The sequence below is a fragment of the Ictalurus punctatus genome, chromosome 27, assembly GCF_001660625.3.
Source record: "Ictalurus punctatus breed USDA103 chromosome 27, Coco_2.0, whole genome shotgun sequence".
In the NCBI taxonomy this organism is placed as follows: domain Eukaryota; kingdom Metazoa; phylum Chordata; class Actinopteri; order Siluriformes; family Ictaluridae; genus Ictalurus; species Ictalurus punctatus.
In genome coordinates this window covers 5,437,501-5,505,000 of record NC_030442.2, presented here as the reverse complement: position 1 = coordinate 5,505,000, position 67,500 = coordinate 5,437,501, and the positions used below count along the sequence as shown (strand labels likewise).

Below are 67,500 nucleotides of genomic sequence, written 5' to 3'. Positions count from 1 at the left end.
GTTCTTGGGCAAGACACTGAACCCCAAGTTGCTCCCGATGGCAAGTTAGCACCTTGCATGGCAGCTCTGCTACCATTGGTGTGCGAGTGTGTGTGTGAATGGGTGAATGAGACACAGTGTAAAGTGCTTTGGATAAAAGTGCTATACAAGTGTGCCGTTTATTTTAACACGTAACCATGGTCAACACAATCACTCATTAAAACACAGTGGGTCTTTTTCATTGCGTGTTTGTGTTTATTCCCCTAGTAACTTTCGATAACGACAGACGTTAAAATTAGACAGAAATACGGATGCAGTGGGAGTCTTAAACTCAGCAAAAGTTTTCCGATTCATTCTGAACTGACTGACGTTAGCTTACTTGCTAACAAGCGTACTAACTGAGTGGGAAAAGTTTGATGGGGTAACGTTAGGGAAAAAAACGTATCATGAGGCGCCGCACCAAAGATGTCGTATTGGGAAAAAGGTCGCGACAGCTCGAGAGACGTCTGTGGTCTCACTCCAGTGTATGGGAAATTAGTGGATTTCCAATTCTTGTGAGGTTTAGAGGCCATTCACATTTAGCGCCTAAAAACACGTGGAAAACGCTCCCGTGGTGTCTGACGTTGCTAAGCGACGAGGAAGTTTTAGCACAGGATGGATTTACAGCATCGCAAATACCTGCAGAAGCTCTGCTACTAGGTTTATTTATGGAGAAGAGAGATAAAAAACATTGTGCTTGGGTGCACTCCACCCTTCGATCACGTAGAAAACATGGAGAATTTCACCAACTAATCCAACCGCTCCGTGAGATTCAAAGCCTATTTCAAAGTGGACAAAGAGAAAGGGTGAAGCTGATTGGTTGGTTCTTGTCACATAACCTGTGGTGCACTAGCAGAATTCTGAAAAGTTGGGATTTTCCATCTCAAAAAACGAGCGCGTCACACAGCACAAGCGCGTCTACATTTAATATAACGAGTAAAAGAACGGGCCCTTATTGTGCTTCCAGTGTCACCCCAAACAAAACTCTTCGGATGTATACGATTCACGTAAATTACATATTTTGATTAAAAACGTCGAATTTCGCCGAAAAGCGACTAGTTTGCAGGAATGCTTTTAGCAGTACACATGTTCGACGCACATGAATCGAACTGTGCTTTGACTGAATGCGCGTTGTGATGATATCACATGGGGCGTCTTGGCCCCAAATCTGCAGCAATTTTCACAAATTGCAAGCTCCACCAAATACTGCAGTTTGTGTGTTTATTTCCTTGATTTCAAAATCACGAAATCCTGGACGGACTGAAAGATGCGCAAAGGCATTTTTCTTCAAAGATTTCATGATACATTTTCCCTTTAATTTCCACCACCAGTTTGTTTTTAAATGGCCAAATATCATAATATTTTAGACTAGGTATATTACACCGTGAAAACTTTCAATCACAACACTCCTAATACAGAACAATTTTACTTACCTCTATGACATTAGACACGAGATACGGCAGAGTTTTGTTCACTTTAATCTTCTCTGTGTTCTCTTTGATTTTGTCTTTCATGGCCTGTAGCTCATGAGTGACTCGCAGCACCTCACTCTTCATTATCTGTAACCAACCAATGCAGGTTAAAGGTTAGCAAAGTGACAACTTATTTTGACCAGAAAAGTCAGAATCACAACTCAGCATTACAATCACTTACTTTTATTTCACTGTCCAGCAATCTGGTTCGCTGAACTATTTCCTCAGTAGACATCTTTAAAACCTCCTCACCAATCCCATCCTGTGAAATCCAAAACAGCTTTGTAGTTTCAAAATAACAGCAAAACCTTGTACCAGAGGTCTCAAACCAACCCCAACTTTATAACTGACAGGTCTACAGCTATATGCTTCACAATGGAGGAAATAGTTGACTGTTCCTCAGAATGTGATCTATAAAGGTTGGATAAATTTCCAAACTTATCTTACAGTTTATGGTTAGCGTCTGAACGACAACTTTAATTGTACGCTTAATTCCAACAAATACCCGAGTCCCTAATATATTAACTAACATATGACTACTTAGGTATTAGGCAGCTAGCTACCTTAGCCTGTTAACAAAAAGTGCTAGCTAACTGTTATTATGCTAACCACTATAAACCTGCTCAACAAGCGGTCGGCTGGAATCATTTACCAAAGTGTTCGCCTAACATGAAAACAAACAATATATTTGTAACTTATAATTTGTGGAGGAGTATAAGTTAGGGCTCCAAACGTGCCAAATAATGAACCGACACTGAAAATTCACTGTGTCATGCTGCAGCACTCCAGACAGCGGCACCCGGGAGGAATTAGCCAGCCAAATAAATATCAGTTTATTGCGATTAACCATCAGAAACCACGGCTCCATACTTTACCCATGGTTCGGAACTGGAAGTGTAATAAAAGGAGAGAGAGAACACAAGGTATTAAAGAAAATAAAAATAACAAACCTCCACTTCATCCCAAACTGATCTGTCATTCAAAGACGCCATCTTGCAGCGCTTGACTTTTCTTCTTTGCTCATTTCTGTATATCACCAAACACCGCCGGGAAACACAGCCGCCGCCTTTCGACTCGGTGGACTAACTACAAGGCAAAAATACCTAGTGACTACTACCATTAGAATACTATCGACTATTGTATTATGGCTCGTCAGGTACATTATAATCTAATGTGAAGTTAGATGAATTTAACTCTTTTACGTTTGTTTTCATAACTAATTTCTCTTTTGTTACAAGAATACTTTTGGTCATTGGCCTTTTTTGGGAGAATGGTGAGTGTCCTGAACTCATTCATCTTCATTAACCACTTTAGTTTTTTATTATGGTGGATCTGGTGCCTATCCTGGAAACACTGGGTGTTAGGCGGTAACACACCTCGTTCACACACATTCACATAAGGGCAATATTGCATAGCCAATCCATCCACTGACTGGGAAGAAACTGTAGAACCTGGAAGAAACCCACATGAACATGGAGAGAACATGCAGAAATAACTCACAAACTGAGCTGAAGAGTAAACTGTGGACCTGGGAGCTCTGAGTTGACAATGCACCACTACACCACCCCATGCCATGTCCTGACCTGGCATGATGAATTTTACTTTAAAATGATCAGATCAACATATTAATACCAAGCAAATGACTGCATCAGGAAGTAATATTTCCTTATATGTTCATGGAATGTTGATAAAAATTTCTGAGATGAAAATAAATAGATATAAAATATGCTCCAATATATAATTTCTAAAATATTATTTAAACTTTATTTTGCAATTAGTTTGAGGGTATGACCCTGACCAAGATACAGTGCTTATTGAGGATGGACAAATTAATGAATGAAGGTGGCCTTTTATGTGTTTTATTTTCATTCCCATTAGATTAACATTAGTTTGCATTAAAACCTGGATATTTACAGTTCATGTGTAAACAGAACATCATAAGCAGATATAACTTTGCTTCACAATCAAAGACATGCAGAACAGGATCTTGTTGAAGATGCCAGGATCACAGACTGAAGCTGCAGCAGCTACTGTCCATGAACCTCCTTTCAGATTATTAGATTCATCAGCCTATGGCTAGACCCCAAATACCACAGACATGGATATATCTTCATCTTAGCAAGAGGAGCACTAACTCTTTAAGTCACCATGGATACCTCCTTTATTGGCTGGGGGTAGTGTGGTGCCACAGAGGCATAGGGTGTGTGTGGTCACAGCTGAAATATGAGATCAGAACACATCAGCCAGCTGGAACTGAGGGAAGTCTTTCTGGCTCTCAAATTTGTCTTATTGGTTCAGGGACACCACCACATGTTGTTCTGTTTAGACATCATGAGAGTGAGGAAAGTACCTCACATATGCCTACCCACAGTTAACCTCACCAAGAGAAACTTACCTACTAGGACAGCACTGTCAAGACAGCACATACAGACAGAAGAATGGAGTCTATGGAAAAAGTTTGGAAGGATACATGTGGACCTTGGTGGACCACTGATGCTAATTTGGCTCATTGTCAATTGCGGTTCTCTGTGAACTGCACAACTGGCTTCACTGTCTACTGTATGCATTTCCGCCTCTACTTCCAACTCTTACATGTTGCACAGAAAGCAGTAATTAGGACAATAAGGCGATGCGACTGCAGAATCAGTCATTCGATTCTTTTATGCATATTCACTCACACACAAGCCATTTGCAATACACATGCATACGTTAGCCATCATTAGCTAGCTAACAGTGGCTAGCTAATCCTTGAGTATGTGAAATATCTGCATCTTGGCATTGGTGCATAAGTGTGCACAATTCTGCCTCTAAGTTTGGCATATATTCCATTCATCTAACACTCAGTCAGTACTCTGTTTATGCTAATTAATGGTTCAACACTTTAGCTATTACAAATACACATACCTGGTTTATTCATTTTGAAGTTACATTTAATTTTCTGTAACTCATGGATAGCATACTGTAAATAAGCAGCACTGTTTAAGTCTGTAGAATTCATTATTTATTTTACTTATGTTTAGAAGGGGTTTTTTAGTCTTGTGTTTGTTCTCTGCATCTTCAGTGTTATCTGTAACGTCTGTGTTTTTATTTTGGGGTCCAAGCTAAAGAGGCAACATTAGGCTGTCTTTTACAATACCTGCAGCCTATAATACAGTGCATGCACATTCGCTCCATGGTCACGTGCATCCTTTAATTTTTTCTTGTTTATACATATATTTGGAAAAGACAGTGCAATATTGAATATGAGTGGTTAATGCAATTGTATCATTAAATGTATTTATGCCTTTTGCGTTTTTTTTTAACTGTCTACATAATACGTGATTAAATGGAATAGGGAGGAGCCAGGGCCATCACTAGTAGGGTGAAAGGTGGTGACAATTATAGGGGCCCCCACTAAATCCAGTAGTTATGCTATATAGGCCCCTACTCTATGGATAATTGTAGTGTTATATATATATATATATATATATATATATATATATATATATATATATATATATATATATATATATATATATATATATATATATATATATTACAGCTTTGGCTTGTATACCTGAGTTTTTAATGAAAACTGCAAACACATACAAATACATGAAAGAACTTTTCCAAACATCTCCACCCCCCTCCTTTACAAATGTTTAGTCCGATAGTCATTAATTATTTCAGCTCAGTCAGTGACGAACAACAGAGGGACCCAATAAATGTGTAAGTCCCATTTCAGCTATTGAACACCATCAATCACAGCTGAGGCTGCTCTGAGAACAGCTGAAGTTAGAAGTAAAGTTACAGTGGAAGAACAGGAGACTGAGTGATTGAAAATGTTGCGGGGAGAAAACATAAATTTGGGCACCAGAAACATAATGAAATGAAGAAGAAGGCCAGGAGAACTGCTGGATCCCAGTCTATCAAGACCTTCTTTAACAAGACGTGTAAGTGCACTGTAGGGATGTCAATGTGATGGGAGGCCATGCCCTGATCATTGCGTTGCCCGATTTACTTTCACAGGAATAGGACACCTAATAAGAGCGGCCATCCGCGCGCCCCTGCCGGTACTGTCATGTAATTACTGTATATGGTTAAAGTCCCAGTCTTTTTGTGCTATTATGCGTGATGTGTTATGTTTGTGTTATGTTTGTGTTTTATGTTATGTTTAAGATTAAACTTTGTTTATGTTCAGCTGGTTCCCGCCTCCTCCTTGCCTGACTTGTAAGTTTGTTACATGGGTGCCAAAACCCAGGAAGGAGGAGGCACGTGCTGTCGAAGAGCTCTCACCGCTGTGGGAGGATCACAAGGCCAAGGAGGCGGTGGTGCTGGAGCAGTCGCTGAGGAGGACGGAGGAGTCGCTGCCATCTGCCGAGATGTGGAGGAACCGCTGCCGTCCGCCTGAAAGGGATGGAGAGGTTTCTGGCCACCAGGGGGTGGAGTTCACCGAGTCCACTTCCTCTGCTGTCCACCGAGGAAGCGGATAGGTGGCTGCCATCTGCCTGAAAAAGGAAGGAGCCATAGCCGTCCACCGGGGAAGCAGAGATATGGCTGTCGTCCGCCTGAAAAGTGGCGGAGCCGCTGTCGCACGTTCGGAAATCCAGTGCCCGACATTGTGGGGGATCGCTTATCAGCTGGCTGAGAACCAGATGACAGCGTATCGAGGACTGGAGTGTTTTTCTTCCCTCGCTCCAATCTTTCTCTCTGGCTCTTTCTCCTGCTCGCTCCTTGTGTCCTATGTTTACGTTCTGTTTAAGATTACACTTTGTTTATGTTCAGCCAGTTCCTGCATCCTCTTTGCCCGATTATTGTTACACAGCCTGGCCACTCCCTCCTCATCATCATGTAAATACAGTAGATTTGGTTTGTGTAACATATTGGGGGGGGGGGGGGGGGGGGGGATGTCACAAGGATTACAGACCTGCCAGCTGCTGATATGATACTGTATGTTTTAAGATAACAATACTGTCATGAAAACATGACTACAACTCACTTCTCTTGAATGGATACATTTATTAGCTTTATTTAATAATATATTATGCAGTAGCATATTATCTTCAACCACTTAATATAAGTGGTTTTATTCTATATTTGACTGCGTTCTTTTCTGGTTGTCCAAGTTCCATTTTGCTCTTGTCTGACCAGACTACACTCTCCCAGTATTTCATAGGCTTGTCCAAATGAGTTGTAGCAAACTTTAAACAAGCCTCGACATGCCTTTTCTTTAGTAATGGAGTCTTGGGGGGTGAGCATGAGCAGTGGAGTGCACTGCCTATTGTTTTCTGTGATGATGGTACCTGCTGCCTCCAAGTGTTTCTGGAGCTCTTTCCGAGTGGTCCTTGGCTCTTGGGCTACTCTTCTGACTATTCTTCTGACTCCCTGGTCAGAAATCTTGCGAGGAGTTCCTATGCGTGACCGGTTGATGACAAAGTGATGTTGCTTCCACTTGCATGGTCCCAGTGGTGCTTACTGGAAGATTCAGAAGTTTTGAAATACATCTGTATCCGATTCCATCAATATGTTTTGCAACAATAAGGTTGTGAAGGTCTTGGGAGAGCTCTTTGCTTTTAGCCATCATGAAATGTTTCTTGTGTGACACCTTGGTAACGAAAAGCCTTTTTATAGGCCATCAATTTACTAACCCAGCTGATATTAATTTGCTAAGATAGGAGGTATAATTACTTACAGATTTCAGCTGGCCTTACCTTGCCTTGCCTTGGAGAACTGATTTTTCTTAGTGTGTTCAATACTTTTTTCCTGTATCATTCACCTTTATTACACATAACTTTATTTATGGACTTCAATGTTGAGAATTCTTTATATTTCCAGATTTCTTAAGTTAATACTGATGTCTGGTGAAAATTTCATGTGAATAGCCTCATTGGAAATACATTTACTGAAAAAAATGCGGACACACCAAATACTTATTTCCCCCACTGTATATTTCTGGTACTTTTCAAAATTTTTTTATTTCTTGTCTTTTGTTATTATTTTATTAGTTTGTTTTGAATAATTGCTTGAGGACTTTAAACAATGTTGATAAGAAGTTATTAAAGGATTAATGCCATTGTTTAGATGTAATATTTTTTTAAAAACAAAAACATTTAAAACGTTGTTTTGTTATTTTGTTAAACCCTTATTCGGTTACATGGCACTATAGATGTGGGCCTCCATGCCCATATCTTATACGGTATGATATGGGTGGAGGGTGGTGGGGACCCACGTCAATATTTTTTCAGGAGGCCCAGAATTCCCTAGCTATGGCCCTGGGAGGATCTAACAGATTACAAGGGGGTCTGATGGGAGTGTAAGAGCAGGTAGCAAGTGCCCAACCACAGACCCATTGTGTATGTACTCATCTACCTGTTGTCCCTGTCATTTTGGGAAACTGTAATTATTTCCACTGTGATCATTTTATTTTTATACTTTACAGGGGTCAATTAACCATCTTGCTACTTGCCAGTGCACCATCTTTTCAAGTTTTTTATACTCTGTGTCAAAGGCTGGTGATACTGTGGATCCTCACAGGATGTTTACACATTCCAAGCAAAGTGCTGGTGCATGTGCAACTAAGGCATGACCCAGGAAGACAGATGAAGATATAGATGAGCAGGAAGACATCTTGGATGAGGTAATGGATTAGCAGATGTAACAGCTGAAGCAAAGGAGTTAGCAGGAGGACTTGTTGAGCCTACTCAGAGATTTCATGATGGCACAGAGAGCAAGAGAGGGAAGAGGGGCTGATGACTACTCCATCCTCTGCAGTTGGGAGCTACAACCCACAGCACCAAGGAGGACATCAGGAAGCAATTCATCTTCTTTGTGTGCTTCCAGTGAAGAGCCGAACATGGGTCCAGTAGCGTAAACCTACTTCTTGCTAGGAGTCAACAAATTGGCACTGCAGTACTTTGATGCTTAGAGAACACAGCTGAGGCCACAGCACCAAGTATTCCAACAAGCCAAGGCCAATAAAGGTAACTCTGTAGTTTTCCATGACACGGGGGGTGGGGGGCACACTAGTGCCAAGCAGGACCATGGTCAGGCTGACCGGGATAAACTATTCTGTTTTTATTGTTAATAAACTGGCCTTAAAGCCTCTTTCTGTCCTGTCAGGAAACCTCTGCTTTCTAGTCTTGCTATGTGCCTCCTCATACTGATGCTCCAGAAAACAATGCTAAAATGATGGTGTGTGTGAAAATGCAGCCTTTACCTGATACCAGTGATAGCCTTTTTGAAAGGGCCTAGAAAACCAAGGTGGCAGTATCACCTAGAGAAGAAGTGCAGAGCACCACCTTCTGCTCTTGATGGGTCACAGTTGCCACCCATTCCATGGGCGGTACCTGATGACATAAGGGAGCTACATTGGACTGATTCTTCATTAGCACCACTGTTCAAGAAGGCTAAATCAGAGAGCCAGTCAGATATACATAGTGGGGGTAAACTTGAGGGTAAATGTTTCAAGCCTATGTCACCCTTTAGTCTTACATCTAGAACACACAATCCCATAGGCAGGTCTTTTAGGTCAATGTAGTACATGCCATTGCATTAGTTCTTGTTTCTTTTGTTATTACTTATTGTCAAACCTGCTCTGAATGTCAGAAAACAGTTGTAGTGTAGAGATGGATGGCCGAGTCCCTCTAATAGTCCAGTAGTTACCATCCCATTCAAGAGGATTTTTATGGACATAGTGGGACCATTAGAAAACAGCAGCTATGGATACCAGTATATCCTCATGATCTGCGATTACCAGATTTCATGAAGTATTTCCCACCAGCGGGTACCAAGGTTATCGCTGCCCTGATTCAGTTTTCCTGAAGGGTGGGGATCCCTGATGAGATCATCACAGACCAGGGAACTAACTTTAACTCATGAAGCAGTTTTACTGGCAGATGGGGATTACAGGGATTAGAACAGAGGGACTGGTGGAATATTTTAATAAGTCCTTTAAGACCATGTTCCGCAAGTTTGTTTCTCACACTGGAAAGGATTGGAACAAATGGCTCCCTTTTCTGCTTTTTTGCCTACCAGGAGGTGCCCCAGGCATCCACAGGCTTTTCACCTTTTAAATGGGCAAACATTTCAAGGCCTATTGGAGCTGCTGCATGCAAACTGGGAGGGGAGAAAAGTAATCTCCAACAGCTGAAGGAGTGGTGGGTTATGTGTGGCAGAAGAGGGACCAGATACAGAAATATCACAGTAAAGCCCTGGAGAATCTGCAGAGAGCCCAGGAGAACCAGGAGAAGCAAAAGCTCTGGACAGAATGCCAGGATGTAGGCATTCAAACCTAGCCAGAAGGTCCTCTTGCTCCTGCTAACCTCAAGCAGTAACTCCTTGCACAGTGGCAAAGCCCTTATTCTGTGATCCGAGAGATGGTCCAGTCACCTACAAGGTTCTATATTCAGACAACGTGAAGAACTGTCAGGTCTACCATGAGTATCTGCTCAAAAAATGGAGGGAGAGGGTGTCCACCTCTACAGTATCAATGCTGGTGTGTAGAGTGGAACAGGAGCATGACAAGGACCTTGAGAGTGATCTCCAGGCCTGGAAGGAGCCTTCCAGAGATAAGCCATTTGACAGCACAGTAGCTGGAGCAGCACACCATGTTCACATCTCGCATCCTTACCATGTGCCTGAGAGTATGCTAGCAGTTCAATGACCACTGTAAAGGATATTGAATAGTGCCACTGGAGCAAGTGTCAAGGGAGTACACAGCTTCAGGTAACCACAGGGCCTATATCAGTTCACTATCATGCCCTTGGTCTACATGGAACCCTTGAAACCTTTCAACATTTAAATGTCCATGTGCTCAAAGATACAGAGCAGTACACATATTTGGATGATGTGGTCATTCATAGCAAGACCTGGGATAACTACCTGCAGCAGCTCCAGAATGTACTATGCAAAATCAATCTGGGAGGGTTGACAGTGAATGACCGTGTTTGTGTGGGCCAGACAGGAAACAAAGCTACCAGCTGGGCAATAGCAAGGTCCAACCACAAGTGGACAGAATTTAGAATCAATCCTGAATAGCCCAAGGTCATGGAGTACTAAACTCTTGCAAGGAATACTAGGAAATGGAAAGACCCCATCTGTGCTAAATGTTTATGTAGCAGTCATTGCACCATGTCAAAATCACATGGGTGGCATTTCACCAGGGACTCATAAATGATCACAACTTTTCTGAAGGGAGTAAGGCACCTTCTGGTGGCATGTTACTGCAAGAGCCTAACATGGGATTTCCCCTTTGAGTCTGGAGTCCTGGGGACTCATTTAAAAAAAAAAAAAAAAAAAAAAAAAAAAAAATTGTGCGTGCACAAAAATGGGTCTGGAATGTACATAATATGGGTAATTACAGGCTACGAATAGCTGTGAAGTCATTTATGACATTTACAGATCAATGAATAGGCTAAAGAATGATGCATTCTCTATGGCACATTTGACATTTTTGGTATTGTTAGGAGACAACACCAACTGAACTGAACTGAACTGAACTGAGGCAAGAAAGTGTTTTAGATGCCACAAAGATTTCCTTTCCTTGCCATAATGACTGGCTGATGAGCTGATTTAAATTACCAAGATCCTTTCATTTTGAACTCTGTGCTGAGTTGGTTTAGAGAGACCAACATGCAATATGTGTTGACAACATGCAAGTCTTAACAACCCTTGGATGGGTCAGGGATATTCCAGCCATCCTCAAACTCCATCATGTCAGCCGTATTGGTTGGCATAATTAAATTGACAAGTCAGCATATCAGAGTTCCTTACGTGGTGAGTGAAGAGGCCAACATCACTCAAAAGCAATTTAATTCTATAAATAAACAAGTCATTTTCATTCCCAACCCCACATGACACAGAGGTGAGATGCTACAATGGCAGACACTCTCTTGCATATCCAGATCACACTACTGGCCTGATTAAAGGGTGATGCTGTTATCTGGATGTGACAGGTGGGAGACTTCTATACCAACCACAGCATGGCACAACAGAATGGGTTCCCCCTCCCCATCTCCCCTAATCAACAACTCAAATAACCAAATTCATGTTGTAAGACTGCATGAGGGTGTCATGTGGCAACTGTGAATAGTTGAGACCAGTGCAAATGTATATTTTTACCAAGCTTTTTTTTTGTTTTTTAAATGTCATTGGTATTTCAGATATAAGCCCTTTTATTTCTTTATCAAATTTTTAATTGTGGTAATTGTGTCCTTTTGTCTTGATCTTTGACACAACTTTATAAATTTGCATTTCCCAATATTCCTCTTTTTTGCTTTTCTCTCTGCTATTGTCAACACTACCACATTCAAAAATGAATGGGACATCCCATATATGAGGCGATTTGCATTGGCCATTTATGGATATTTGTGGTCAGTAACCAGGCAATAGAAGAGGCTTTTTCATCCATGCAAATCTTCAAGAAGATTCTGATTTATAAAGTGGAAACAGTGTGTAGGTGTGTGTACAAGAGGTTTTATATATATATATATATATATATATATATATATATATATATATATATATATATATATATATATATATATATTTATTTATTTATTTTTTGCCGCACACAATTTCCTAGTTTCACTCTGGAATCCACACAAATATGGTCCCTGGTCCAGAGGGTGTCAGAGGGCTGGTTTGAGTATTTCTATAACTGCTGATCTCCTGGTACTTTCACACAACAGTCTCTACAGAAAATCACCCAGTGAGCAGAAGTTATGCGCATGGAAAAGTCGTCTTGATGAGAGAGGTCAACACAGAATGGCCAGACTGATTTAAGCTGACAGGAAGGCCACAGTAACTCAGATAACCACTCTGTACAAATATAGTGAGCAGAAACCATCTCAGAATGCACAACATATCAAACCTTGAGGAGGATGGGCTACAACAGCAGAAGACCACTTCTGTCAGCCAAGGACAGAAAGCTGAGGTTGCGATGGACACAGGCTCACCAAAACTGAACAGTTCAAGAATGGAAAATCATAATCTGGTCTGATGAATCTCGATTTCTCTTGAGGCACACAGATGGTAGGGTCAAAATTTAGCACCATTTACCAAATATGAATTGTGTATAATCCGTGTACATTTTAACTGTTTGCTTCTTGTAAAACTTAAAACTGAAATTTAGAAATGTACTCTTTTTTTTTTTCTTTTTTTTTTTTGCAGAAGAAAGATGATTTCGGCTCGAAATCTGTCTACTCATTATTCAGAATAGGTTTACCATACAGTTTGATTATTGGTTTAGATGAGTGGGTGGGGCTAAAATGTTGATTGCACCTTATTGGACAACCTGCAAAAGCCAATTTTTTGCACCCCAGCTAGTTACATTTTTTACCTTTTAACCACTCTCAGTCTACCATTGTTAAACTTACAGGGCTGCCAGAGCTTTTTTATGGAAGTGACCAGAGAAAAAGTTAATTAATAATAAATATTTGTGCTGTAACTTTTGATGTGTGGTCTTGTGTATGCTAATTATCTATAGGGTAACAAAAAGTCTGACAGTGCCTGTGGGACGAAGAACAAACATGGTAACTGCTACATACGTAAATATTAGCAGGAGCTTATATAGGTTAATTATTAATTAATTAATAATAATGCATAAAAATAAATTAAACAGGGAAACCTGTCTGATACACTAGCAATCTATTTCTGTAACACTGTTTAAAAAAGCAACAGTAAAAGATCATTTTTGTCAGGCTTTTTATTTTTACCAAATCATTTTGTTTAATTAGATAAAAAGTGCAATGTCAGACAGTTGTCTTACTGTACCACTTGCATGTTGGAAAATATGGCTAGTGTTCATGCTTTATTTGTGGAGGAATCCCCCAATATTGATAAATGTGTATTCTGTGAAAAGGATAATATGAACTCGACAGGTGCACATATGTTTCAACTAAATAAACTTGATAAGCCAATAGAAACTTTATATCATTCATCATTTGATCTTAAACCCAAATGTCTTCAATGAATAGCAAATAAAATAGAATTTACCTTGTTGTTCTAATGGAGCAGACTGTATATGGTACCCAACTCAGACACTACCAAGTGTGCTTGGGCAAGAAGGGCAATTATCAGAGAAGTGTCCAGGAAGCCAGCTACAACAGTGAAGCAATGAGTTCACTGGCTGAAACAGGAGAACCTGTATAGACTTCTACAATATACTCAACTCTTCACAGATGCAGCCTCTAGGGATGTCACGAGAACTGATAGTTTGGTACCAAGTTCGTACCGACATTCTTAAAATTTGATGGTACTTGTCTTCCTGCAACAGCATTGGTACCGTTTTTAACTAAAGTAACAAGGTTGCAACAGATGCTATCGTTCATTTCAAACAAAGCAAGGAAACATCTGGAATTTTGCGAAGCACCTGAAAGACTTTTATTACGTTTGTTTGCGGCAGCTGGCATTGTGGGCGTGAAACCAGCTAATTTAATGTTCCATGTAATGTTTGCGATAGCCAGTTATTTGTTAACGACGCTAATGCATTGCAATGTTATAAACTACCCTAATGGGCCACTGTGCATTGCCATTCAGCCCGTGTCCTGTCAGCTAAATGTAGCCTAATGTCACAAATAATTATTCAAATGTTCATGCTTTTAATAAATCTTTTTGGCCTGCCCCCATATCCGTGAATTTAAACTAATGCTTGTATTCAGAATATAAGGGGTGTGTGTGTGTGTGTGTGTGTGTGTGTGTGTGTGTGCGTGCACGCGCGTGTTTAGGAGTGCATCTCCACTGTAGCCCCCACTCATTTTCAGACAGTGTTTGATAACTAAAATATCCCCCTCTCTCTCTTTTTTTTGCCAGTATCTGCCAGTGGACAATGTCCTCCAGGAGAGTTTTTAATTCTATTTAATTATATTTTACTTTTATACCACACCGTGGTATTTTGATATCGAGTACTTTTGGTGGTATAGGTACCGACGATTAGATTTTTGTTATTGTGACATCCCTAGCAGCCTCTATGGCAGAGTGGCCAGAAGGAAGATGATACAAATACATGATACAAACTCAGAGCTTTTGTTACAAGAAAAAATTTGTGGTCTGATGAGCTTACAGAGACACATCCAAGACAACTAAAATCTGTAACTACTGCAAAAGGACAGCTCACATTGAGGGGGTGAATACTAATCAGTTAGGCAATTTTCACATTGTTTTCAATTAATTCTGAGGACCTCTAAATACTTTATTAAAAAGTATAAATGTAAGAAAACATGCTGCCCAAATGCCATTAGAATGACTTTTATTCAGTCTTCATAAAATGGTAGGCCAACATTTTTTCCTTCACATGTAGATCAGCATCTTGCAGATTTCAGGAATGCATCATGTGCTGGAGATCGCCTTTTACGAATTTGCAAGAAAGCTTAAACAATGTGGAAAGTCAAAAAGTGCTCCAATATATTTCAATTCACACTAATAATTTTAAATAGAATACATTTAGAGTAATTGTTTAAAACTTTTTATTCAACTAATGTAATTTATTTTGATTTTTTAAATGATCGTAACAATGTGATTTGAAAGAAATGTTTTGTTTTTTTGAGAACGTGTTAAATATTATTCCAGAACAGAACTATATTGATGCATCGCAGCATTTCCCCATACACAGCTATTTTATTCTGACAAGTTTTTTTGCATAACCACTTTAACTGTAAATCCATGCATTGTTGACACTTATTCGCACATGTATATTTATGATTACTTTTTATATCATGTGATAATTTTTCTCAAATCCAAAGAGACTAATATATATTCTGCTTAAAGTACATATGTAGCAGTTCCTTGCACCACCAGAACAGTCATTTTGTTAGCCTATAGATAATTAGACTACAGAAGACCATACATTGGAAGTCACAGCACAAATGTTAAATTAATAATAAAATTTTCTGTTGACAATTTTTGAAAAAAAATAAATAAATGATGTGGCAGCCTGGAAGCTTAACAATGGTGGACTCTTATTTTGACTAGCAGGGTTGCAGAAAAAATGAGCTTGTGCTGGGAGGTACAATAAATATACTCCTACTCACTCATCCAAAGCAATAATCAAACTGTATGGTAAATTTATTCTTAATAATGATTAGAGTGCAATTCGGGCAAAATCCTATTTCTTCCGCTACAGCCAAAAAAAAATGAAATAAGAGTTGTTTTTCCGATCTTGTATATTTAAATTTAATGCAAGACACAGATAGTTCAAATGTACACAAATTGAGAGCCAGTATTGTCAAAACCAGTCTTTTTCAGTTAAAAGTATGTTTAAGCTAAAAAATCTCATTATGTTATTTATTTTCTATTGCTCATTTTCATTAAGGATGCCACCAAATAAGGGATGACTGTATTAAATCTGAAATAGTAATGTATGCATCTTATACAATGTAATGGAAACAATATCTAAATTGAAAAAATCTCACACTTTAGCCCAGTTACTTTTATGATCCTGCACAACAATCACAATTTTGAGAGAACTTTTGCAAGTTAGTTTTCAGATGATACAGTCTGATTGTATTTATGCATATATACACACACAAGCAAATCAATCAAATTCAGGTGAAGGAAAAACACCCAAGCACACCAATTAAAGGCATACTTGGATTTATTGGGATCAGTCAGAAGGTTAAGACAAATATACAGTCCAAATGTTAACACTTGTGTTGGTGAACACAGCAGAAGAGAGAGAACTTGATCACATGGATCTCCCTCACGGTATGATTCATGCCAGTGGGCTGAATGCACTCTATCTTGCATTCTATCTAGCTCAGCATCTGGGCATGCTCGCTCTCCACAATGCAAACCTGAACCGGTTTGAGGAACCAGGCAAGTCATTACAGGCTGTGCGTGGACACACAAGCATGTGCACATACACACAGCACACAGCAACAGGAGCTATCATTTAACACAACTCATTATTTTAATAGCTACATGTACGCCTTCAGCATCAGAAGAACTTCAGTTCTTCTTTCACTCAACATAGATAGGTGCTGAGAGGCAAGGACATTCCTACGAGACACATTAAGCAAATAGCCTGAGATTAGGACTGGTTGTTTTTTTTTCTTTTTTTGGAGGGAGGGATAAAGGGCAATATAATATATATTAATTTAAATATTACAGAATTTCCTAGCTAAGGCCTGTCTGACATTAAACCTCTAGTAAAAAGAGGTATTTCTGATACAAATATTAAAATAACTTTTCCAAATCAAAGCAACTTTTGGTGAAATTTATGAAGAAAAAAAAAAAAACCATTACTGGAAGCTGACACTGATTACCCCCCCCAAAAAAACATGATAAACGAGTGCATACAAAAGATTAGGAGTTTCCCCACCCAAACCATCTCTCTCTCTCATATATATTTCTGTTGGCATGTCCTATTCAGAAAAATCGCTTCTGGTCAATGGCATACATCTTTCCCACCGGCACCTTCCTGAAGAATAAACTGTTTCCTCTGCTCATATTACCCTGGGGGGGGGGGGAGAACATGGTTAGACATTTAAATAATTTATATTGAAAAAGTCACGTAGTTTAAATGGGTTATAAACTCACAGCTCAGTTGGGAAGAAAAATATCTGATAACATTAGTGACTACAGAGAAATTCATCACAACAATCAGGTCACAAGAGCTAGAAATGTAAATCAACTGTATCAGTCCAAATATACATTATGATAATTTTCTCCATGCTCTCAATCAATGAAGGCATGACCCTGTGGTGGCAGGGTCAAGTGTCAGCTGTGGATGGAGAGGAGGCGGGTCAAACCAGCAGGTAAGGCATGATAATTGTCACCCGTGTCTTATTACCAGTAGTCTACATATTTGTGTCTTTATGTGCTTTCAGTGGCTCCTGTAACCCACTAGCGAGAGAGATAGCATGCCAGACTGTTTGGCAGAGCTTGCGAGACACGTACACAAGTTTTTGTTGTTTTCTGTTTGAACTTTTGCTGAAAAGTACAGACTGAATAGACAGGACCCCGGAGCTCAGTTAAGATTCTGCCTGTCTCTCGAGCCTTCCCCAGGTCCAGGCCCCCCACCACCACGTAGTCCAAGGGTGATCATGTTGTTTAATAATGACTAATAACCGGGTTGCAGACTGGCATCCTCGGTACAAGGTAAACTCTACTAGCATGTTTACTGACCTCTCGGCTCAGGTGCCTCCAGCAGTCAAACCAGGTTTTATAGGTTTCAGCATAAGGTGGTAAACCACCTGCCAACCTAGGAAAAAGTACACAGAAAACATGGATTAATAAAACACCAGCAGCTAGCTTTACAAAAGCAGCAGTTCACCAGAAGCATTAAAAACCTAAAGAATCTATCAAACTGTGTAGAACATTTATATTAAATATTTTTTTCAAAATTTTCATTAAAAATTAATGTTCCATTACAAGCACATTTAAAAGGCGGGGGGGGCGGGACTGGCCTAAGACAAGTGCTAGTGGCATGGACTTATTTCATTCCCACATTGTCAAAATACATCTTCAGACCTGCCGGTTTTCCCTCCCACAGATCACTTGTCTAAGATAGAAACTGTAGAGCATGCATCCCTGTCATTACAATGTAACCACCCACTTCTAGACAAAAAAAAAATTACAAATGAGAAAAGTTTACAGTAGAAAGGCTTACTTGGCTACTTATTCTAATGTACAGCAATTAGTAAGAAAGTGTGCATGTAAACTTGTCTACAACAGACAAGCAGCATCTTATTCCCCAAGTGCCTGGTGTTTACACAAATCACTGTATATGCAGGAATTTAAACAATTAATCACTTAATTGTCATTAACACTAAACATATTTGCAAATGGTTAGATTACTTCATTGAAGGCCTATTTCATTTTTCTTTTTTGTCTGTTTTCATGAACTGTAACAGTACATTTTCAATGCAGCCACAAAATGGTCAAAAACATCATCTTTTTTCCTGAGGTTTGTCACAGCTCCTGGGTTTGAGCCTGAGCTCTGTTTACTGTCTATGCTGAGTTTTGCATGTGTTTGTTTTGGTTTCCTCCAGATTCTTCTTATGTTTTTTTTTTGAGTGATAACTCATCGCAGTGTACCATGTTAAAATGCATAGTTACTATAGAGTTGCAGAATGTAGAAAGGTTGACAAGTCTGCAGGTTTGTGCCGATCAATCCAACAAAACATGCTTGTCACTGAAAATCTGCCCCAATAAATGTATAGTTGCAGATGCCAAATAGTGGTAGAAGGTAGTGGGGATTTTCAAATCTTGTTTCTACTGAAGTAGTGAAAAAATACGCAAGTAATGTGTCTTACTACATAACTTTCTGCAAAACTGCTGGTCATGTGGTTTCTGAACTCCTTAAGACTAATTTATTTCACTTTCACAGTTTTGGTTGGGTTTATTTTGTTTTCCTGAATATGATGCATAAAACCAGAACAAAAATATGCTTCAGCACTAACTGTGGAGTAAAACTACTTCAGTCGATATTACATCAACCAAAGTCCAGTGCCAAATAACAAATTAATCATTTTTCACCAATTGAACCACTAGCTTTCTTTATTATGCAAATTAGTCTTTTCAATTCACACTGACTGTTTAAATGATGGTTATGAGAGTTAAGAGCAATCATCACACAAATTATAATAAACATGCGTGTCTACTGTATACAATCAAACAAGTGTATTAGCTCAATGAAAATAGCATAGTATGTGAGAAGGTGCTTTTTTTTTTAAATGAGCATTTTAGAGCTGGATATATTGCTTCATACTAATGCAGCATGTAAAAGCCTCAGAATTAAACACATTCTGCGCAAAAATTAAACAAAAAGACAACGAGACATATAATGCAGAACATCCAAAGATTTTCCACCATTTTGAAAACACATTGGGCCACTGTGATCAACCACTGGGAAGTAAGAGACTCCCTCATTCCTCAACACACACCTCTATATAGCCTTTATCAGCAAAAAAAATTTAAATAACATGGCGTGTTCTGTAGTTTTCCCAGCGATTACATCATGGTGTGCAGCAGCAGGTGACACTGATACAGTTTGCACACAATGACAACAGTTTATGCCCCTGTTAGAGTTGCTTTTTAAAAAGAAAGTATGTGCACCAACACTGTTCAATCTTTCTGGATTCCTTGCAAGCACTAGAGTCTAAATTATGGGGGGGGGGAAGACGGGACTGCCTGTACCAATTAACATACCTTTTTTTTTTTTTTAACCTAAATTATTATTTTTTTTAAAAATCATTTTAGGATTCAAACTTGACCCAAAATGCAAAGACAAAGGCTTTTTTTTTTTTTTAAATCACAAGGCAATCACTTACCCACAGTTATTGACTGTCATCAGGTTGGAGACCAAGACAAAAGGGTAAGTCAGCATACTGGCAAAAAACTGAATGCGACAGACATTGAAAAATAGATAAACAGATATTAGTTTGGCCATTACAGAATACTGTAGGTTGTTTCCCCAAACTCCTGTAATGTTACTCACCCCAGTGGCAGCCTGAGAGCAGTTCTTCATTTCACTCATACGACTCATCTACAACAACACAACCAAAAAAAAAAAAAAAAACACACATTACAAGACCAAGTTTTTCACTACTTATTACAGATTTTCAGAGTGCCCGAGTTTGCTGAATTTATATAAATTAAATGTACTTTATAGATCACAATTTGAATGCATTCATACTTACTGAGTCATCTATTGCATACGAGTTGATAAAGTGAGCAAGCATGTTGCAGATCCACAGAGAGAAGATATCACCAAGAAGACGTGGGATGAGGCCACTATGAAATGGACAGACACACACGCACACACAGATGCATTACTACATGAGGTAAAGGAGCATGGCATGCTTAACACTGTTTAAATTTCAGGATGTTGGGACGCAACGAAATTCAGTACATACGCAAAAAACCCAAGGATTCCCTCTTCTCTGTAGACAGTGATAATGGAATCAAAGACACCACTGAAAAGAATGACAGAACATCATTATTAGCAAAATAACAACACTGTATGGAAGGAAGAGGAGGAGGGTGGGACCCATACTGACCTGTACTTGGTTTCTCTTCCAATAAACTGGACCATGCATCTAAGGGTGATCACTGTAATGAAGAACAAATAGATGTTCAGGACACAAGCAAATATTTTGGAATTGTACTTTTTTTTTAATAGCACAAAAATAGAAAAGCATTACCATGGAATGGATGTGTGACAATTGTGGCACAGGAGCGTGCGATCATCTCCTTTGTTGTCTGAGGAAAAACAAACAAACATGTTTTCCTTTTATAATGAGCTAATCTGTGTTTATAATGAGCTAATCTGTAATCTGTCTGTAATCCATGTACTTTGTGTGCGTGTGGGGGGGGTGGTTAAAGGAGGCTTTAGGGCCATTGATTTAACATTGAGGATGTGTGTCACTGGCATTTATATACTGTAGACAGCAATACTTAGGTAGGTAAAAAAGAATGCTGTACAAAAGGCAACATCTGAATTCTTTTTTCTTAAAGGTAATTTTTTTTTTTTTATTTGACCAGGGAGAAGCAAGTGTCTCTATACCATATACTGTCCATGGTACGGAGACAGAAACCTTTACACTTTGACTTTAAAGAGACCCACCTCATTGACTACATGCTGCAAAGATCCCTCCTCTGTTTTCTGGCCACTGTTCATGACCTTAAAATAGAACATGTATAGCTAATACATTTTCAATTAAACTTTTCAACGCAATTATTAAATACAATTAAAGCAACTTAACTGCAACGTTAGATACACAGCTGTACATTTTCCTCATTATATACACAGATTTTACATGCGTACCGTGCCCTCCACCAATATTGGCACCCTTGGTAAATGTGAGCAAAGAAGGCTGTGAAAAATTGTCTTTATTGTTTAACCTTTTGTTAAAAAACATTCACAAAAATACTCTGCTCTTATGGATAAACAATTGCAAACACAGATTTTTATATATATATATATATATATATATATATATATATATATATATATATATATATATATATATATATATATATATATATATATATATATATATATATCTCTCTGAAGAGGACTCTCCTCTTCAGTTCACTTCACAGGTTTTCTATGGGTTTCAGGTCAGGGGACTGGGATGGACATGGCAGGAGCTTGATTTTGTGGTCAGTAAACCATTTGTTGTGCTGATTTTGGTATATGATTTGTATCGTTGTCCTGCTGGAAGATCCAACCACAGCCAATTTTAAGCTTTCTGGCAGAGGCAGTCAGGTTTTCATTTAATATCTGTTGATATTTGATAGAGTCCATGATGCCATGTATCCTACCAAAATGTCCAGGTCCTCTGGCACAGCCACAAATCATTAAAGTGCCCCTATTATGCTTTTTCAGACATTACTCTTCATGTACAGTGTTTGTACACATTTTTACCAATAAATTTCTCATGACATTTCCATGACTCTGAGGTAAATATTCAAGACCTAAACTCTCAAAGGATATCATCACACATTGCCTCGTTTACATGTTTAGCTTATGTGCAGCATTCTTCTCATTTGACTCAAGCACAGTTCCTTACATTCAGCCATGTGTCTCAGGTCAAGGCACTGCTTGCTTCTCACTAATGTGTTATGCACTGGAGCCTTTTTCAGCAACTTCTCAAGGAATGTAATCAAGAGTTTCTTGCAGCCATCTTAATCTCTAGTCTAGCCTTTATGAAATGTTTTTGGAAGACTTGAGTTGGTTCAGTGTGGCTTGTGCTGCAAATCCACTATCAATCTGAGAACTATCCTTGTGCAAACTGCTGTCCTGAGAAAGGACATGGATGAGCTTTAGTGTACATGTGGCCTCTTGCAAGTTCTTTTCCTTCAGAAATCGTCCCATGAGGACTGCAAAAAAAAAAAAAAAATTCGTTAAGGGATCTTATTATTCAGTTTGATCACTTAATTTGCAAATTTACAATCAAATTAAACTTACAAAATTTTCTTTTGAGTTAAACACTCCAAATGACATTTTATTTTGTAAACATTTTTAAACTACAAGAAGGAACATTACATTAACTGTAACAAAACTAGCCCAATGAAATATAGTCTAAACATTCACATTACTTTCACTTTTATATCATATATTTAAACATTTACATTTTTTCACTCGATTTTTAGTGGGCACAAATAAAAGTAGACTCATTACAGTTTCAAAAGAAATCTTCCTTTTATCTCCGAAATAAATAGAGTATTTAAAGTCGATTCTGCTGTTATAAGGAGGGAAAAACGGCAATAAAAATCAAAACACACTGTGTGTGAGTCAATAGGTGTCACTCAAGTTAAAAGTTGTTCAGGTTTATATACATTAAAAAAAAAAACCCCCAAAAAAACAAACAAAAAAAAAAACCACACACAACACGTGTCTAGACCTTGCATTTTATTCATTCCACTGTCCCGTGTCTCACATTTCTTTTAACCTACTTAAACTTATGCAATATCTTGCTCTAAATAAGAAGTTGTAAAATGGAAAACGAGTGAAAAATTGCCATTTTATATATTTGCGTGCGTTTCTAATTACTGCAGTGTGTACAATAAAACATTAGCAATCACACAATCCATATCCTTACCTTGAATCAGTTTGTATAGGTCATTAGAGAGGAAAGGCAGCATGGTGAGGAGGGGGCTGATTTCTCTCACAATGCTGTTAAATATCCCCACTTTCACTCTGAAGAGTGGATCAGCACATCACATCTACACCTCATCAAATAACTTCACTTTTGGATTGAGTAGTTCACCTCTCTTTACCATTTTGATGTATTTTTGACATGTGGCCAGAGCAGCAATCCTCTTTCTGACATGCTGACATTCTCAATCCAGCAATGCTTGCAAAACTTATGCGTGGGCGCGTTACATCCGGTTGTTGTCACAAAATCTTCGTGACAGGCAGGGCAATCATGGAACAGCCAATACAGGCTAGAGCGTCCGTGTTTGACTTCCCATTCAGTGGATTTACATCCATGTCTGAATGCATTGTGCAGTATGTGCAACCTGCACAAATCGATGTTGATAAGCGACTTCCCCACATCATTCTACACTTGCTTCTGGACTATTTCAAATACTTTCAAATTCACGGTTGACCTGTCTGTCGAGATTTAGACAAGATTCTTGATTCTGATCTCAGAAATAAAGTTATTCATTTTCTCAGCGATGTCTTGAACTGATGAATGGCACATAAACTCTGAACCGATGTATTTAGTTTTCACCGCGCACCCGTCCCATAGCCTGACATGCATGTCTAACTGTTTAGCCTGTAAATAATGATTCAGGCTTTCATCAAATAACATGACAGACTCTTTGCTTCGATACACTGGCCAAAGTCAGTTTCTTAAAATAAGGAGCCAGTCCAAAAGTACACATATTATGAGCACTTACATTCACCGAATGCAAATCTGGCAGCTATCTTGCTGATGGGGAACATAGCCTGGAAAAGCTGGCTTGTGTCTTCGTAAGACTTACAGTGAGGGAAAAAATTATTTGATCCCCTGCTGATTTTGTATGTTTGCCCACTGACAAAGAAATGATCATTCTATAATTTTAATGGTATATTTATTTGAACAGTGAGAGACAGAATAACAAGAAAATCCAGAAAAACATGTCAAAAATGTCATAAATTGATTTGCATTTTAATGAGGGAAATATGTATTTGACCCCTCTGCAAAACATGACTTAGTACTTGGTGGCAAAACCCTTGTTGGCAATCACAGAGGTCAGACACTTCTTGTAGTTGGCCACCAGGTTTGCACACATCTCAGGAAGGATTTTGTCCCACTCCTCTTTGCAGATCTTCTCCAAGTCATTAAGGTTTCGAGGCTGACATTTTGCAACTCGAACCTTCACTCCCTCCACAGATTTTCTATGGGATTAAGGTCTGGAGACTGGCTAGGCCCCTCCAGGACCTTAATGTGCTTCTTCTAAAGCCACTCCTTTGTTGCCTTGGTTGTGTGTTTTGGATCATGGTCATGCTGGAATACCCATCCACGACCCATTTTCAATGCCCTGGCTGAGGGAAGGAGGTTCTCACCCAAGATTTGATGGTACATGGCCCCGTCCATCGTCCCTTTGAAGCGGTGAAGTTGTCCTGTCCCCTTAGCAGAAAAACACCCCCAAAGCATAACATTTCCACCTCCATGTTTGATGGTGGGGAAGGTGTTTGATGTTCTTGGGGTCATAGGCAGCATTCCACCTCCTCCAAACACGGCGAGTTGAGCTGATGCCAAAGAGCTCCATTTTGGTCTCATTTGACCACAACACTTTCATGCAGTTGTCCTCTGAATCATTCAGATGTTCATTGGCAAACTTCAGACGGGCATGTATATGTGCTTTCTTGAGCAGGGGGACCTTGCGGGCACTGCAGGATTTCAGTCCTTCACTGCGTAGTGTGTTACCAATTGTTTTCTTGGTGACTATGGTCCCAGCTGCCTTGAGATCATTGACAAGATCCTCCCGTGTAGTTCTGGGCTGATTCCTCACTGTTCTCATGATCATTGCAACTCCACGAGGTGAAATCTTGCATGGAGCCCCAGGCCGAGGGAGATTGACAGTTCTTTTGTGTTTCTCCCATTTGCGAATAATCACACCAACTGGACAGGTGTCTTTTATACAGGTAACAAGCTGAGATTAGGAGCACTCCCTTTAAGAGTGTGCTCCTAATCTCAGCTCGTTACCTGTATAAAAGACACCTGGGAGCCAGAAATCTTTCTGATTGAGAGGGGGTCAAATACTTATTTCCCTCATTAAAATGCAAATCAATTTATAACATTTTTGACGTGTTTTTCTGGATTTTCTTGTTGTTATTCTGTCTCTCACTGTTCAAATAAATCTACCATTAAAATTATAGACTGATCATTTCTTTGTCAGTTGGCAAACGTACGAAATCAGCACGGGATCAAATACTTTTTTCCCCCTCACTGTACAAGAATAGTGAGAATTAGCCACTCTTAGCACACACAGTACCCCTGTAACTAGGGTTTCATTTCTGGACACAGCCCTCAAAATGGTCCCTTGCTTAATGGTGGATGAAAGGGAAGCACTGCAGCGGGCACCGGGTGTCACGTCAGTCACCCGGGTGGAAAAAAAACGGCGATCGGTGTGGGAGCTGATTGGTACACAGCTGCACCAGCAGACTGGTGCTTTACACCTTTAGCATGGCTAGATAGCACTGAACCTTCCATGTTTGAGATGTCGAACGTTTTATGACAAAGTCCACATTTTGCACGTCCTGGTCAATATAGACACACGTCCAATTCCAGGTTGATTCATACCATTTCCAATAGATCGGAACTTCTTAATTATTGCCCTTTAACAGGCCTTTTTAGTGTCTGTGCTATTTTCTTATAGCTGCTTCCCATTTTGCTGCACATCACAGCTATATTCCTTGGTCTTACCCATTATTATGAATGACTAAGGGAATTTGGCCTGTGTGTTACCTCATATTTTTACCCCTGTGAAAGTCATGACTGAACAATTTCCTGTTCCTAGTCATCAAGGTGTACTACAAAATTGTAAAATCAATGGGAATATACGTCAAATATATTTCTCATATGAATTCATAGGAGTGATGTAGTATATATATTTTTAAAAAACCTGTGTTTTACTTGCAATTGTTTGATATCCAGGAGAGCAGAGTATTTTTTGTGATTTTTTTAACAAAAGATCAAAAGGTGAAACAATAGACAATTTTTCACAGCCTTCTTTGCTCATATTTACCAAGGGTGCCAATATTAGTGGCAGGCACTGTATATACACAGTCACAGTGTGTATGGTCCCCTTACCTCCAGTTTCTTCTCATGGCATTTCTGTAGAGAATAAAAAATTGAGAGTTAATAATAAGCCATATATAAATAACCTCCTCAGCTGTCACATGCATGCTGGTCATGAACTATGGTGAGCCAAGGTGAAAATTTCATACAGCAGATATACAGGGTTATACTGATTAACATAGTAAATAATTAGCTGCATGAATAAGACTCTACAACAACGATTATTATTATTATTATTATTATTATTATTATTTACTACTACTATGAAGAATAAGGACTTTAATATTTCATTTTGATTTACTCAATTTATCTTGTTAAGCAAATTTCCTCATTTGCCTTGACTGGGTTTCCTTTGATGCAGGAGCTATTTGTTTGGATGCGTATTTATCCAAGATGAGAAGCTAGTGACAATTTGACATTAGAGGTGATAGAAGATGCTGCTGATGGGTGCCCTCTATGGTATGACACCATTTATTTTGCTAATTTCTTCATTAAATTAGGACAGTTTTACTGACTTCGAACAAGATAGTGGTGTTTCAGTTGTTAAGGCTCTAAATTATTGAATGGCTCCCAGAACAATCTACCACAGCTGAACCCTTAAGTGAGGGCCCTTAAATCCCCATAACTTACCTCAACTGAAAGTGGTTTCGCAATAAAAGCATATAAGGGTGCTTTCATACCTAATTAGTCCATTTGCTGAATCAAAACAAAATTGGAACTTTTGATTCATTTTAGTTTAACACTGCATATAATTGAACCAAAAAAGCTGCAAATGTAATTGTACAACTCTCATTTGTCAGATATAGTCAACAGCCCAAAATTCACATGTTTGGGTCCCTTCATGCAGTTGGATTGATTCAGGGTCAAATCACTTTCTCAGTGCAATCAAACCACGCTAGAGTTCACTTAGAACCACCTTGCTCAGAAGGTCTCAGGCCAGTTGTTAGGGTCAAAACCTTATGCAATTGTGTGGAGAAAACACAAAAGTTCATTTCAAACAGATTATATGCTGCAGGTGTGGCGCACCCATTATATAAACAATTATTACATAAGAAGCAACCTTTATTTATAATCTATTATAAATACATGTATATTAATATAAATATGTAAATCTGGGTGTCCAACCCTCCCAAAATCCAATGTGACTGCAGATTGCAACCAAGCAGGAACATATATTCATGGAAAAAAGAAAGTACACCTAAAAAAAAACCTCAGGTGACTCAAAAAAAAATTAATGTGTCATCAATTTTTCGTCAACATTCAGAAAGCAGGTCGGAAAAAATTTGTACACTTTATAATTCAGTAACATGTAGAGCCACCTTTAGCAACAATATATTTTTTTAAAACAAACATTTTAATTAGGCGCTCGTCAGTCTCTTCAATCCATCCATCTTCTACCGCTTACTCCTTCTTCAGGGTCGCAGGGGAACCTGGAGCCAATCCCAGGGAGCATCGGGCACAAGGCGGGGTACACCCTGGACAGGGTGCAAGTCCATCGCAGGGCACAATCACATACACACTCACACACCCATTCAAGTCTCTTCAATCATTTTTTTTTTTTACTTTTTGGAGAGAAAAAAAAAAGACTACATATTAAAATCTGTTTTGGTGTTTTTGTTGCCACATGAGGTTATTTGTTCGTTTAGAGAGGTTGGTGAGGACCACACAATTGTTATTTAAGCCCTGATAAATAAAATTAAGAATTGAAGGAAATGTACTTTCTTCCACCCCCCCATTAAATACAGTTTAGGGCTGTATCCTTTTATTGTAATAATCATACCATAGACCATGGGTCACCAGATTTTCAGACAAAAGTCAAGTACAAGTTGATTTCCTTGTTCAAAAACTCAACTTATCAGTTAATTAACCAGCACAGTAGATATGCTAAAATGGAGAACACACCAAATCGAGTTTGAATCATGACCTCAAAGACTGGAATTAGCAGTCTTACCTGCAGCACTTTACTGTGGACAATGGTGCCGATGGTCCCTGCACACAGTCTGGGGGCAAGACCTTTAAACAGGCCTAACTTCCCATCGATCGTTATTATGTGTTTGGCTGTTAAAGAAATAAAACTCAGTTTATGAAAGGACAATCATTCTTAACACACTGAATTATGCAGTTGAAATGTGAATTATCACTGCACTACTCAGCCACAGACACTCAAAGCTCTGACCGAACAATTTTTTAAATCAGTCAACAGGTCTGAATAATCTGTAGCCTAACTATGATTTTGTTGATAGCTAAACAGCTAAACGCTTGGCACAGTACATCAGCCCTAATAGAGATTATTATATATGAAAAACACATATATACACATATACACACACACACACACACTGACACATTTAAATTGCTCAATATACATAACTGACGTTGTGACAAATGCCTATCAGGAGCATTCCCCCTTCCTTGCATAGTCTTCAATTATTCTAAGGGTAGAATAATTGAAGACTATGTAGATTAAATACACTGTAGAAAGATTAAGACACTCCTGGGAGAAACTCAGCTTTTGTCTGACTAGTTTGCCATGAACATCTTATTCAGCAGCAATCACACAACAAACGAGTTTCACAATTTACAATACTAACCACTGTATACCCAGGACACCTCACAAGACCGGCTATTTTGGAGATGCTCTGACCCAGTCATCTAGCCATCACAATTTGGCCCTTGTCCCAATTTGGCTTGCCCATTTTTCCTGTTTCCAACACATCAACTCCGAGAACTGACTGTTCACTTGCAGCCTAATACAGTATATCCTACCCCTTGACCACTGCCATTGAGAATATCATTAATGAGAATCAAATGGCTGACCAGTGAGTGAGTGAATAAACATATATACACACACAGACTGAAGACATTTGGGTTTGAGACTAAAAGATGAAGAAATGATAGATCTGAATTTCAGCTTTCATTTCCTGACATTTACATCTAGATGTGTTAAACAACCTAAAACATGGCACCTTTTGTTTAATCCCACCCATTTTTCAAGTCATCAAAAAAAAAATAACGGAATGTGTGACAAACAGGTGTTTCTTGTTGCCCAAGTGTGTCATGTTAGACTGATTGCTTAAACAATGAATAGTGCTGAATGTCTACTCTTGGTTTGAGCCCTGGGTTTCACATGTGAAGACTGCATTTGCTGTTTAAAAAAAAGGATAAACCTTCATGAAGACCAGAGAGTTGTCTGGAATTTGGAATGGCCTGAAAAAGAAAGAAACCTCTGGTGTACTAACACCCAGACACCAAACAGGTCAGCCAAGGAAAACAACAGCAGTTGTTGACAATGTGAGAGCTGTGAAGAAAAACTAATACGCTACAGTGACCTCACCAACAACCACCACCAGGGCAGGGGTGAAGGTATCACAATCCATCATTCAAAGAAGACTTCAAGAGCAGAAATATAAAAGCTAAGGAAATTTGCAAATACAGAGATGAGCAATAAACGTTCTGGAACCAAGATTAACCTCTACCGATCTGCTCTTGCTCCAAAATATACAAGCTCATCGGTCAGGCATGGTGGAGGTATTGTCATGGCTTGGGCTTACCTGGCTGCTTCTGGAATGGACTCGCTAATCTTTATTGATGATATAACTCATGATGGTAGCAGCAGAGTGAATTCCGAAGTCCACAGAAAGATTATGTCTGACAAGTTCAGAGAAGTGCATCCTTATCTAATTTGACGGTTTTATACTGGCCAAGTCAATCAACAGTATTGAGGAATATGACGACAAGTCCCATGCGATTTTGTAGATTAATGTAGTGGCAAGCTCTCATCATTAAAGTAATATTATTGGCTCAGCTCAATGTTCCATGTGTTAATAGGTTTAACTCACTATCTGGAAATAAATTCATTAATCTTACCATAAGCAAAGAGTCCAGGAAGCTGATACACCTGTCTGCCAAACAAATTTCTTCCAAGAGTGGGCGGAAGAGGTTCATGTCCCACCTGAAATCCAGGTAAAAACATTAATATGGTGATACTTATGATTAAACCTAATAACTAATGTTTATGAGAATTTTTTTTGTGCTTACGATACAGCAGATTCATGTTTTAAATTTTTTAAATTGGTCTTACATGTTTATATTACAGTCTTTGGCAGACCACTCACCAGATACACCAACAATCTCTGCTACTTCTTTCCAAGCTTTATTTTTCTCAAGGTTTCTACACATTCTTAATTAGAGGTCGTAATTTATATGGATAAAGAGAAGATAAAACCATGGTTATAGTATTTCCATTTTTGTGCATCACACAGTAAATGCAAACTAACTGCAGGTAAGAACTATAGTTTTGAGTGGTAGAACTGAAGAAGAATTGGGACCACACACACCATAGGATTGGCCCGAGGAATCATTTGAGACAACCGTTTGTATGTTGTTTCAACCAGTCATACCTAATTTGCATATACTTGTTGTAAATAAAATTTAAAAAACCCCAAAACTTAATTCAAATGACAATGTGTGCGTGTGTGAAGTGGTCCACGTACACAAATCAAGTAAACATTTGACTATCGTTTTATCACTTGCTAGTATGAATGTAGTGCGAGATTTAGTGAAGGAAAAAAAGGAAAATTAAGTTCAGTGCAAATTCTGTGAAGTAAAGCATTTTATAAGTCAATTGCAACTATGCGTAGTCAGTCAAAATGCATGGTCTTTCAGATATCAGTAATCAATGGCTAGCTTTCTAGCCATAGAGCATTCTCAGTTTTTTTTTTTTTAAGCTGCCACCATTATGTTTCAGCAGCTTTCGGTAGAGTTTTTCACATGAATACTGATGTTCCTAATAAAATGGACCATGCATGTATTTATTCATTCATAAAACCTTGACTATTTAATATGCAGATTAGTCTGTGTCGTCATTTAGCGACTTGTAGCAATGTTTTAAAGAAAGTAATAGATACTTTCCCCTGAAAAGAGAGGACAAACCTGCACTGATAACATCCAGTATGACGTAGACCTCATCATCTAACTCGTACAAGAAGTCTTTATTGCCTGATAGCATGATTTATATTGAAAATATTATCAATTGTGTGTAAAATCATAAAGACCAGAGATGATCAGTAACCTTCACCTCCACTGCAACAAAGGACGTGCTTCCTGTAAACGGCTAATTATTCGCCATTACTAGCGCACACAGTAACCCCTGCCTGAGCCTGGGCTTATTCGGCTTTCAGTTTAACTAACCCGGCTAACACACGAACACTTTCGGCTCATAACCTGCTGATAAAGACGGTACAAATACCAAATCGCTTCGTATTGACCTTACAGTGCACTACACGGAGTGTACAGGCCAGTGTGTTATTCAATACCTTCAGTAGTACAAATATAAAGGGAGCAAGAAACCTTGAATGTAACCCATTGTACAAGCAGCTAACCTTGCTATTGCTAAATGACAGCGGCATCGTACGTAGGACAACACAATTTCTGATGCTTCAGAACATCATTTTGGCACATTTCTGATTAAAACACAAAAAGTCCATCTCATTGATTATATTTTACAACATATTTTGCTCGACAGACTTGCTAACCTTTATTAAATAGCAACCTAGCTAGTTATCCGGCAGTGTCGCGTCTCCCTAGAAAAATGTAAACAGGTGCAATCTCTCACATTATTGTATATAAATATAACTTTCACAGATATAACATAAACGCACTTACTTGTACTAACACCTTAATGTACATAAGAGGATGGGAAAGGGCAGTTAGCCCAGATCCTAAAAGTACTTGGCCACATGTTTCCGCCATTATTTCGTCCCCCTCCTTAACAGGGAAGGAATTTTGGTAACGCGATGGGGTTCGTCACGTGATAACGGTTGCTCGCAAACCTTTTCACGTGATAAGCGTTGGCAGGAACAAAAATTGAGCTAATCAACATGCGCTAATGTCGGTGACATCTCGGAGGGGGCAAATATCATGGTTGAGCTCATCTTAACTTTAGTATAGATCATAGTTTCCAAACATCATCGAGTACCCGCTGTCCTGCACCTTATGGTGTTTTTAATAATAATAATAATAATAAATATAATAATTATTATTATACAATTTATTGTTATTATATTTTTGTTATTATTATTATTATTATTGCTGCTACACAAGAAATAGTATAATTAAACATCTATGTTGTGTTACATGGCTAGATTCTCATCAAAGCAACACAGTAAAACAGAAACGACAGGGCGGAAGTGCGCCCTCTCGTGGCGACTGTGCTCCCCTCATACATTGAGCAAACTTAATTGTGCCAGTTAACTTCCTTTTCAGTACTGACTAAATTGAAATGGTTACAATAACATCAAGTTGATATATTATCATATTGGACTAATGTTGGACACTGCCTGCCTGTGTGATGATGTGATTATGATAAATCACCAGAACGCGTTATGGAAGGGGCGCTGTTACCCTGCGCATTAGCTAGCGATTATACCCTACGCATAACCGTGTCCTCATCATATGCTGAAAAAAACAGTTGAAAAAGACCTAAATTATCAAGTGCACGAGGCAGGAAGCGGCGTAAAGGAGAGGAGCAGAAAAAAAAGAGTAATATAGAGGTAAGAATCACAAGTTAACAACTATTCATGTCAGCCATGCTCATGATGTTTATTTACTATTTTTAAATAGCTTATTAGAACCAGTTAACGAGCACCGACACTGTGGACTGGGTTTAGTGCAAGTTTAATGTGTAATTTTCTTTAAAATAAACATGTGCTTCTATAATATTGTTTTAATTTCAGTTTTATTGCTGCTTGCTTTCACTTCACCAAAAATCTCATGAGTGTCTTCTTTTAAAAGAGGCCATGATTAGGCCTGTAGTCTAAAGCATATTCATGAATTGGCACCATTTTAAGTTTATGTATATTCCCTGCTACATAGAAACTCTCATAGTATAGGAAACCCTTAGAACGTCTGTGACGGTGTCTATTGTTTAGGGTTTTTTTCCCAGCAGGGTAATTTTCCAGTCTATGCTTAATAATGGAGATTACAGGTAAGAGGCTAATTAGACTAACTAGCTGGCTAACAGCTACATTCAGTCATATAGCCTATATTTTGGGTAATTTCTTTCATAACCCTTTGTTTTTAGTGGCTGAGTTTTGAAAGCCAAAACTACGCTTTAATTCCTCTGTAACCTTGAGTTCTACCACAATTGCAAATAACTGTTATGTGCACACACTTTAAATAAGTTTATCATCTGACTCACAGAATTCAAAACACTAGTGAAGTCTAATGATATCAAAGTGAAATAGACACAGAAGGCTGGGTGAGATATATATATATATATATATATATATATATATATATATATATATAACTTGATATCATGATAAATGCTTACATGATACAGTTCTGAGATATTGTTGGTATGCTGATTTATTTATTTATTTTACTTAATTTTCTTTGTCTTTGTAGGTATTTAAGAAAAGTATCAAACTCTGTTTAACAGGTTTTTGTTTATTACTGTTTTGCGGACAGTTTCTTAGCTAAATTATATATCATGATATGCATTGTCTATCATAGAGATATTCTCAAGTTTTGCGATATGATATTTTTGTCATATCGCCCAGCCCTATAGCCTAGGGGTGTAACGGATCGTAGTTGATCCGTGATCCGTATGGACCTGCCCCACAGTTCGGCACACACATGACTCTCGGATTAATTGCAAAGTTTAACCATCATAGAGTGAAAGACAGTTTTACTGCTGATGTTAATTTTTAAACTAATCATTCCGTAAAACTTGATGCAGCGTTGCAGTGAAAAGATAAAGACAAAGCAGTCATGTGTTCAAGTGAATGGGGCTCACAATATCTTATGTTATATAATATTATGTTAAGCAGTTGATAATAACATCATGGCTAGTAGAGGAGCAGAAGGATGTTCTTTTTTGTTAAAAACATAGGCTAAAGTACCTTGCTGTAAGTGTTCTTTAAGTAACAAATGGAAAGCAAAGTTTTATATATCGACCCCCTCCCCCCCTTTTTTCTTATATGCTGATCCGAAAAATGATATGATCCGTGACATGAAGACCGTAATATGATCAGAACTGTGAGTATTGTGATCCGTTGCACCCCTACTATAGCCACACCTGTAGAGTGGCATACCGCAGGGTGGCATATAGACTTGAGTCATTGCCCCTCAAAATTCTTTGCCATTTCACTCATTATTCTCTTCATTGTATTTATGGCAACATTTTAAATGCAGGTTCCCCAAATGTTCCAAGTACTTATGTCTTTAGCTATTGAAAGTATTAAATTCTTCCAGATCTCAAAAGGCTTTTTTTTTTTGCCTCAACAGTATACAGTATATATTTGCCACAAGATACAAGGCCTTTAATGAAGCACCTTACCTGAGATTGCAAAATTAAAACATTTACCACTGACTGCCTTCTTCAGCTCTTTTAAAAACAAAATATTTTGTATACAAAAGTAAATTGAGTGGCTTCATTTACTAGCTTTATCAGTGGATCATTCTGGCACTTGTATGTCTGGGTTGTGTCCTTCCTTTCCAGGGGATGTGGCTGATCCCTCCCAACAAATGTTTATGTTAACGATACTGTTGTGAAATGTGTTTCTCCCAATATTAATCACACGCAAATGTATACATTTTTGTTGTATAATAGAATGTTTGTTTGTTTTATGAAATTACTTTTTGTGGTATTGTGTGTGTTTTTTTTAAAGCTTACGGATGGTTTAGGTGAAATGCGTCTGATGTAAGGAAAAGAGTATCAAATGGTTAATATTGGGTACATGTGTATTACTATGTGAGGGATTTCATTTTGTGTAACTACATTGTTAGAAAAAGCATGATGGTTGAATGTAAACATGTATGAGCAGAATATTTGTTTGTGAAATAAATGAAAACAATTGTTGATTACGTTTTTTGGGAGAACGGGTTGATTTTGAATAAAAAGATTTTAGGAGGTAAAACGTTTTTTTTTTAAAAACTGTTTAAAAGAATCGCATTTATTACATGCCTTCTAAACATAACCCTCAGGAGGTAAAACATTAAAGTGTTGACTAAAAGAATCACACGTATTGTTTAAACTAGAAGACAAGTTTTTCGCGAGATGTCTTCCAATCGCTGGATAAAGCATGAATGAGGTTAAAAAACGATTCAGCTCTCTCTCTCTCAATACACCCTGCCTATCCACACGTGTTTTACCGGCAGACAGTTTCTGTAGATTGTGTAAATTTATGACTCTTGCAGACTGTTCTGTATGTGCACCTAATTTATGACTCTTTGTGTTTTCCTGACAGACAGTTCTGTAGGTACACTTAGTTTATAACCAGGGGTGGGGTGTAATCCTATCACTTTGTTTATGTTAATTTGTTAGTGTCTGGGGGTGTTAATGGCTTTATGAAACCCCCACCAATATGTAAGCACTATGTTTTAAAAACGGAGTCAGACATGCAGAAGTTTCAAAGCTCTTGGCTGTTTACCAGTGTTTGCACTGTGTAATTTAGATAAATCTTAATTTTCTCATTTTAGCTCACCACTAAAGTTTTGTTTTACTTTGAGGAATATTTCAAAGAGATGTTTTATCATTATCATTTATCAATAATAATGTTTTAGTTTTATTGCGCATTATTAAGAGTGTTTATTTATTTATAAATGAATCATGGAACTGTTGCAATGGTTAAACAGGTCTCTAATGCTCCAGGTGATGCTGACATTGTGTCTATTCCGGACATTGTTGATGAAATTAAATTTCTGAACAAGGCAAGCGGTACGTACGTGTTCTTATTTATACGTATTTGTGCCTATGTATGATGTGTTGTGTATGTGTAGAATGATTATACTTTTATTTTACACAAAGGATAGAACTCGGGCGAAGCGGCTCCGCGAGTCAGGTCGGATAACTCCGTGTTCAGTAAGTGTTGTAATACTTAGTTATTTGACGGCAATGTTTCAATGCGGTCTTATGTTGTATCTTATGTTTTTGTATATGTAACAATACCTGTTGGAGACAAGCGTGGATGGGCAGGTTAGCGCACATAGAATCGATGGAAGAGTAAACACGGAAGACAGACGGAAGTCAGGCGATCAGGCGAACAATCCAGGCAGGGCAGGGAATCGTAAACGAGGAACAGGCAGGTATATCCGAAAACCAGGAAAATCCAGAATATAGACAAAGGCTTGGTCAAACAACTGAGTTAAGATAACTGAGCGTTTACTTCGCGAAATGCTGACGTTAACGAGGCCTTATACAACTTGGGTTGAAGCACTGGTGTTCGCACTCAATACTCCGGCAAACTCGAGCATGGGCATGGCTGGGAAGTGTAGTTCTTGTCCGCCATGTTTGTAGGCGGCACTGCATTCTGAGAACTACCGCTGCGAGTTCAGCGCGACCTAACAGAGCCCCCCCTCAAAGGGCTCACTCCAGGAGCCGAATCCCTCCAAGGCCTCCTTCTCCTCCGTGGTCCCGGTCTATCTGGGTGAGCAGCAAGGATGTCTCTGCTCAAGTTTGCATCCAGAATGTCCTGAGATGGGATCCAGCACTGCTCCTCTGGGCCATATCCTTCCCAGTCCACCAGATACTTGAGTTTTCCTCTCCTACGTCTGGAGTCCAGTATGTCGCGGCCTTCAATCTCTAGCAGCTCCAGTGGGGAGTCATCCGGCACCTCTGTGGCCAAGGTACCCGGTATCACTGGCTTAAGGAGAGAGACATGGAATGATGGGGCAAGGTGGCTGTGCTTGGGCAGGTCCAGGCGGTGCGTGACTTCATTAATCTGCTTCAGGATCAGGAGGGGGCCGATATACTTGGGTTTGAGTTTTCCGCCCAGGAGTGGCAACTTTAGATCTCTCGTGGAAAGCCACAACCTGTCCCCGGGTTGGTAGTTGAGGTGATTCCTCTGGCGCCGGTCCGCCTTATGTTTGGCGGTACGGCAGGCCTGCACCAACTGTTGATGGACGCGTACCCAGACCTGTTCACTCCGATGGAACCACTCATCTATCGCTGGTGAGTCAGTGGGGGAGGCGTACTAGGGAAACAATGGTGGCTGAAAGCCCAAGAAACACTGAAAGGGGGTGAGCTGGGTGGCGGAATGTCGTGGAGTTTTGTGCGTATTCTGCCCACGGGAGGAAGTGGCCCCAGTCCTCCGGATTGGTGGAGCAAAAGGTTCGGAGGAATCGTATGATTTCTTGATTGGCCTGTTCTGCCTGTCTGTTGGCTTGGGGGTGGTAACCAGAAGTGAGATTAACGGTGACCCCTATCTTCTCCATGAAACTGGCCCAGATGCGAGACGTGAACTGCGGACCCCTGTCACTCACAATCTCCTCCGGGATGTCAAAGTATCTAAACGTGTTGGAAAAGTAGTTCGGCTGTGGCAAAGGCATATGGGATGGCCGGTAATGGAATTAGGCACAAGGATTTCGAAAACCGATTGACAACCACCAGTATCACAGTGTTACCTTGTGACTCCGGCAAGTCCATTATGAAGTCCAGAGCCAGGGGAGACCACGGGTGTACAAGTGTGGGGAGAAGTACCAATTTTCCGGGCACTTTAGACCGGCACTTTAGACTGAGCGCAGTCATAGGGTCTGTGTGGTGGTAAACCGCTTGCTCTTTCTTTACTGAACACCTCGCAGAGGTCACAATATTCTGGAGGGACCATGACAGGAACATTAGACATAGGACTCTCCACTGTCGTGGTGGCCACAGGGACCGTGGGGCCACTCAGGCAGTGGTGCAGACAGTACGGGGACCATTTGGTAAGTTGTTTGTCCGTCCAAGATACCTGAGGGTTGTGATGCTCTAGCCAAGGCAGGTCGAGAATGATGGGGTTCCTGGTAGAGTCTGTGACATACAGGACGATGGTTTTGTGGTGAAGAGCACTGACTTGTAAATTTATTGGCAGTGTGATATGACTCCCCTCCTATCGGGGACCCATCGATCTTTTGGACTCCTCGAGGTTGGAGCAGGCTGCGTATGGGGAGGCCGAGATTCTGTGCCGTCCTCTCATCTATTTATTTCTCGGCTGCTCCTGAGTCGATGAGCACTAAAAGTACAAGAGACTGTCCTGAATGCTCTATTACCACAGGTAATGCAAAGATATGAGAAGTACGCAAATAGATTGGACTCATCCGGTGGCGACAAGGTTGGCTGTCCGTGCTCCACTCGACCTATTGTGGCGCCCTATGGGGACATTGGCAAATGACACTGGCGTGGGTGCCCTCGCCGCAATAGAAGCACCGTGACTCGCGATCTCGCCTCTCCCTCTCCTCCTCACGGGTCCGGGCAAGACCGAGCTGCATAGGTTCAGCTGGTGGAGCTGACTCTGGTGGAAGGGGACTCCACAGCGCGGGACGGTTTGTACGGCGTAGATGGTCCAACCGTATTGCTAGGTCAATGAGGTCATCAAGGGTAAGCTGCTCGCCCCGGCATGCCAACTCTCGAACCAACTCCGAGTTTAGCCCCTGATGGAACGCGGTCTTCAGTGCTGGTTCTTTCCACCTGCTCCTTGCAGCGATAGTGCAGAACTCCAGAGCATATTCTACTGCGTCACGTGAGCCTTGCATGATCCTCAGGAGTTCCTGACCGGTCTCCCAGCAGTCAGGGGAATGGTCAAAAGCACATTGGAAACGTGAGAGGAGCTCTGTTAAAGATGGTCTAATACTGCCTCCTCACTTCCACTCTGCCGTAGCCCATGCCAGGGCGCGTCCGGTGAGTAACTCCATAAAGTGAGTAAGCTTTCAGGCTTACGACATCTCCGGGTGGCTCTCGAAGAACAACGTGCACTGTAGCATGAAGCCCTTGCATCGCTCTGGCTCTCCAGCGTATCACTCCGGTGTAGGCAGTGGCGGATAGTGCACAACCAGCATAGATGGCGTGAGCGCAGCTGGTGCTGGCTGGGCATATGCGAGGGAAAACGACGGAGGAGGCATGTCAGTCGCGGGGGGAATCGTGTCTTGCAGCCCGGAGGAGCTTAAGTCTCTCATTCAAACGCGATATCTGATCCCGCTGTTCAAATATTGTGCGGTTTTGCTCCAAGACGCGGCGTTGCCACTCTGAGACATCCACTGCCTCCATAGTAGGCGAAGTAATCTGTAACGATACCTGTTGGAGACAAGCGCGGATGGGCAGGTTGCGTGCGTAGAATCAACGGAGTTTGCCGCAACGTAACAATGACTAAAGCTTTTTTAATAGTAAAACATCATATACATTTGCCACAATAAAATTATTACATTTAAACACAAGATCGGACTTGTATAAACGTTTACCACCTTACATTACCTACATAGACGAAAATCCAGTTCGTTCGTGGTTTTATAAATCATGCATATTTCCATCGGTATATAGTCAATCAGCTTCATTGAAGAAAACAAATGCAAAGTTCCACATTTAGTCACAAATGTCCTCTTCAAAATGCATTAAGTGTCTTAATATCCCACTCCTCTGGGATTTAGTAATTAGCCCTAAACTGAACCGAGACCCATTCCTGACTTGATTGACACCCACATGGACCAGTTGAAGACCTCACTGGCCATGACTGACCATTCAGAGGCTGAGAAAATCAAATACGTAATCATCACAGCCATACTTTTCCTGCAAAATTTTATACAGCATGTTTTTTTCATGTTTGGCAGTTTTTTCTGATCGCTAGTTTTCTTCTGGTGCGTTTTATTTTCATCTATCAATCCCTATCAATAGATAGAGGCTGATTTTTAAGATGCTATCCAGAAACCAGCGCTAACTGATAAGATTTACGCACTGCAGAACCACTTCCATATTCAGGCTGTAGAGGGCTTGCAGGGTGCTGCTGCCCATCCAGATGAATGGGCAAAAGTTCTAGGTGGTAGTTTTTAAATGCGAACAGATTTTTATTATAGGACCCTGTAAACGCATCATTCTGGTCAAAATATAACATGTCAGCTTCAAATAAAATAAAATAACACTAATAATGTCATGACAGTGTTATGGAGCCCCCCTAGTGTCAGGTAAGAAAAAAAAATACATCCATGTGTAAACAGTACCCTCGGATTTGTAATCTGTGCCCTTAGTTTTGTAATCCGCGCGCATCGCGGTAAAGTTGGGTTTATATTGGACATTCGCTGTACATTCGAACTTCTCTCTTCTATTTCTCAAGAAATAAACACTCAAAAAGGACATGACGTGTATTGTCTTAATAATGTGTATTGAGTGGACATAGAACCAATACAACTGAATGTATTTTTAAATTTTCTCCCGTTAAAACCCGCGGAAGCCAATCTTTGGGAAGCGCAGGTCATCAGCACTTTATAGTAATGGAGTCAGTAAGGGACCGTCTAAAAAGTGCGTGACCTGGGCAACTGTATAAGATTCTTGTAAGTTATAGTCATCTACTTAACAGGATATCTAACTTATTGCAGTGTTAAGATACAGTATGGATAAAGATTTTTTTATAGCATATGTATTATTAATGATATACCTTTATATTACACATATAAACTTATTGTGCCATATAAAAATATACAGTTTAGACATGGCTGTGTGTTGAGTTATTTTAGGGGGCAGTAAATTTACACTGTTACACAAGCTTACACTCACTACTTTACATTGTAGCTACCAATGGAGTAAGACGCGAAGTTGGAGGCTCCTGCTAATTTCGATTAAAATTGTAATTAAATTGCGCTTTTCGGTCATACAATAGATTTTGACACATTGTACTCCGTTTTTTTGTTTGCTGAGAAAACGCGAGGAAAAAAAAAACCACGAAAGCTCGTGGTACTATTCAAACAGAACCGAGGCCTGGTGTATGCGCCGCAACCACAGCTGTGAGCGAATCGCCGTCTTCCCTTGAATCTGCCTTGCCGCACGTGGACCCTGACTTCGCCGCCCTCAGGCTCGAGTTGCTGGCTTCACTGAGGAAAGTCATTGCCGATATTTTTAAAAAGGAGCTCCAGGAGACTCTCAGGGATGCGCTGTCTACTATCAAGCTTGACCTGCAAGTGTGTGAAGACACAGCTGGTTAGTGATAGAGTTGCTACTGATTCTACCATATCAACACTGAAAAGCACTGTTGGGAAAATGGAGCACTCTCTCTCTGGTTGTACCCATGCTGTAGCTCAGATGGAGACTACTATCGAGTCTCTCACTGCTACCGTAACCAAGGTAGAGAATAAATGTGAGGATTTGGAGTCAAGGTCATGGCGCAATAACATTAGGATAGTGGGAGTTCCAGAGGGCCCTGACACCTGTACAACTGCTGCTGTAGCAGCCTTGCTGAAGGAGGCATTTGGTCTGGAGAAGGAGCCGGTTTTGGATGGGTCCCACCGGCCCCTTCAGCCTAAACCCAAGCCTGGTGAATGACCACGTGCTATTGTGTGCAGATTACACTATCACAGTTGACAATTTAAGCCGTGTGAGAGAGCTCCAATGGATTAAAATGAGGGATTTCACCATTTCAGTCTTCCCGGACCATTTCAGTACACCCCACCCCCCCGGACGCTGAATGCAATCCCTCCCTCTGCTGGTCCTGGCCCCCCGGGCAAAATGTCCCCACCTGAACCGAACCAGGAGACCGAGCGGCATCCTCAGTGGAGCAAGAAAGCAATGCAACGTCCTAAGCGGAACAGGTAAGCAGAGCAGCGTCCTCAGCGGAACAGGAAAGCAGAGCGGCGTCCTCAGCTGGGCTGGAAGTTGTCCCGAGGCAGGACAGCGGGACAACTTCCTCAGCAGGACAGGAGAGGGGAGCGATGTTCTCCGCAAAGCCCGAGGGAAGCTCCAAGATTTCCGTGAGACCAGAGAGTGGAGTGAGGTTCTCCGCAAGGCCAAAGGGAGGAACGATGCTTGCCACGGAGCATGAGCAGGAAACAATGCCCTCTGTGGAGCAGGAAGGGGGAGTGACATACGGTACACAGCAAAGAAGAGGAACGACATCTTCAGTGGAACATTGAGGCAGAGCAACGTCCTCAGCGAAGTAGGAAGGCAGAGTGACGACCTCAGCTGAGCAGGAAGGCAGAGCGACGACCTCAGCCGAGCAAGCAGGCAGAGCGACATCCTCAGCCGAGCAGGAAGGCAGAGCGACGTGCTCAGTCGAGCAGGAAAGGGGAGCAAAGTCCTCAGCCCAGCAGTAAGGCAGAGCAGCGTCCTCAGCCCAGCAGTAAGGCAGAGCGGCGTCCTCAGATGGGCAGAAAATCGGAGTGCCTTCCTCAGCGGAGCGGTAAAGCCGAGCGATGCCCTAAGCGGAGCAGGCAAGCACAGCGGCGTTGTGTGTGGGGTTGGCGAACAGAGGTGAGCACTTTGGTATGTCGGGACACGGAGCAATGTCTTCAGCCAACCAGGGCGACTGAGCGACGTCCTTAGCTGAACCGAAAAGCTGAGCAGCATCCTCAGACGAGCGGGGAGGCTGACTTACACTCTCTGCTGTCTCCGTTAGCTGAACTAGATCCATAATAGGTGAGGGAGGGTGGGAGATGGTACTAGCCCAGTTAACAGGCTCCCACTTGTACCGGGACTCCTCCATGTCCTCCTGCTGCTTATGTGGCGCAGCTTGGTACTCCTCCTCCTGTTGGCGTGGCGAGGCGTAGTTCTCCGCGAACATAGGTGGTAGAGTGAAGCCCGGGTACTTCATGGTGATCCACTGCTTCCGTTGTAGGTCTTCTGTTCTGTCACGTCCCGATACGTAAAGGAGTTGAGTACGGAAGCAGGTGCAGGTAAAGACGTTTATTTTTGTTAAAGGGCAGGCAGACAGATCCAAATCGTAATCCAAAAATGTAGTCAAGGCAGGCAAAGGGTCAGGCGATTGGCAAACAGGCATAAACTGGGCTAAGCGGAAATCACAACGAGGAATCGAGAAACAAGGTCATACACTTGGAACATGAAACTGGAAACATGAAACTAAGACTGGTAAGTGGGAGCGGAAAACACCAGCGTGGACAAAATGAACTAATCTAACGTGAAACTAACTAAATCTCTCTTCTCTAACTATATTAACTATATCTAATACTCCACGGCGTGTGCTGGGAGGCTAGAGGTGTATATATAGCAAACATGATCAGCGTTAAGTGCTGACAAAACACTGAAGACACACCCTCGAACAACAACCAAGGACAGAACAGAAACAAAACAAACGCACGTGTCCACAGTAAACAATGTCACGGTTATCAATATCCGATGAACATGCGCTCGCTGTGCACTCGTACATGCGTGCGCCCGCTCATCTCTCCGAGCGTGCCACTCGTAACACTGAATCAGTCTGCTATGTCTAAAACATTTTCCGATTTTATGTGTCAGAACGGTCTCGTTAATCCATGTAGATCCCGTAACCCCTCTCTTAAAAAATTTTCTTTCTTCTCCCAGGTGCATCATTCCTATTCAAGAACTGATTAATTTTTTTTTTATAGACGGTACTCTTAATTCTTGTGTAGTTTCTTCTGACTATTTGGGTATTGTAATTTCTGACCATGCACCTCTACAATTAGATATTCAACTTTCTATTTATAAATGTAGCCCACCACCTTGGAGATTTAACTCTCTTCTTTTGGCAGACAGTTGAAATGTGAGTTAATTTCAACTTCTATTGATAACTTTCTTTTCTTCAATCAGAATGATCCCACTTCTTTCTTGAAGAAATTTTAAATTCAGTTAAAACGATGCAATCTAACAAAGCCCCTGGCCCAAACGGGTTTCCAATTGAATTTTTAAAAATGTTTATTGGAAAATTAGCGCACCTGCTTTTGTCTGTGTTCAACGAATCCTTGGAATGTAGGTCTTTGCCTACAACTCTGACACAAGCCACTATGGCTCTCCTTAGACTGCTGTCTCTGCTTAAGGCAGATGTAAAGGTGTTGGCAAAAGTAATTGCATCTTGTTTAGAGAACATGCTCCCTTATATTATATCTGAGGAGCAAAATGGTTTCATAAAGGGACGTCAGTTGTTTTTCACTACCCGTACCCTCCTTAATATAATTTGTTCAAAGCATTTGGCTGAGCTTCCTGAGAGTGTCATTTTTTTAGAAGCCGAAAAAGCATTTGACAGGGTTGAGTGGGAGTATTTGCTTGCAGTCTTTTGGAAATTCAGATTCGGGGATACATTTATTTCTTGGATTTGCCTCCTTTATTAAGTATTAAGATCTTCCTACTTGTTTAAAGGAATAGTCCAATATGGTGTTGAATACAAATTGTCGCTATATGCTGATGATTTGTTATTGTATGTAACCGATCCTATTGCCTCTATGCCTGCTGTCTTAGGTGTTCTGGAAACCTTCAGTTTTGTCTCAGGTTATAAATTAAATTTGGAGAAAATTGTTTCTGCCAAAACAATTCTTCGATTCACTGGATAAAATAATTTGTTCTTTTATTTGGGGTGGGAAGCCACCAAGGGTTCGGAAAACTTTATTGCAGGGATGTAGACATGTAGACATCCATAAACTTTGCTACTGGGTTAAATCTTCTGGATCTTCTTGGTGTAAATTGAAACTATCATCTTGTAGGGAATCCTCTGTACCTGCTTTACTTTATTCCTCTCTACTTACAAAACTCTCTCTATATACTGATAATCAAGTTGTCCTTAACACACCTTAAATTGATTTGGTTTCAGTTTAGTATCAGTTTGATAACTGACACTACTTTAGATAAAACAATCGTAACGTTGTGCTGTCACTAAATTTGATCTGTTTTTACATACATCCGCGACTAGCTTGTAGCCCGTAGCCCGCTAGCATTACCTACTGCTAGCCTTGTTAACATTCCTTATTTTTCATTTACCGCTGTTTTGTTTAAAAAAACAAATATGTCTGCTGTCTCTCCGGTTTTGAGTGCAGATGAGGACTCGCTCAAGCTTCACATGGTGCGGCTAGAACTGGAGGATTTGGAGAAGCAGAGCCGCGGCCTACTCAACAAGCAGGCCCAGCTGCTGGAGCGACACCTGCAGGGACCGTGCACCTAGGACTTTCCCAGCCGTGGTCTCCGTCACGCCGCCGCCAACACACCTCAGGCCTTGGGTGAACCAGCGGCGGAAGGCATGGGCTGGACCACAGGTGAGGAGCTCTCCACCTCCAGTGTTCGAGATTCCAACCGGGAACCGCTTCGCCCCTCTCCGTCAGACCAGACCTAACGCTGTGATGTTCGGGGACTCCATTGTGCGGAACGTCCGTGTAGCCTCATCTAAGGGTGATGACTTTTGATGAAAAGTGACTTTCTAGACATAAAATGTCACAAGTGTGTAAAGAGATACAGGATGAATGGGAACTAGTTTTGTTATTACACTTTTGATGAAAAGTGAGTTTCTAGTCATAAAATGTCACTTTTTTCACCTTATCACAATTTAACATCAATTTTACATTTTAATGTAAACAATCATATTTCCTAATATTTTAGGTCAGAAACAGTTCATAGTACCATATTATGTGTAACTATGTGAAAAATATCATATTGGAGTAGGTCGGGCAATTGATTATATGAGTTTGTTAGAAAAACCACCTACCTTTGCTCCTAGCGCCTTCTCGGTCGCTGTGTAGCGTTTTGAGCGAATAAAGAGCACAAGTGTGTAAAGAGATACAGGATGAATGGGAACTAGTTTTGTTATTACACTTTTGATGAAAAGTGAGTTTCTAGTCATAAAATGTCACTTTTTTCACCTTATCACAATTTAACATCAATTTTACATTTTAATGTAAACAATCATATTTCCTAATATTTTAGGTCAGAAACAGTTCATAGTACCATATTATGTCTAAATATGTGAAAAGAATCAAATTGGAGTAGGTCGGGACACTGATTATACGAGTTTGTTAGAAAAACCACTTTCCTTTGCTCCTAGCGCCTTCTCGGTCGCTGTATAGCGTTTTGAGCGGATAAAGAGCACAAGTGTGTAAAGAGATACAGGATGAATGGGAACTAGTTTTGTTATTGCACTTTTGATGAAAAGTGAGTTTCTAGACATAAAATGTCACTTTTTTTCACCTTATCACAATTTAGCATCAATTTTGCATATTAATGTAAACAATCATATTTCCTAATATTTTACGTCAGAAACAGTTCATAGTACTATATTATGTGTCACTATGTGAAAAATATCATATTGGAGTAGGTCGGGCAATTGATTATATGAGTTTGTTAGAAAAACCACTTTCCTTTGCTCCTAGCGCCTTCTCAAGCGCTGTATAGCGTTTTGAGCGGATAAAGAGCACAAGTGTGTAAAGGGACACAGGATGAATGGGAACTAGTTTTGTTATTGTACTTTTGATGAAAAGTGACTTTCTAGCCATGAAATGTCACTTTTTTCACCTTATCATACTTTTTCATCAACTTTTGCATTTTAATGTAAACAATCATATTTCGTAATATGTTGGGTCAGAAACATTTCATAGTACTATATTATGTGTTACTATGTGAAAAATATCATATTGGAGTAGGTCGGGCAAATTATGAGTTTGTTAGAAAAACCACTTTCCTTTGCTCCTAGCGCCTTCTGAAGCACTGTATAGCGTTTTGAGCGGTTAAAGACCACCAGTGTGTATGGACATACAGCGTATATGGGAACAAATTTTGTTATGGTACTTTTGTTGAAAAGTGACTTTCTACACTTCACATGTCACTTTTTTCATCTTATCATACTTTATCCTCAAGTTTTACATTTTAATGTAAACAATCATATTTCCTAATATTTTAGGTCAGAAACAGTTCATAGTACTATATTATGTGTAACTATGTGAAAAATATCATATTGGAGTAGGTCGGGCAATTGATTATATGAGTTTGTTAGAAAAACCACTTTCCTTTGCTCCTAGCGCCTTCTCGGTCGCTGTATGAGCGTCTTGAGCGGATAAAGAGCGCAAGTGTGTATGGGGACACAGGATGAATGGGAACTAGTTTTGTCATTGTACTTTTGATGAAAAGTGACTTTCTACAGTTCAAATGTCACTTTTTTCATCTTATCATACTTTATCACCAAGTTTTACATTTTAATGTAATCATATTTCCTAATATTTTTGGTCAGAAACAGTTCATAGTACCTTATTATGTGTAACTATGTGAAAAATATCATATTGGAGTAGGTCGGGCAAATTATGAGTTTGTTAGAAAAACCACTTTCCTTTGCTCCTAGCGCCTTCTCGGTCGATGTATAGCGTTTTGAGCGGATAAAGAGCACAAGTGTGTAAAGAGATGCAGGATGAATGGGAACTAGTTTTGTTATTGCACTTTTGATGAAAAGTGAGTTTCTAGACATAAAATGTCACTTTTTTCACCTTATCATGCTTTATCATCAAGTTTTACATTTTAATGTAAACAATCATATTTCCTAATATTTTACGTCAGAAACAGTTCATAGTACTATATTATGTGTAACTATGTGAAAAATATCATATTGGAGTAGGTCGGCCAATTGATTATATGAGTTTGTTAGAAAAACCAATTTCCTTTGCTCCTAGCGCCTTCTGAAGCGCTGTATAGCGTTTTGAGCGGATAAAGACCACCAGTGTGTAAGTACATACAGCGTCAATGGGAACAAGTTTTGTTATTGTACTTTTGATGAAAAGTGACGTTCTACACTTCAAATGTCACTTTTTTCATCTTATCATACTTTATCATCAAGTTTTACATTTTAATGTAAACAATCATATTTCCTAATATTTTAGGTCAGAAACAGTTCATAGTACTATATTATGTGAAAAATATATTGGAGTAGGTCGGCAATTGATTATATGAGTTTGTTAGAAAAACCACTTTCCTTTGCTCCTAGCGCCTTCTCGTTCGCTGTATAGCGTTTTGAGCGGATAAAGAGCACAAGTGTGTAAAGAGATACAGGATGAATGGGAACTAGTTTTGTTATTGTACTTTTGATGAAAAGTGAGTTTCTAGACATGGATGGATGGTTGGATGTATGTACATACATACATATATATACATACATACATACATACATACATACATACATATATATATATATATATAAACACACACACAAACGCACACCTTGTCTTTCCAAAATTACATGCATTCAACAACTGGTGGTTGGGAGTGTACTCATGAAAACAAAGAGGACCATATGGTTCCCCAGTTCTTTTTTATCAAGAAAGATTACCTGTTCACTGTTGCCTGGTTCAGTGTCCTCCACAATAACAACAGAGCATGAGTTGATGTGGTCAGGAAGAACTTGAAGAGGATAGGATGAGTTGCATTTTTTACATATTGCCTTTGCCATGTTGCAGAAGGCCTCAGATGTTGGTGCCAATGGAGTAGTGTCAAGCTCCTCCTGGAGTGGAGCTACATATTATTACAACAGTATTTTCTTTTGTTCTTGACGATTTTATACTTCCTTACTGTTTAGCCACAGTCTGCAGGGGTCACCACAAAAAGTTTTCTATGTCCCCAACCACCTTTAAGTGAAAACAAACATATAGATGCAAAACCATTGTAGACTATACACATATCTACACAAGTTAATGAAACGATAACCAATACTACACCTGCCTCCAATTCTTACCTCCTGTTCTGTAAAACGTCCAACCACCAGTGACATCCTTAAAAAGCCTAAACATATAATTGGAAAGATGCATGCACAAACTTTTATGGAGATTGGTGGTGTTATAACTGTTAAAAAGCTTTTTTTTAAAATGCCCTTAGTAAACTGCCTGTATTGGCTGTAAATTGACTTTTCCATCTCTGACCTAGGTGGCTACAGGCTACTTAAAGAATACATAATACCTTTTTACAAATGTGCTTAAAGGCCTTAAAATGTGGGCTTGAGCAAGTGTACCCAAAAACTCATCAAGAAATGCTTAGATTTTCATATATGATTTCAAAAGAATAACCTCTGAAAATAACTATTATTTAGCAGAATTAGCCAAAGAGTGGTCCCCTGCTGCCATAAACTCATAATAATAATATTGCCAATCACACTTTTTAAAGGTTTATCGCTTCATTTGTTCATTTGAGGTATCAAGGTTTGCATTTGTATTATCACATTATGATTACAGTGAGATCGGGAAATGATGTTGTAAAAGGGAGGCCGAACTAAGCATTTGTCATACCCATCATTTATTTCAAGTATCTACAGTGCATCTGGGAAAGTATTCACAGCGCTTCACTTTTCCCACATTTTATTATGTTACAGCCTTATTCCAGAATGGATTAAATTCATTATTTTCCTCAAAATTCTACAAATACCCTATAATGACAACATGAAAGAAGTTTGCTTGAAATCTTTGCAAATTTATTAAAAATAAAAAACAACAAATAAAGCACATTTACATAAGTATTCACAACCTTTGCTCAATACTTTGTTGAAGTACCTTTGGCACCAATTACAGCCTCAAGTCTTTTTGAGAATGATGCTACAAGCTTGGCACACCTATTTTTGGGCAGTTTATCCCATTCTTCTTTGCAGGACCTCTCAAGCTCCATCAGGTTGGATGGGGAGCGTCGGTGCACAGCCATTTTCAGATCTCTCCACAGATGTTCAATCAGGTTCAAGTCTGGGCTCTGGCTGGGCCACTCAAAGGCATTCACAGAGTTGTCCTGTAGCCACTCCTTTGTTATCTTGGCTGTATGCTTAGGGTCATTGTCCTGTTGGAGGATGAACCTTAGCCCCAGTCTGAGGTTCAGAGTGCTCTGGAGCATGTTTCCATCAAGGATGTCTCTGTACATTGCTGCATTCATCTTTTCTTCGATCCTGACTAGTCTCCCAGTCCCTGTTGCTGAAAAACATCCCCACAGCATGATGCTGCCACAATCATGCTTCACTGTAGGGATGGTATTGGCCAGGTGATGAGTGGTGCCTGGTTTCCTCAGATATGATGCTTGCCATTCAGGCCAAAGAGTTCAATCTTTGGTCTGAGAGTCCTTCAGGTTCCTTTTGGCAAACTCCAGGTGGGTCGTCATGTGCTGTTTACTGAGGAGTTGCTTCCATCCGGCCACTCTACCGTTCAGGCCTGATTGATGGAGTTCTGCAGAGATGGTTCTTCTTCTGGGAGGTTCTCGTCTCTCCACAGATACACGCTGGAGCTCTGTCAGAGTGACCATCGGGTTTTTGGTCACCTCCTCGACTAAGGCCCTTCTGCCCCAATCGCTCAGTTTGGCCAGGCGGCCAGCTCTAGGAAGAGTCCTGCTGGTTCCAGACTTCTTCCATTTACGGATGATGGAGGCCACTGTGCTCATTGGGACCTTCAATGCTGCAGAAATGTTTCTGTACCCTTCCCCAGATCTGTGCCTCTTGTCTGGGAGGTCTACAGACAAGTCCTTGGACTTCATGGCTTGGTTTGTGCTCTGAAATGCATTGTTAATATAGACAGGTGTGTGCCTTTCCAAATCATGTCCAATCAACTGAATTTACCACAGGTGGAATTGAGTTGTAGAAACAGCTCCAGGATGCTCAGTGGAAACAGGATGCACCTGATCTCAATTTTGAGTGTCATGGCAAAGGCTGTGAAAACTTGTGTGCTTTTTTTTTTTTTTTTTTTTAATAAATTTGCTAAGATTTCAAACAAACTTCTTTCATGTTGTCATTATGGGGTACTGTTTGTAGAATTTTGAGGAAAATAATTAATTTAATCCATTTTGGAATAAGGCTGTAAGTATCCACAGTATTGAAATCCACAGTATCGAAAGCAGCTCTAAGATCAAGAAGAATAAGAATGGATGTAGCTCCAGAATCAGAGGCCATCAACAAGTCATTGGTAACTTTGACCAACGCCGTTTCAGCTCTGTGAAGTTTACGAAAATCTGACCGAAGGGGTTCAAAGAGGTTATTAATTGTAAGGGCTTACATAGTTGAGAGGCAACAACACGCTCAACTATTGTTGCCAAAAACAGAAGAATTTAAATGGCACGAAAATTGTTAAAATCATCCACGGAAACATTTTCTTTCTTTGGTACAGGTGTAACAGCAGCAGTCTTTAGTACAGCTGGAACGACCCCAGTCGTAGAGACCAGGGCAAAAGAAAAAACATATGGCCAAGATAACAGGGAGAGCCATGGCATTTATCACACTTCCGGATCTATTACAGAAAGTCTCGACTTAGACAAATGGACCCCATGTAAAACTTTGAATTGGATGAGCCCAAGACGAGGACAGGAAGTTGTAGACTGTATCCTACCTATAGCACGTTCCCAACACTCTTCACTTATGGGTACTCCTAACTCCATTTCCCATGCATCCTTAATTTTGGTACTTGACTGACTACTTAACGCCAGAATAAAATCATATATCCTAGAAAGCATTCCTCTTTGATGTGGATTGTTTGAAAACAAGCTTTCCCAAGGCTGTTCAGGAGGTGCAGAGGGGAAAGTAGGAAAACAGAAAAGCAGCTTTGCAGAAATATCAACATGGTATACAGATATTAAAGGTGTGAATTTATCCCAACTGAGCAAGCCACTGAGTGGCGATGTTTTAAGAGGAAGAAACCTTGAGAGAAACCCGACTCAGAAGGGAACCCATCCTCATCTGGGTAACAACAGATATTGTGAAAAAGTTATTATGGATTTATATGAAGTCTGTATGGCGTTAAGAGCAGCCGTAGTCCCAGCAGTCTGGAATTAAAGAAGATTTGAGCTCCATCCAGAGGCAGAAAGGATCTGGATCTCTAGTATCTCCAAAAATTCGTGTGGGGCTCGGCAAAAGGAAAGAGGGAGAAAAAAGATTATTATGACTGCGAAGTAGTAGAACAGAATCTAGTCAGGGTAGGCTTGAGTAAACAAATACGTTTTAAGCCTAGACTTAAACACTGAGACTGTGTCTGAGTCCCGAACACTAATAGGAAGACTGTTCCATAATTGTGGGGCGCTATAAGCGAAGGGTCTTCCCCCTGCTGTAGCCTTCACTATTCAAGGTAGCCTGCATCTTTTGATCTAAGTAGGCGTGGAGGACCACAGAACCCAAAGGTCACTTAGATATTGTGGCGCGAGACCGTTTAGTGTTTTATAGGCTAATAAAAGTATTTTATAGTTAATGCGAGATTTTACTGGGAGCCAATGCAGTACTGATAATATTGGTGTGATATGGTCGTATCTTCTAGTTCTAGTTAGGACTCTAGCAGCTGCATTCTGGACTAACTGGAGCTTATTTATATTCCTACTGGAACATTCAGACAGTAAGGCATTACAGTAATCTAATCTAGAGGTGACGAATGCGTGAACTAGTATTTCCGCATCATGTAGTGACAATATGTTTCTGATCTTAGAAATATTTCTGAGATGAAAGAAGGCGATCCTAGTAATATTATCTACATGAGCATCAAATGATAGGCTGGAGTCAATAATCACTCAAAAGGTCTTTAACTGCTGTACATGATGAAACAGAAAGACCATCCAGAGTAACCATGTGATCAGAAAGATTACTTCTAGCTACACGTAGGCCTAATAAAAGTACTTCTGTTTTATCAGAATTAAGTAGAAGGAAGTTAGTTAACATCCAATGTCTAATGTCCTTTACACAATCCTCAACTTTACTAAGCTTCTGTCTGTCCTCTGGCTTCTCTGAAACAGTGGAAGCTAATTCCATGTTTACGAATAATTTGTCCTAGGGGTAGCATATATAAAGTAAAGAGCAGTGGGCCTAAAACAGAACCCTGTGGAACTCCAAAAGTAACCTCAGAACGCATGGAGAAATCACCATTTACATCTACGAACTGATAACGATCGGTCAGATAAGACCTGAGCCAGGAGAGGACTGTTCCCTTAATGCCAACAACATTTTCTAATCTATCAAGGAGAATAGTGTGATCTATAGTATCAAAAGCTGCACTAAGCTCGAGTAACACAAGCAGAGAGACACAACCCTGATCAGAGGTCAGTAGAAGGTCATTTATTACTTTAACTAACGCTGTCTCTGTGCTATGATGAGGTCTAAATCCTGACTGATACATTTCATGAATGTTATTCCTGTCTAAGTACGAGCATAACTGCTTTGCTACAACCTTTTCTAAAATCTTAGAGATGAAGGGGAGATTTGATATTAGTCTATAGCTGGACAATTGAAACGGGTCAAGGTCAGGTTTTTTAATCAAGGGTTTAATAACTGCTAATTTAAGTGATTTAGGTACATAGCCAGTGCTTAGGGAAGAATTGATTATATTTAAAAGCGGTTCAATTACTCCGGGACAAATCTGTTTAAACAAACACGTAGGTACGGGATCTAGTATGCAAGTTGATGAATTGGCTGAAGATATTAATGTAACTAGTCCGGTCTCTCTAAGCGGAGCAAAACACTCTAAACATTGATCTGATATTGCTACATTGGCATGTAATGGGTTTGTTACAGTACTGTCCGGTTTTAATTTAATGGCCTGTATTTCACGTCTAATATTTTCAACCTTATCAATGAAAAATTTCATGAAATCTTCACTGCTATGTAATGATTGAGTGTGTCTCTCTGTAGTGGTTTTATTCCTAGTTAATTTTGCTACCGTGTTGAAAAGGAATCTAGAATTGTTTTTGTTATCTCCTATTAAGGTGGAGAAATAGATTTTTCTAGCATCGCCAAGAGATTTCCTATATTTCAGTAGGCTCTCCTTCCATGCTGTTTGAAATATCACCAGTTTGGTTTGACGCCATTTACGTTCTAATTGTGGAGATGTCTGTTTTAAGGTTCGCGTTTGATCGCTATACCAGGGTGCTAATTTTTTCTCTCTAATTATTTTTCTTTTGAGTGGAGCCACTCTAACGTGTAGCGGAGTGTTGATGCCAAGCTTTCAGTCGCCTGATCGAGTTCTATATTCTTCTTTATGAAGCTCGGTGCAGTAGCTGATGTGTAGGTACGTTTTACGCGGTAGCGAGGCAAGGTGGAAATATTATGATCAATATGTATTATGAACTAGATAAGATAATGGTCTGAGACAACTTCAGACTGCGGAAAAATGATAATAAATATTTTCTATACTTAGTCCGTATGTTAGTATGAGGTCAAGAGTGTGACCACCATTATGAGTAGGCCCGATTACGTTCTGATTAATCCCACTGAATCTAAGATGGACACAACCGCTAATCTTAGAGGGTCCTCCAGGTTATCAAAATGAATATTAAAGTCTCCGACGATTAATGCTTTATCTACAGACACAGTCTGAGATAAATCTAGAGACAAAGTCTGCAAATTCACTGAGAAATTCAGTATATGGCCCTGGGGGTCTGTAAATAATAATTAGAGGAATTGACTTATTTTTTGTGGCTACATAACTTATACTGGTATAAAGAATTTCAAAAGAATTAAATTTATGCTTAGGTTTTTGTGTGACGACTAGATTTTTACTATGGATGAGACCAACACCTCCTCCTCTACCAGTTGAACGAGGCTGATGTACATAACTGTATCCAGGAGGACTGGGTTCATTCAATGCTATGTACTCGTTTGGTTTAATCCAAGTTTCTGTTAAACACATTAAATTACATTCCTGATCAGTAATGATGTCGTTAACAATAAGAGCCTTAGACGCAAGAGATCTAATGTTTAATAGACCTAGCTTCAGATCAAAAGTGCTGGCTGTGCATTCAATATGATTTAATTTTATGTTAATTAGGTTACGAAGACAGACTTTCCAAGATTTTCTATATATTTGTATAGCTCGGGGAACAGACACAGTCTCTATAGTATGTATTACCGGTGCCGGATTTTTAATTGAACATTGATTATACTGAATGTTGTTATTATCGGAAGATGTACTTACGGCAGGCAGTCACTTGGAGTGTAGCGCCTTGGAGATGTTGTCAGACAGCAGTTCCGCTCCAAGGCTGCTGGGGTGCAGGCCATCAGAACGAAACAACCTAGGACGCTCCCAGAACAGATTCCAGTTATTGACAAACACCAGATTCTGCTCATCACACCAAAAGTCTGACCAATCATTTAAAGCTAGAGGTCTACTGAACTTTTCTGCTCCACGTCTGTATGTGGGAAGAGGTCCAGAGACGGTGATCTTTGCGGTGGGTGATCTGCCTCGTATAGTCTCGATCAGGCTGGAGAAGTCCCTCTTCAGAACCTCCGTCTGCCGTAGCCTGGTGTCGTTCATCCCCGCGTGCAGCACAACCGCTCCAATGCGCTCGTCCTTCTTTAGGATCCCGGATACCTGCGCAGCGACATCAAGGATACAAGCACCAGAAAAACAGTGTGTGTGCACCTTACCTTTAGATGAGGCTACACGGACGTTCCGCACAATGGAGTCCCCGACGATCACAGCGTTAGGTCTGGTCTGACGGAGAGGGGCGAAGCGGTTCCCGGTTGGAATCTCGAACACCGGAGGTGGAGAGCTCCTCACCTGTGGTCCAGCCCGCGCCTTCCGCCGCTGGTTCACCCAAGGCCTGAGGTGTGTTGGCGGCGGCGTGACGGAGACCACGGCTGGGAAAGTCCTAGGTGCACGGTCCCTGCACAAAAACACACGACGTAGAGGGCCTGGGAGTGAAAATACCATGCTGTGTGCTTACCTTGGATATGTGGGCAGAGGCACAAGATGTTTCCAGCTCAGTTTGTCGCTCCAGCAGCTGGGCCTGCTTGTTGAGTAGGCCGCGGATCTGCTTCTCCAAATCCTCCAGTTCTAGCCGCACCATGTGAAGCTCGAGCGAGTCCTCATCTGCACTCAAAACCGGAGAGACAGCAGACATATTTGTTTTTTTAAACAAAACAGCGGTAAATGAGAAATAAGGAATGTAAACAAGGCTAGCAGTAGGTAATGCTAGCGGGCTACGGGCTACAAGCTAGTCGCGGATGTATGTAAAAACAGATCAAATTTAGTGACAGCGCAACGTTACGATTGTTTTATCTAAAGTAGTGTCAGTTATCAAACTGATACTAAACTGATACCAAATCAATTTAAGGTGTGTTAAGGACAACTTGATTATCAGTATATAGAGAGAGTTTTGTAAGTAGAGAGGAATAAAGTAAAGCAGGTACAGAGGATTCCCTACAAGATGATAGTTCCAATTTACACCAAGAAGATCCAGAAGATTTAACCCAGTAGCAAAGTTTATGGATGTCTACATGTCTACATCCCTGCAATAAAGTTTTCTGAACCCTTGGTGGCTTCCCACCCCAAATAAAAGAACAAATTATTTTATCCAGTGAATCGAAGAATTGTTTTGGCAGAAAAAGAGGAACTACCTGAAATAAGAAAAGAAACTTCGGTAATATATTCATTTTGACAACACTGATCCTGCCAATTAGAGAAAGGGGGAGGTTACCCCAACTTTTAATGTTGGATTCAACCTTTGAAATAAGGGGAGTGAAATTAGCTGATACAAGATTAGATAAAGAACGAGTCACGTTGACACCTAGGTATTTAAATCCTGACTGACTAAATCGAAAAGATAGAGCTGACTGTTGGAGAGAAAATGCTGCAGTATTGACAGGAAAACAGTCGCTTTTCTCCAAATTTAATTTATAACCTGAGACAAAACTGAAGGTTTCCAGAACACCTAAGACAGCGGGCATAGAGGCAATAGGATCGGTTACATACAATAACAAATCATCAGCATATAGCGACAATTTGTATTCGACACCATATTGGACTATTCCTTTAAACAAGTGGGAAGATCTTAATACTTAATAAAGGAGGCAAATCCAAGAAATAACTGTATCCCCGAATCTGAATTTCCAAAAGACTGCAAGGAAATACTCCCACTCAACCCTGTCAAATGCTTTTTCGGCTTCTAAAAAAAATATGACACTCTCAGGAAGCTCAGCCAAATGCTTTGAACAAATTATATTAAGGAGGGTACGGGTAGTGAAAAACAACTGACGTCCCTTTATGAAACCATTTTGCTCCTCAGATATAATATAAGGGAGCATGTTCTCTAAACAAGATGCAATTACTTTTGCCAACACCTTTACATCTGCCTTAAGCAGAGACAGCAGTCTAAGGAGAGCCATAGTGGCTTGTGTCAGAGTTGTAGGCAAAGACCTACATTCCAAGGATTCGTTGAACACAGACAAAAGCAGGTGCGCTAATTTTCCAATAAACATTTTTAAAAATTCAATTGGAAACCCGTTTGGGCCAGGGGCTTTGTTAGATTGCATCGTTTTAACTGAATTTAAAATTTCTTCAAGAAAGAAGTGGGATCATTCTGATTGAAGAAAAGAAAGTTATCAATAGAAGTTGAAATTAACTCACATTTCAACTGTCTGCCAAAAGAAGAGAGTTAAATCTCCAAGGTGGTGGGCTACATTTATAAATAGAAAGTTGAATATCTAATTGTAGAGGTGCATGGTCAGAAATTACAATACCCAAATAGTCAGAAGAAACTACACAAGAATTAAGAGTACCGTCTATAAAAAAAAAAATTAATCAGTTCTTGAATAGGAATGATGCACCTGGGAGAAGAAAGAAAACTTTTTAAGAGAGGGGTTACGGGATCTACATGGATTAACGAGACCGTTCTGACACATAAAATCGGAAAATGTTTTAGACATAGCAGACTGATTCAGTGTTACGAGTGGCACGCTCGGAGAGATGAGTGGGCGCACGCATGTACGAGTGCACAGCGAGCGCATGTTCATCGGATATTGATAACCGTGACATTGTTTACTGTGGACACGTGCGTTTGTTTTGTTTCTGTTCTGTCCTTGGTTGTTGTTCGAGGGTGTGTCTTCAGTGTTTTAAGTTGTCAGCACTTAACGCTGATCATGTTTGCTATATATACACACCTCTAGCCTCCCAGCACACGCCGTGGAGTATTAGATATAGTTAATATAGTTAGAGAAGAGAGATTTAGTTAGTTTCACGTTAGATTAGTTCATTTTGTCCACGCTGGTGTTTTCCGCTCCCAGTTACCAGTCTTAGTTTCATGTTTCCAGTTTCATGTTCCAAGTGTATGACCTTGTTTCTCGTTTCCTCCTTGTGATTTCCGCTTAGCCCAGTTTATGCCTGTTTGCCAATCGCCTGACCCTTTGCCTGCCTTGACTACATTTTTGGATTACGATTTGGATCTGTCTGCCTGCCCTTTAACAAAAATAAACGTCTTCACCTGCACCTGCTTCCGTACTCAACTCCTTTACGTATCGGGACGTGACAGAACAGAAGACCTACAACGGAAGCAGTGGATCACCATGAAGTACCCGGGCTTCACTCTACCACCTATGTTCGCGGAGAACTACGCCTCGCCACGCCAACAGGAGGAGGAGTACCAAGCTGCGCCACATAAGCAGCAGGAGGACATGGAGGAGTCCCGGTACAAGTGGGAGCCTGTTAACTGGGCTAGTACCATCTCCCACCCTCCCTCACCTATTATGGATCTAGTTCAGCTAACGGAGTCAGCAGAGAGTGTAAGTCAGCCTCCCTGCTCGTCTGAGGATGCTGCTCAGCTTTTCGGTTCAGCTAAGGACGTCGCTCAGTCGCCCTGGTTGGCTGAAGACATTGCTCCGTGTCCCGACATACCAAAGTGCTCACCTCTGTTCGCCAACCCCACACACAACGCCGCTGTGCTTGCCTGCTCCGCTTAGGGCATCGCTCGGCTTTACCGCTCCGCTGAGGAAGGCACTCCGATTTTCTGCCCATCTGAGGACGCCGCTCTGCCTTACTGCTGGGCTGAGGACGCTGCTCTGCCTTACTGCTGGGCTGAGGACTTTGCTCCCCTTTCCTGCTCGACTGAGCACGTCGCTCTGCCTTCCTGCTCGGCTGAGGACGTCGCTCTGCCTGCTTGCTCGGCTGAGGTCGTCGCTCTGCCTTCCTGCTCAGCTGAGGTCGTCACTCTGCCTTCCTACTTCGCTGAGGACGTTGCTCTGCCTCAATGTTCCACTGAAGATGTCGTTCCTCTTCTTTGCTGTGTACCGTATGTCACTCCCCCTTCCTGCTCCACAGAGGGCATTGTTTCCTGCTCATGCTCCGTGGCAAGCATCGTTCCTCCCTTTGGCCTTGCGGAGAACCTCACTCCACTCTCTGGTCTCACGGAAATCTTGGAGCTTCCCTCGGGCTTTGCGGAGAACATCGCTCCCCTCTCCTGTCCTGCTGAGGAAGTTGTCCCGCTGTCCTGCCTCGGGACAACTTCCAGCCCCGCTGAGGACGCCGCTCTGCTTTCCTGTTCCGCTGAGGACGCTGCTCTGCTTACCTGTTCCGCTTAGGACGTTGCATTGCTTTCTTGCTCCACTGAGGATGCCGCTCGGTCTCCTGGTTCGGTTCAGGTGGGGACATTTTGCCCGGGGGGCCAGGACCAGCAGAGGGAGGGATTGCATTCAGCGTCCGGGGGGGGGGGGGGGGGGGGGGGTGTACTGAAAAGGTCCGGGAAGACTGAAATGGTGAAATCCCTCATTTTAATCCATTGGAGCTCTCTCACACGGCTTAAATTGTCAACACAGTCACTGTGATAGTGTAATCTGCACACAATAGCACGTGGTCATTCACCAGGCTTGGGTTTAGGCTGAAGGGTCCGGTGGGACCCGTCCAAAACCGGCTCCTTCTCCAGACCAAATGCCTCCTTCAGCAAGGCTGCTACAGCAGCAGTTGTACAGGTGTCAGGGCCCTCTGGAACTCCCACTATCCTAATGTTATTGCGCCATGACCTTGACTCCAAATCCTCACATTTATTCTCTACCTTGGTTACGGTAGAAGTGAGAGACTCGATAGTAGTCTCCATCTGAGCTACAGCATGGGTACAACCAGAGAGAGAGTGCTCCATTTTCCCAACAGTGCTTTTCAGTGTTGATATGGTAGAATCAGTAGCAACTCTATCACTAACCAGCTGTGTCTTCACGGCTTGCAGGTCAAGCTTGATAGTAGACAGCGCATCCCTGAGAGTCTCCTGGAGCTCCTTTTTAAAAATATCGGCAATGACTTTCCTCAGTGAAGCCAGCAACTCGAGCCTGAGGGCGGCGAAGTCAGGGTCCACGTGCGGCAAGGCAGATTCAAGGGAAGACGGCGATTCGCTCACAGCTGTGGTTGCGGCGCATACACCAGGCCTCGGTTCTGTTTGAATAGTACCACGAGCTTTCGTGCTTTTTTTTTTTTCTCGTGTTTTCTCAGCAAACAAAAAAACGGAGTACAATGTGTCAAAATCTATTGTATGACCGAAAAGCGCAATTTAATTACAATTTTAATCGAAATTAGCAGGAGCCTCCAACTTCGCGTCTTACTCCATTGGTAGCTCAGTAGCACCCCCTGATAATACCTTCCTTAAGAATATCTTACTTTAAACAAAACCCACCCCTAGCCTAAATATGATTGGCTAGCGTCTGTCACGGAAATTAGACAAGGATGGACACAGGATAGAGTAGGTTGAGAAGATAATTGAGAAGGAAGCAGGATAGAATAATGAGAGCGCTCTTAGGTGCTTGTGGTGAACAACTTATATATATACATATATATATATACATATATATATATATATATATATATATATATACACATATATATACATATATATATACACATATATACATATATATATATATATATATATATATATATATATATATATATATACACATATATACATATATATATATATATATTACACACACACACACACACACACACACACAGTATCTCACAAAAGTGAGTACACCCCACACATTTTTGTAAATATCTGATTATATGTTTTCATGTGACAACACTGAAGAAATGACACATTGCTACAATGTAAAGTAGTGAGTGTAAGCTTGTGTAACAGTGTAAATTTACTGTCCCCTCAAAATAACTCAACACACAGCCATGTCTAAACTGTATATTTTTATATGGCACAATGAGTTTATGTGTGTAATATAAAGGTATATCATTAATAATATATATGCTATAAAAAAATCTTTATCCATACTTTATCTTAACACTGCAATAAGTTAGATATCCTGTTAAGTAGATGACTATAAACTTACAAGAATCTTATACAGTTGCCCAGGTCACGCACTTTTTAGACGGTCCCTTACTGACTCCATTACTATAAAGTGCTGATGACCTGCGCTTCCCAAAGATTGGCTTCCGCGGGTTTTAACGGGAGAAAATTTAAAAATACATTCAGTTGTATTGGTTCTATGTCCACTCAGTACACATTATTAAGACAATACACATCATGTCCTTTTTGAGTGTTTATTTCTTGAGAAATAGAAGAGAGAAGTTCGAATGTACAGCGAATGTCCAATATAAACCCAACTTTACCGCGATGCGCACGGTTTACAAAACTGAGGGCACAGGTTACAAATCCGAGGGTACTGTTTACACATGGATGTTTTTTTTTTTTCTTACCTGACACTAGGGGGGCTCCATAACACTGTCATGACATTATTAGTGTTATTTTATTTTATTTGAAGCTGACATGTTATATTTTGACCAGAATGATGCGTTCATAGAAAACCAAAAGGTCACTTAGATATTGTGGCGCGAGACCGTTTAGTGCTTTATAGGCTAATAAAAGTATTTTATAGTTAATGCGAGATTTTACTGGGAGCCAATGCAGTACTGATAATATTGGTGTGATATGGTCGTATCTTATAGTTCTAGTTAGGACTCTAGCAGCTGCATTCTGGACTAACTGGAGCTTATTTATATTCCTACTGGAACATTCAGACAGTAAGGCATTACAGTAATCTAATCTAGAGGTGACGAATGCGTGAACTAGTATTTCCGCATCATGTAGTGACAATATGTTTCTTATCTTAGAAATATTTCTGAGATGAAAGAAGGCGATCCTAGTAATATTATCTACATGAGCATCAAATGATAGGCTGGAGTCAATAATCACTCAAAAGGTCTTTAACTGCTGTACATGATGAAACAGAAAGACCATCCAGAGTAACCATGTGATCAGAAAGATTACTTCTAGCTACACGTAGGCCTAATAAAAGTACTTCTGGTTTATCAGAATTAAGTAGAAGGAAGTTAGTTAACATCCAATGTCTAATGTCCTTTACACAATCCTCAACTTTACTAAGCTTCTGTCTGTCCTCTGGCTTCGCTGAAACATACAACTGTGTATCATCAGCATAACAGTGGAAGCTAATTCCATGTTTACGAATAATTTGTCCTAGGGGTAGCATATATAAAGTAAAGAGCAGTGGGCCTAAAACAGAACCCTGTGGAACTCCAAAAGTAACCTCAGAACGCATGGAGAAATCACCATTTACATCTACGAACTGATAACGATCGGTCAGATAAGACCTGAGCCAGGAGAGGACTGTTCCCTTAATGCCAACAACATTTTCTAATCTATCAAGGAGAATAGTGTGATCTATAGTATCAAAAGCTGCACTAAGCTCGAGTAACACAAGCAGAGAGACACAACCCTGATCAGAGGTCAGTAGAAGGTCATTTATTACTTTAACTAACGCTGTCTCTGTGCTATGATGAGGTCTAAATCCTGACTGATACATTTCATGAATGTTATTCCTGTCTAAGTACGAGCATAACTGCTTTGCTACAACCTTTTCTAAAATCTTAGAGATGAAGGGGAGATTTGATATTAGTCTATAGCTGGACAATTGAAACGGGTCAAGGTCAGGTTTTTTAATCAAGGGTTTAATAACTGCTAATTTAAGTGATTTAGGTACATAGCCAGTGCTTAGGGAAGAATTGATTATATTTAAAAGCGGTTCAATTACTCCGGGACAAATCTGTTTAAACAAACACGTAGGTACGGGATCTAGTATGCAAGTTGATGAATTGGCTGAAGATATTAATGTAACTAGTCCGGTCTCTCTAAGCGGAGCAAAACACTCTAAACATTGATCTGATATTGCTACATTGGCATGTAATGGGTTTGTTACAGTACTGTCCGGTTTTAATTTAATGGCCTGTATTTCACGTCTAATATTTTCAACCTTATCAATGAAAAATTTCATGAAATCTTCACTGCTATGTAATGATTGAGTGTGTCTCTCTGTAGTGGTTTTATTCCTAGTTAATTTTGCTACCGTGTTGAAAAGGAATCTAGAATTGTTTTTGTTATCTCCTATTAAGGTGGAGAAATAGATTTTTCTAGCATCGCCAAGAGATTTCCTATATTTCAGTAGGCTCTCCTTCCATGCTGTTTGAAATATCACCAGTTTGGTTTGACGCCATTTACGTTCTAATTGTGGAGATGTCTGTTTTAAGGTTCGCGTTTGATCGCTATACCAGGGTGCTAATTTTTTCTCTCTAATTATTTTTCTTTTGAGTGGAGCCACTCTAACGTGTAGCGGAGTGTTGATGCCAAGCTTTCAGTCGCCTGATCGAGTTCTATATTCTTCTTTATGAAGCTCGGTGCAGTAGCTGATGTGTAGGTACGTTTTACGCGGTAGCGAGGCAAGGTGGAAATATTATGATCAATATGTATTATGAACTAGATAAGATAATGGTCTGAGACAACTTCAGACTGCGGAAAAATGATAATAAATATTTTCTATACTTAGTCCGTATGTTAGTATGAGGTCAAGAGTGTGACCACCATTATGAGTAGGCCCGATTACGTTCTGATTAATCCCACTGAATCTAAGATGGACACAACCGCTAATCTTAGAGGGTCCTCCAGGTTATCAAAATGAATATTAAAGTCTCCGACGATTAATGCTTTATCTACAGACACAGTCTGAGATAAATCTAGAGACAAAGTCTGCAAATTCACTGAGAAATTCAGTATATGGCCCTGGGGGTCTGTAAATAATAATTAGAGGAATTGACTTATTTTTTGTGGCTACATAACTTATACTGGTATAAAGAATTTCAAAAGAATTAAATTTATGCTTAGGTTTTTGTGTGACGACTAGATTTTTACTATGGATGAGACCAACACCTCCTCCTCTACCAGTTGAACGAGGCTGATGTACATAACTGTATCCAGGAGGACTGGGTTCATTCAATGCTATGTACTCGTTTGGTTTAATCCAAGTTTCTGTTAAACACATTAAATTACATTCCTGATCAGTAATGATGTCGTTAACAATAAGAGCCTTAGACGCAAGAGATCTAATGTTTAATAGACCTAGCTTCAGATCAAAAGTGCTGGCTGTGCATTCAATATGATTTAATTTTATGTTAATTAGGTTACGAAGACAGACTTTCCAAGATTTTCTATATATTTGTATAGCTCGGGGAACAGACACAGTCTCTATAGTATGTATTACCGGTGCCGGATTTTTAATTGAACATTGATTATACTGAATGTTGTTATTATCGGAAGATGTACTTACGGCAGGCAGTCACTTGGAGTGTAGCGCCTTGGAGATGTTGTCAGACAGCAGTTCCGCTCCAAGGCTGCTGGGGTGCAGGCCATCAGAACGAAACAACCTAGGACGCTCCCAGAACAGATTCCAGTTATTGACAAACACCAGATTCTGCTCATCACACCAAAAGTCTGACCAATCATTTAAAGCTAGAGGTCTACTGAACTTTTCTGCTCCACGTCTGTATGTGGGAAGAGGTCCAGAGACGGTGATCTTTGCGGTGGGTGATCTGCCTCGTATAGTCTCGATCAGGCTGGAGAAGTCCCTCTTCAGAACCTCCGTCTGCCGTAGCCTGGTGTCGTTCATCCCCGCGTGCAGCACAACCGCTCCAATGCGCTCGTCCTTCTTCAGGATCCTGGATACCTGTGCAGCGACATCAAGGACACAAGCAATAGAAAAACAGTGTGTGCACCTTACCTTTAGATGAGGCTACACGGACGTTCCGCACAATGGAGTCCCCGACGATCACAGCGTTGGGTCTGGTCTGGCGGAGAGGGGCGAAGCGGTTCCTGGTTGGAATCTCGAACACCGGAGGTGGAGAGCGTCCAGCCCGCGCCTTTCGCCGCTGGTTCACCCAAGGCCCGAGGTGTGTTGGCGCCGGCGTGACGGAGACCACGGCTGGGAAAGTCCTAGGTGCACGGTCCCTGCACAGAGAAACACACGGCGTAGAGGGCCTGGGAGTGGAAATACCACGCTGTGTGCTTACCTTGGATATGTGGGCAGAGGCACAAGATGTTTCCAGCGCAGTTTGTCGCTCCAGCAGCTGGGCCTGCTTGTCGAGTAGGCCGCGGATCTGCTTCTCCACATCCTCCAGTTCCAGCCGCACCATGTGAAGCTCAAGCGAGTCCTCATCTGCACTCAAAACCGGAGAGACAGCAGACATATTTGTTTTTTTTTGTTAGTTTTTTTTTTTTAAACAGAACAGCGGTAAGTGAGAAATGTGAAACGTAAACAAGGCTAGCGGAAGGTGATGCTAGCGGGCTACAAGCTAGTCGCGGATGTTTTGTAAAAACAAAAAAAACAAAATACAGATCACATTTGCGACAGCGCAACGTTACGATTGTTTTAGCTAAAGTGGTGCAGTTATATTTGTATAACGTAAGGTAAATAATTTTAAAGTATAGAGATTAGAAGAAATTAATGTAAATTAATGTAATAGCGTTAGCTCGAAGGGTGCTGCTTCCTCAGTGACACTCTTCAGGCAACCTGAATCTTTTCTAAGGCATTTGGTGCGTTCATTTTCAATTACTCGGTCATACGACTATAACCAGAAAGGAATTATGGCTTCTGAAAGACTACGGAAACCTAAATCTTCACCGAGCACGATGAGTCATGGCGACAAGCTACCGCTGGATTTTGAAAATCTCTGCAACACTTTAATAGCGGAGCTAACATCTACCATCGCAGTACAGATGAAAGCAGCTATTGACTCCGCTCTGGCCCCAGTTGTTGCGTCGTTTGAGAGTTTTAAATTGGGCATTGAATCACAAGGACGGCGTATCGACGAGCTTGACCAGCACCTGAACGATTACAGTGACTGCATTGTAGCACTGGAACCAACGGTGCTAAAGCTAACTTCGGCTAACAAACAACTCACTGAGAAAGTTGAGGATTTGGAGTCCCGCTCGTGGCGCTGCAATCTCCGGGTCATCGGTATTCTGGGAACGAGAAGAAGGAAGCAATCCGGTAACATTTATGTCAAATTATTTATTTATTCATTTATGATTTATTTAATTGTTATTTCATACTTTATTTCATTGTTGTAGTGGATTTATAACCAAACTAATGAGATAGCTAACACGAGCAGACTCTCGACATGAGCGTGCCCTACTGAGTGAAGGAGGTGAGCGAGGGAATAGGAGAGATAATGACTCCACAGGAGAGTGAGTGACTAAATGAGGGAGTGACTAAGTAAATAAGCAAGGAATCACTGAATCAACGTAGCGTATGCAATTCAGTGCGTTGAGTCAGTAAGAGCATCACTAAATGAGTGAATTGTGTCACCGAGTCAATATACGAATCACTGAGTCATTATGTAAAGAGTGAATCACCCAGTCAGTACGAGTCCCCTTCTGGCAGCGCGCTTGGAGAGACGGAGGGCGCGCACATGCACGAGCGATGTGCACGAGTGTTCAGCGAGCGCGTGCTCTTCGGATGTTGATAACCGTGACATTGTTTACCGTGGACAAGTACATTTGTTTTCTTTCTGTTCTGTCTCCTCCCTGTTTGGTCATTGGTTGTTGTTCGAGGGTGTGGCTTCATTGTTTTCAGCTGCCAGCACTTAGCGCTGATTATGTTTGGGATATATACCGCTCGTTTCCCATTACACCTCACGGAGTATTAGATATAGTATAGTAAAAATAGTTAGATCGGTAATGTTATGTTCCTTGATAGATTTGGATAGTTTAAACTTTAGATTAGTTCATTTAGTCCACGCTGTTCTTTCCGCTCCCAGTTCATAGTTATAGTTCATGTTTTGCGCCGTTTATGCCTGTTTGCCGACCGCCCAACCCACTGCCTGTTTTTGACTACGCATCTGTTTCACAATTTGGATTTATCTGCCTGTCTCCTTTAAATATAAACGTCTTTACCTGCACCTGCTTCAGTACTCAACTCCCATACGTCTCGCGACGTGAAAGTATGTCGATCAAAGAGCCACCAAGTCATTGAGTGACTTTACTGATTCAGTAAATGAGTCAATGAGCCAGTCACTGAGTCAGCAAGTGAGTCAATGAGTAATTCAGCTACTCAGTGAGTCAACCGTCCGTCTTTTTCCTTTTCTAATTTCTTTCTTTCATTCTTCCCTGCCCCCCCCCCCCCCCCCCCCCCCTTCCATCACCCGTCCATTTTTCCCCGTACCCCCCCGGTCCTCTCTAGGCTCAGTGTCGTGTGCCCCTGGTGCCATCCGCTGTCCCGACACGTATGTGTGTGTGTCGAGACGCTGGGTGTGTGATGGAGAGAGAGACTGTCCGGATGGTAGTGACGAACTCGCAACAGCCGGCTGTGGTAACACACACACACAGTAAATCATTGGGTGTGTAAATTATGAGCGTGTGTGAGCTTGCTGGTGCAGTATTGCTGAAGTGTCAGTGCTAGTAGTAATAATAACACAATTATTAATAACACAATTACAGTGGTATATAAATCACAGCTTCTCCCTGTCTGTCTCTTTTGCTTTCTGTCTGTCTCTCTCCCTGTCTGTCTCTCAGCCCTGAATCTCACATGCTCTGATGAGGCGTTTCGGTGTAGTAATGGAGACTGCATCCCGCAGCGTTT

The 67,500-nt window shown here is 40.6% G+C and overlaps 3 protein-coding genes and 2 long non-coding RNA genes across 6 annotated transcripts in view; 3 read left to right on the top strand and 2 right to left on the bottom strand.

Moving 5' to 3' along the window:
• The window catches only part of psmc3 (proteasome 26S subunit, ATPase 3), a 12,512-nt gene extending 9,921 nt beyond the window's left edge, over nt 1-2,591 (bottom strand). Inside the window, exons 1-3 of the mRNA XM_017458712.3 lie at nt 2,441-2,591; nt 1,672-1,752; nt 1,452-1,577 (exon numbers count right to left, since the gene is read on the bottom strand). Coding sequence (XP_017314201.1) covers nt 1,452-1,577; nt 1,672-1,752; nt 2,441-2,482 — 249 coding nt within the window. The 5' untranslated portion in view covers nt 2,483-2,591. The remainder of the gene's footprint in view (nt 1-1,451; nt 1,578-1,671; nt 1,753-2,440) is intronic.
• A 13,934-nt stretch (nt 2,592-16,525) lies between these two features.
• mtch2 (mitochondrial carrier homolog 2) lies at nt 16,526-31,966 on the bottom strand. The gene is given in 13 exon segments (NM_001200457.1): nt 16,526-16,919; nt 17,592-17,667; nt 19,739-19,806; nt 19,906-19,953; nt 20,108-20,201; nt 20,324-20,383; nt 20,468-20,519; nt 20,612-20,669; nt 21,034-21,090; nt 26,219-26,242; nt 28,158-28,264; nt 30,074-30,158; nt 31,871-31,966. Coding segments are annotated over 13 exon segments (903 nt in total). The 5' UTR covers nt 31,958-31,966; the 3' UTR covers nt 16,526-16,832.
• On the top strand, nt 24,396-24,588 carry LOC128629272 (uncharacterized). Its single transcript, XR_008393608.1, has 2 exons — nt 24,396-24,481; nt 24,513-24,588. It is a non-coding gene; the product is annotated as an uncharacterized LOC128629272 (long non-coding RNA).
• A 301-nt stretch (nt 31,967-32,267) lies between the features above and the next one.
• Nucleotides 32,268-45,440, top strand: LOC128629271 (uncharacterized). The gene is made up of 2 exons (XR_008393607.1): nt 32,268-32,757; nt 44,945-45,440. It is a non-coding gene; the product is annotated as an uncharacterized LOC128629271 (long non-coding RNA).
• A 20,127-nt stretch (nt 45,441-65,567) lies between these two features.
• The window catches only part of LOC128629295 (low-density lipoprotein receptor-related protein 1B-like), a 3,680-nt gene continuing 1,747 nt past the window's right edge, over nt 65,568-67,500 (top strand). Inside the window, exons 1-3 of one of the 2 annotated variants that reach the window (XM_053676695.1) lie at nt 65,568-65,910; nt 67,102-67,230; nt 67,434-67,500. The exon at nt 67,434-67,500 is cut by the window's right edge and continues 56 nt beyond it. In XM_053676695.1, the coding sequence (XP_053532670.1) occupies nt 65,637-65,910; nt 67,102-67,230; nt 67,434-67,500 (470 nt within the window). In that variant the 5' untranslated portion in view covers nt 65,568-65,636. Of the gene's footprint in view, nt 65,911-67,101; nt 67,259-67,433 lie in introns of both variants that reach the window. The other variant, XR_008393647.1, reaches the window with a different exon arrangement.